Here is a 72,089-nt window from a genome sequence, read left to right on the forward strand (position 1 = left end):
AAACTGCACAAGGTGATAGCATAAAAGTCAGAGTTTAGAGTAAATATTTACGGCTTTCAAGAACTCTATAATACGAGTGATGTTTACATTATCAAAAAGTTCTTTCATGTCATGCACAATGTAATAACGATCGCGCGTAGGTTGTAGGTCAAAGCACTCTATCATAAAGTGCTTGACAGTGAATGGTTCATTGCAAGAAACGCACTCTGGTGGGTCTTCACCTTTTAGTATGTGGGTGTGGGTGATACAAGTATGACCAATTCGGATTCTTGCAACGACTACCTCCTCCCTACGAATGGTTCTGTAGGAAGGAGTCCATTCTCCTAGAGTTGGTTTGATTGCGTGAAGTTTGTTATTTACAGCATCATTCCATGATGCCTGCCACTTCTGACGTAAGAACTTTCTGATACAAGGTTTAAAATCAGTATATGGTATTTTAAAATCAGATGGTTCTTGAGAAAGGGCCATTTTAGCAGCGCGATCTGCTTTTTCGTTACCTTTAATACCAATGTGACTAGGTAACCAACAGTATATTATATTGTGGAAGACACTCAGCTCGGTATTTTTTACGAGTATGTTTTTCAATAATGGGTTCTCCAGTTTTCTATTGTGTAGTGACTGGAGTACTGATAGCGAGTCGGAGAAGATGATACAGTTTAAAATACGGTTCTTTTCTATATGTTGCAGAGCAAGGTCTATTGCTCTGATTTCGGCTGTAAAAATTGATGCTCCATTTGGTAAGCGAACTTGCGTTGTGTGATTACCACATACAAAGGCTGCAGCAGCCTTTTCCTCATCCTTTGATCCATCAGTGTAAATTCTCGTGTAGTTTTTAAATTCGGTGAGGAGTTCATGGTAAGAGTTGTGGAAGATAGAAGGGTTTGTTTCGGATTTTTTTCCATCGTGTAGCGTAAAACGTACTTTTGGTTGTTTAATTAGCCAGGGTGGTGTTTCGGAGATGGATGTTTTCTGAATTTTTGAAAGATCTATATTTGTAGTGTCAAGGCTGGATGATATTCTAATGCCAAAGGAAGGTATGGCGTTTGGTTTATTTTCGTATATAGTTTTGTATTTGGGTTGAAAAACAGCCTTAAAAGCAGGATTCAGAGGGTTTGATTTTAATTTGAGAGCATACTGTGCTGAAAGCATTTCTCTACGATGCGATAACGGTGGTTCATTCGCCTCAGCTAGAAAGCTTTCACACGGGGATGTTTTAAATGCTCCCAGAGCCAGTCTTATTCCCTGATGATGAATTGGATCAAGCATTTTAAGATATGATTTTCTGGCAGAACCATACACAACGCAACCATAGTCTAGTTTGGAGCGAATAAACGTTCTATATAAATTCAGGATGACTTTTCTATCAGCACCCCAGTCAGTGTGCGCTACTACTTTAAGTAGGTCAAGTGCTTTTATGCATTTGGCTTTCAAGATTTTTAGGTGTGGAATAAAGGTCAGTTTTCTGTCAAAGATAATACCCAAAAATTTTGTTTCCTCAACAACTGGAATAGGTGTTCCGTCCAGCGTGAGTTTAGGTTCATCGTGGTGTCGTCGTAATTGACAGAAATGCATACATACCGTTTTTGATTTCGAGAATTTGAAACCGTTCGTACTAGCCCAATTTTGAATTTTGTTGATATTTTGCTGTAGTTGTCTTTCAATTGTATGCATGTGCTTTGACCGATAACATATGAGAAAATCATCAACATATAGTGAGCAATCCACACCAGGAGTCAAACACTTGGTGATGTTATTAATTTTGATATTGAAAAGTGTCACAGATAAAATACTGCCCTGGGGCACACCCATCTCTTCCTCGTGCAGATCTGAGAGAGAAAGGAGAGAAGCAAAAAGCATAAGCAATACTTTGGAAACTGGTTTTGTTCACTAACATCTGTAGAGACATACGAAGAATGGAAAACCCGATTGGTGGAAAACTCCTATAAGATGGAGTAAAGAAATATAAAGTTTAGTAGTAAAAGTTTAAGCTTGAAATGACTTTATCAGGAGCAGTCATCTTTCTTAACAAGGAACAAAACAAAATCGTAATGCTGCTCAACTTTTTAAGTTAGAAGGTCCCAAGCCATTACAAAAGGAAAGAGATTTTTTTAGCATGTTTGGTAACTATTTCTATTTTCGTAACTATCTCTATTTTTAAAGATGGGGGAATGTAAAAAATCTTACTTGTTGCGCTTAACTGAAGCAAGACATAAATTTTCGACCTGGTTTATTAAACTATGTAAGTAATTTCCAAGACAATTTCTGACAAATTTGGTTAACTTGATTCTCCAATGTAGTTTGACATCTTAAGCTATTCTGACATGGTTTTCCGTTGAGCCGAATTTCCCATCATTCCAGGCAACAGTCGCCATATTGTATGGCGGAAGCTCTGTAGTTAACAGTCGACAGCTCGACGTTATTACTATCAATGGATACAGAGATGGCAAATACCTCTCGGGTTGATAAAAAAAAAATGTATCGCGATACGTTGGATAATGTTTCTATGGCCAGATGTATGGAGAAAATTAATTTACTGGACAAGGACCCGTACGACAGAGAAAAAAGCTAATGGAATAAAGATTTAACATCATGATCGGAGATTACATATCCCGACATTGTGAACTATTTGGTTAATACGCAGAGTGCCTACACTTTACAAGAACTTAGAGCTTACAAATCTTTGGAAGCATATAATTATTTTGTTTGTGTCTGGGTTGTGGACTTTGGACAAGTCACTATCAATGGCAGGTGTGTTGTGGCAGGAAAGGTAAAACACTCCCAGAGGATAAATGACGCCTGTATACAACCGTGGGTAATTTGCGAGATTGTTCCCCATCTTTTGCGCAGCTACCCTATGCCGACACCAAATTGTGGCGGCGAACTCCCAAGTCCAACTTTTCAATAGGCAGTTGACTCAGACCCTACACCTTAACATCAATTTCCAAATATCAGAATTAGTACCATGGGTCAAAAGAAACTGTCATGGCCACCCTGGTCACAGATTAGAAATGATAAATCAATTATTATGACAAAGCTCTATGAATTTTTTTATATTAAATTGATCGTTTTCGTCCTTAAAATCGATGGGTGAGGGGGTATAAATAAACGGGTATCAATGCAGACTATAGTGCTTCTAAGTTGTTCTAAACGAATACGACAACAACGATTAAGATTATATCAGGCCTGTACCCCTTCCCCATGCATTACGATACAAATATGGTGTATGAGTTGTCTGTCTTTCAATATTACTTTACCTGCTACTTAATTTTCAACTTAAAATCTTTCACTTATGAGATAAAATGGCGTGAAATACATTCACGCGCTCACGTAACAAAAAAAACATGAAGTTGGCTCAAACTATATTTAATCCGCTTTATCATTAGGTGGTTGATACGATAAATACAATGCATTAACACTACATTGTTAAGAACTTGAGAATTTTGTACACCGAATACCTTGCATGACGCTAATATTTATTGATTTACGCGAATGTTTGATACAATACTATAAGCAGCGCCACGTTTTTTCATTACAACAATTCATCCCATGAGATATAATATCCCGGATATTTTATTGTCAAGGTTTTCAGTGCAGATAATGTTAAATACGTTTTTGTTAAATTAATTCATTGTTTGCACTTGTTTTCAATACATGTACGTCAAAACATGCAAATGTAAACAAACTGTTCTTTTTTTTAAACAATTAGAATCAGGTGAAATAACCGACACCAAAACTAGTATTGTTTACTCCAATAAATCGTCAGAATTAAAATTTCAGCTTTAACAACAGGTGAACCAAAATTCTGTAAAGGATAAACGAATCGAGAATGATAACTTTTGCAATTCCTGTCGCAACGAATAGATGAATAACCTACATTATTATGCATTTTTAATTTAGCATCCTAAGATGGTCAGAGGTCACGCGTCCTTTACACAGAGGTCACACGTCCTTTACACAGACGGTTTGAAAGATAGATACAATGAGCTACGGTTGAAAAACTCATACAGCATCATGAGCGAGTTACATAATAAAACATATGTCACCTGTTTTACGCACAAATATAAGTTATGCACAACACCAACATAATTTCAACGTAAGAAAATATTACTCTATTTTATTAATGTGGTGAACGAGCATATCCTCAAAAAATCGTATTTTGAGACATTTGATTTGCATGAACTCTTCTTTTCTCTGGAATAAAGGTAATTCCTACGTATTATGTCATAGGAAGATAATTACTAAGTAGCATGTGATAGGAAGGTAATTGCTATGCAACATGTAATTGGAAGGTAATTACTGTACAGTATGTCCTATGAAGGTAATTGCTGTGTAACATGTCCTATGAAGGTAATTGCTGTGTAACATGTCCTATGAAGGAAATTGCTGTGTAACATGTCCTATGAAGGTAATTGCTGTGTAACATGTCATATGAAGGAAATTACTAAGTAACATGTCAAAGGATGATATAACAACTCTAAGAAAGGTAAAAGCAACCAATCAGACCTTGCGCAATTCTTTGTCATCTTATCGACTGCCAGTATCACCTATGTCACTGTTATACTTATTCAGTGTCTTTTTTTGTTTCGGGATTGTGCAATTTTTCAACGCATGATAGGCTATAAATGACGGCCTGCGTAACTGATGGAAGAAAAACATGGGAAAAGTAAAAGTAAGAGCCACCAATCAATGGCAAGCTAATGACAGCTTTATCAAATGTCCACATTGGCCGAACGCGAGACTCATGCGGACAGGAGTGAGAAGGTAGTGATCGGTATAGGCGAGCGCTTTAGACCAGCTGGTCACCCCAAAACTGACAATACAAATGACACTAAAACACGATCATTTTTGAAAATATTTACAAACAGACGAGATCAGACCCAACAGCAGAATACATGGCAACACAGGTTTGGGGCCGATTCGTTAGAATAATTGAAGTGGGAATAAAATATTAAGGGTAATGAACAAATGAATGATTGAAGAACAAACAGATGAACACAGGAATGAACAAAATGCTATATTTTCTCCCAACTTAGTGACATAGTGGAAAAGAACCTCATTGCATTGCTTAACATCTGCATTAGATAAATAACGTTTCTTGGTCTGTTGTCATTTTATATCTAAACTGAATATAACCAAATTGATTAGATGCACATGCTTTTGGTGCAAAAAATAATACCAGTCTGATTTTACACGTTCGGTTTTATTTTGACCCCGTAAACTCGATCCATTTAAACAACATCTAACAGGTGTAAACATTACATCTGAAAACAAATAATCATGAGTAGTAGTATTTGGGAGAAGGGTGGGTATCTGGTGACTACTTTCAAATGTAAATTCAATCATCGATAAAGGGATTACTTGTTGGTTAAACATGCTGAAGAAAATTAAACCAATACAATCTGCCAATACCAGGCAACACTAAACCCCATCCATCCCCAAAGCACACACATAAACATACCACCAAAACCATAGAAGCCGCTATATTGGGTACATGGAAAAGTTTAAATAAATATCAAAATTAACGGAGTCTTTAGATCCATGATTATGCCCATTTAAGTATTAAATTACATTCTTCGTTTTTTCGTAAATCAAAATTTTATGTCACGAGAAAGGTGTTACGTCTGTTAAAAACGTTAGTTTCCAAGAGTTTAACATATTAAGTTGGTCCATAGATTAAGTAAAGGTCATGAACCAACTCATCAATTCTTTTAAGAGCATTTTTGTGGATTTTTTCCGCATCTATATCCAAATTATCTCTGCAGGTTTATGTATAATTACCTGTCTCTTTTTATTGTACAATGAACTCTCCATCACAAAGTAGGATATTCCACTGCAAGTTTAACACATTCAAAAATGTGTCAATTTCTGTCGCTTTATCATCTTTATCATTAATTCCTTTTAAAAGTATTGCTCCCCTCTTTAACAGATGTCCCAAGCTTTGTCTTCATCATGCTTTTACTTCAGTGCGTTGATCATCAGTAGCTGTTATGGCATCTACTGCATTCTGTAAATGCTCAAAATCTGACCGTTGAAATATTTCATAGAAATTAGAATTCTCTCCTTTGGAATTTCCGAATGCTAGGAACCAACTACCTAATATCCCTTGTCTATCATTGTGGACCTTCTTACTTCTACCTTTCTCATCAGTTTTTCATACAGTATTCTTCTATTTGTTTTGATGGTGTTGTCCTGTCTACATAAAATTCCAACTTCATCAACGATGTACCTAACCAATACTTCACTCTTGAATTCTTAATTTTCTGCAAAACTCAAACTTCCACATTATTACAGGGGCTTTAATTCGAAAAGTATTTGTCCTTATATTTATAATAGTGATCTTGACGCTAGAAGCGTTTACAGTAACCACACATCAGAATTATTGATGCACCATGCTTCTTTTCCAGCACATGATCAGCCTCCATGGCATCATTCTTTAAGAGCTTAATATTATATTTTTAGACCCCTTCACCTTTACATAGATTAAAATATCCGGGCTCTTTCAAACTGTGGGCGTCTGAAAACATCAGCTGCCTGTAGCACTTCAGCATGCTTCATCTGGAAGTGCTTTGACAACCTACTCTGAAGCGTCCCACACAATGTGTTTGGCCTTTTGGGCTTTTCTTATGTTTCTTATTAACTATATTTTCGTCTGAAAGAATGACATAAAAAAATATGTGTAGCTTTATGCAATAACTCTTTGAACTGCCCTGAAGCAAGAGTCCTTCCAAATGACTGATGGTCGGCTGGCTGTAATATAATGTTCAAGAACTCGCAATAGGACTATTTCTATTGTTCAACTGCTGAGTGTTAATAACAACCACTTGGGGAGTTGTGTAGCCTTCATGTAACTAATGCGTATGTATAAATATGACAGCGGCATTTGAATCTTCCACTTGTTCTATTTCTGTAAGGAATTGTATATGGTACAGAAACTCACATTTTGTCAAAACCAACCAAACAGCATAATAGTTAGATGTTCAGACTACGAAAGATGAAAGTGGCATAAAAAAATGCTTCTAAAATATGTGCAAATTGTGTACTAAACCAATCCTTATATTTTTGGTTTAGAAAGTCAAAATATTCATACAGTCGGAAATTGTGTGCCACATTTGCGCCTTTCTTTAATGACCATTATGTGTGCAGGCTTTATCTTTTCACCGGGAAGCCTGCGAAATGACTATATACCATTAAATTGTTGGTCAACTATTTCAGCTGTCAAACATTTCTTTATGTTTTCCTTCCCTTTAAACTTATTTTATTTATTATTCAATCTAACAAATATATTTGCAAGTAACACAAGATATAGAAAAAATGGTATGGATAAAATGTTGTATACAAAATGGTATGGGACATATGGTACATATATTAAAATTTCGCGTGCTAATGAAAATAATAATTACATAAAATCATAATAAAATTTAAATTTTATTATTATATTAAAATATTTACGCATCCATAAACTAACTGAAAAAGAAACCGTAACAAATGAATTTTATTACATTCTAGTAACGTCGGAAATGTTAATTGTATTTTATTTTTAAATCAAGTGAAACTGCAAAAACTAACTTGTGCCGAATCTACAAAATGCAGCGATACCAAATAGTAATTCAATGCAATTTTAATGACTGACAAAATTCGCCACAATTTTGAATCAACAAAATCAGTCTTCCATTACCTAAAAGCAATGTATAACCCTGTGCATTCAACCCATACATAAACTAATGGACAATGGTTATTCATATCATCTGAGATAGAGTTAATGTTGGACTCATTTTTAAATCAGACAACTAAAATTAACTTTATGATGACCTTCATCAAACTGGCTTTCTGGCATTAAAATTAAGTATTTACCATGAAGCCTATGAAAAACTTGATCTAAAATCAGTTTGTCTGGGGGGGTTACATTTCGTATTAAAAATATTGCAGTCGTACCATTTTGTCTATACCATTTAATCCTAGTACCATTTTGTCCGTACCATTTTGTCTGCACCATATTATCGATACCAATTTGTCCAATACCATTATGTCAACATACCATTTTGTCCATACCATTTTGTCCGTACCATTTTGTCTGCTACCATTTTGTCCTAGAACCGATTCTGTAAATGCCAGGTAAGTACTTTTAGAGCTTGAAGGTACAGAAAATTCATAAGTAGCCTACCACTCCATTTTTCTTTGGGACGGGGGACTGGGATTTATCATTTCTTTTCGGTTTTTCTTATCTGTTATTTATTACACTATGAAGTTACCAACCGCTCCGATGGCTAAATGGTTAGATCGTACGCCTCTGATACGGGAGTCTGCGGATTCGATTGCTAGCCGCCGTCTTGCTTGGTGCTCAGTATTAAAGGGATAGTGTTAGGAATGGTCAGCCTGGTGTCAGGATAATGTGATTGTGTGGGATATGATGCCGCATATCTTCAGCATGAAGCCCCATTGCCAGAAATTACTATAAACTGCCACGCTGCAGACATAGTATGATATGACTCAAATTGTTACAACTACGTTAAAATTCTAAAAGGACAAACATAGGGAAATCGGCAATAAATCACAATCAGAGTGTTTTCGGAAGCAATTTTACAGCCTGCTTGTTTTCTGATTAAAGTGACAGCCCACTCTCCCACTCCAGGAACAAATGAATGGATCGGAAACTAAAATAATTGCTCAAATATGGATACAAAGCTGAGTATACAATAAGCAGCAGAGAGGCTGGACAGACCAGGGCAGATCGCCAAAATAAAGGCTCCTACGAGAAACATTCACAAGGAAGGCCCCAATTTCAAAAATAAAGGCTGCTACGGGACGTTATTTATGATGAAAACTTTGATGCGTGACATAGCGTGTTACAAAAATATACCCGTGCAGGCAAATTTTGTTTCCTTAATTAAGCCCGGTGTTATGGTCTCGGCCTCTCTGCTGCTATACAATTGTTAAAATATTTGGTCAAGCCCGACTCGATATCGTGATCGTGGATCATGCAGATTTATCGTTATAAATCCGCGAGGTGTTGATTGAGCGCGACTAAACAGATTTTTAAATTTTGTAATATCCATATCGCCGTTGCACCAGGTTTGGTGAATATTCCTTACCGTGTGCGTGTCAACTCCGTTAAATACTGCCAAAATATTACAATTATCTCTAATTACCTTTGGTATTTGCATGTATCTCTGTGTTACATAAATAACATTTGTGTTTTTGTGTCGCCCACGGGAAAATATCCTGGCTGGATTTGCTTGCTTATCCAACATAACGTCATCATACACGACTAAATTATTAATTTCTCCATCAAGTTCATCAACAGATGGCGCTTCATCAATATCTGTGATAAATTCAATGATATTATCATCAATATCAGACGTATTATCACTAAAATCCTTAAGAACTTGGTAACAGCGCTGATCGTCAACAGACGGGGCAACTAAATATAATTTGTCCCATTTTAGCCATCTCATTATCAAGATTTAATAACAATTGGGTTTTACCGGAACCTGATGGCCCGATTATTATCATCCTGATTGAGTTTGGTAACGCCGCGTGATGCTTCACTTGCTTGCGTTTTTTTGTAGCCGAAAAATCAATTACATTCATGATATATTAATATTTCATGGATTTATATTGTGTTAAATGTCGCTTGCATACTCCAACATTAGATCTAAATGAGATAACAACACGTAACGGCAGATCAGCGATGACAGGTAAGTGTGAAATATGTGGAACAAAGAAGTTTAGATTCATTTCGAAAAAAAAAGACACGGAGGTGACATTGCCGCAGGATTAACATTATTGCCTGGATTACCTTGGGCAAAATATCCTGGAGAAAAACATTTGCCTGGTTATAATTATTGCGGTCCTGGTACGAGGCTTGATCTTAGACTCGATAACAATAACAATCCGAAAAAGGGTGAAATTCCGGTAAATGCTATTGATGGCGCGTGTTATGCTCATGATTTAGCTTATCGTAGCGGAGATTTAGCGCAAAGACACATTGCTGATGTAAAATTAATTCACGCATTAAATTCTATCCCTGATAAATCTTTCAAAGAAAAATTAGCTTCATGGTTAATTAAAACAGCAATGAAAGGTAAATTAATATTTGGCGAAGGTAATTAATATGGAGTTAATATATTATTCTCCTCGTGGATTTTGGCGAGGAAAAGCAGCAATTGCCAAACTAGCCAAGGCTGCTAAAGTAAAAAATCACATAGCTGCATCTTGGTTATCTAAACAGGGAGTTTAGCAAATTTATCTTCCTCCGCCTAAGAAAATTGAACACGCGCATTTTGACGTTAGTGTACCTAACGAAGTTCATCGGGCCGATATAATGTTTTTGCCTCACGATACTGTTAATGGTAAAACTTACAAATACGTTTTAACTATTGTAGATATCGCTAGCAGATACAAAGAAGCTGAACCGTTAGCAACTAAAACAGCCAACGAGGTAGCAAACGCATTTAGCAGAATTTATCAACAAGGACCACTAACCTGGCCAAATTTACTTCAAGTTGATCCAGGTAGAAAATTTTTTGGTGCTGTTTTATCGCTAATGAAAAAAATAACACAAATATACGGCGAGGTGGTGCTGGACTTCACAAAAATCAAGCAATTGTCGAAAGATTTAACAAAACATTAGCTGAGCGATTATATGGATATCAATACGCGAAAGAATTTATCTCAGATGAGCGATCCCAGGAATGGGTATCAAGGTTACCTGAGGTTATTAATGCGATTAATAATGAAAAAACACGAACAATAAAGGTGAAGCCAGCTGTGGCGATTACAAAATCAAATATACCGATAATTAGGCGTGATTTTTCAAAACAACCTGTGTTAGGTAGTATTATCGTTAGATATTTATATAAGCAAGGCGAAGCTGAAGGTGGCCGAAAAAGAGCAACCGACCCGAATTGGAGCGTAACATCACATAAAATATCTGCCGTAACAAGATCATCAGGGAGACCTGCGATTTATATTCTTGATTCGTTGGCGCCTCAACGCGGTTTTACTCGTGAAGAATTACAGGTAATTCCACCTGATACTCAATTGCCGCCAAAATCACTTAGATAACACGTCTATTACACTCCAGACACGCCAAAGTAACGTTGCTTTGTAAATGACTGATATTGTTATTTTTCCTATTAACGGTAAATTGTCGAGGATCATTCTTCTGATACTGCCACGCCATTACGAAATTACAAATCGCGCAGTGATTATTTTGTTCTCGTCGAAGCGTCATTATGAAATCCACATCAAGGTCAGATTGGTAGTTATTTTTCTTGTCGTATCGATTATAACTAAATATTTTTTCTTAATTATATTTTCGCATGTTTCGTCATTAATTATTGATTCATCAAGAACAATTCGTCGTAATTGAGATAATTTTCTGACTCTAGATACAGCTAAATAAACTAAATTTGACCACATAATTCGGTCATCAATTATCCAAACAATATTATCGATAGTTAGTCCTTGTGATGAATGTATCGTCATGGCATAACCTAATTTCCACGGAGATTTTTCAACACTTAACGCGTCATTAACGAGATTAATATCAACAGGAACAATATCATTTAAAACCAGATTTTTTATTTCTCCTCCTGGTAAAATTACATCAATATTTTGTCGTCGTGTATCAATTGGTCGATAACATAAAGGTACAGGTAGCGTTGGAAATTTCTCTCGATGATGTTGTAAAAGCTTCTGTTGAAGATCATCACGGATTATTTTTCTACTAGCAACAACTAAATGATTAGGCTGCCATAAATTTAGAAAATCTTTCATTGACGTTTCATCAATTATTTTTCTCATTACGTCACACTGAATTTTATCTGGCTGTAATCGAATTAATTTCTTAAACTCAGTTAGTGATCCATCTAAAGATCTAAAATCAGTATCAACCTCATCGTAATAATCAACAAAACTCTTCAACCAATTATGTGGTGATTCTCCATCAATAGGATTTGGTTGGCCGTGATCGCCACACATTATTACGGCAGTGTTTTTCGTCGATAAAAACTTAAGGAATAATTTTAATGTTGTTAAATTTATTGTGCAAACTTCATCGATAATTATATTTTTGTTTATATATTTTTCTCCCATTCTCGAACAACTCCATGCGCCTCCGCTATATTTGAAAAAGCTGTGATAGGTGCAAGAAGCAACGCCGCGCTGTTTCATTTCCTTTGCTAATCTGTGTGTCGGCGTTAATACGATTAAATCAGAGTTTTTCAATAATTCGATAGCTCGTGTTGTTTTTCCGCTACCACCTGATCCGTTTATATATACAAATTTATGTCGAGAAATAGGATCATAAACAGATGGCGCTACAGATATATCTGGCATTATATTTTGATGATATTCATCAGCATCAGCAACATCAGCAGATGACGTGTAGTTTAAGATATTTTCATTTTTAATTCTCCAAGTGCCCCAACTACCATCTCCAGTTAAATTTTCTAACAATGATGCGTGTTTACTGTCAATATAAAACGAATCTGTTGCTACCCTAACCGCGTATTTAGGAAATTTATTTATCATTGAAAGTAAATTTATGCTCACATATGCCAACATTGAAGATCTTAAATGCGTATACTGCGGTGATTCTCCTTCAACGTAGTTAACTACGGTACCAATCTTCGTATCATTAACGTAGATATTTTCGCGATTACAAAATGTACCTTTTGACGTTGGATCGGCAATTATAAAATCTAACTCAGCGTCATCCATAATTAATCTAGAGTGATGTCGTTTATGATCATAAGCGCCGCCTTGGGTAAATTTACCTATAATTTTTCTACCTAAATCTTTTGCGTTTTCGTCGCGTGTTGGTAGCCAAACTGTTGCTTGCTTTTTATACGAAATAATTGCCTCACTAACTGTCAGCGAAGTTAACATTGCTAAATCTAACATATATTGCAGCAGCGCTATGTGAACCCAACGTTGACACGAGAAATGTTTTCCAAACCAAATGTAGCAGATTTTCAGCAAATTTAAAAGATACAACACGAGCAAATCCCGTTAAGGGAAAATCTGGTAATTGTCCGTTAATAGCAACGCGAGTCATTTCGCTGGTTGGATGACCAAATTTAGCAAAATATTTACCGCACTCTCCTATTCCTAAGAAACTTCCGGGATAACACGCGGCCATATCAACAGATATCATATTTGTATAATCGTATTTGGTGTTCCATAATCCGCCATGACCGTATTCGACGCAACTCATCTGGATATCCTTGAGAAATTCATTTCGCGTTGGCCTCCATGAGTTTTTCTCTCTAGTGGCGTGAGCAGCAACAGACGAAACAGTAAAACAATTAGCTAATATTTCAGAATTTGTCGAGTATTTATCAACTAATTTTGTCATTGAGTCATGCAGAGATTTTATTCGATAAAAATAGCCATTGGTTCGCACAAACTGATCATATTTATCTTCGCTGCTAAATAACCAAACTGAAACAGGTTCGGATTTGCTTATATCGTTAATAAATTTAAACATATTTAACGAGTTATCTAGAGCAGATAATTCTGCAGAATAAAATTTAACAACACGATCTCGAGGAAATATCGTTACCGCGCTTGACCAGGCATGGGAATTATGATCGATAATTTCTATAGGAGCACCTCGTGATTTATACGCTGATTCGTATAAAATCTCACCTGTGATAGTTTTCACTACCATGGGAAATTTTAATTTACACGATAACGCAGCCACGTCAGTTATTGATGCGCCATTAACAACCGATTCGGCCCAATTGTTTATTTTTGTTAATCTTAATTCGGTTAAGCCTGATCCGCGTTTCGAGTTTTTCAAGTGCTCCATTACTCGCTCAGCTACACAATTAATTACCGAAGAAACTTTCATTAAAGTTAATTTTTTAACATCTGGTTTGTCATTTAACCGGTAAATTCCATAAACAACAGCGCTAACTGGGTAAGATCTGGCATAGTACGGTTTGTCTATGCCTGTTAATAATCCAGGTCGACTTTGCGCGGATAAAATCACATTTTTTCTCTTCTTAACTATAGGATCTCTTTTATCGCGAATCCACACGTCATCGCTCATTTGTGCAATAAATTTTATACCAAATATATATTGTTCTTCGCTGTGATTATTTCGAATATAATTAATTATCGCATTAGCTCGTGTTTTGGTCATTGTATTATCAATTAAGTTAGTTTTCCAGGTCGACCAAGTGTGAATTGCTCCATCATCGTAAAATTTCTTCTTAGCTTGATCGGTTTCAGGAATAACGTAGTCAATCTCATCAATGTCAAATAATTTCATATTATATTTTAGACAAATATCTAAATTATAAATGAATAAATGCAAATGGAACATTGTTGGCCCGTTAAATTGTTGCAGTAAATCATGTAAACGTGAATATTGAGGCGAGCATATGCAGTGTGTTCGTAAAAACAATTACGGACCGCAGCGGTGCATGAAATGTAATGTCGGATTACGGGGAAAACTCGCTTGTGCTTAAATTGTGGAGGCAAACGCTATCGAGAGTTAAAGCGGCATTATGACAAAAAAATTAACGTTGATGATCGAATAAATAAATGTGAGGAGGACTATCTTAATAGGTTTCAAACAAACAATGATTTAGGCAAATAACAAATTATATATGGAATCTACATTTGTGAGACATCCAACTATCAATAACTACGAAGCATCACGAGATGGTGTTGTCAGACACATCAGAACAAAATATCAAGTCGGTAATATTAGTAATACTGGTTATCTCAGATTTACCGTTAATGCTGAAAAAACACGTTATTATAATCACAGATTCGTGTACGAATGTTATAACGGATTAATCCAGGATGGCCTTGTAATCGACCATATTGACGGGGATAAACTTAACAATAAATTATCTAATCTTCAAGCGATTACTCAAAGTGAAAATTCATCACGAGGTAATACTGGTAGAGGTCCAAAACACGCTAAGGCTGTTAAATCAATAAAATTATAAACTAACGAGAAGATAATATTTCAATCAATGTATTCTGCAAGTAAATATTTTGGTATTCATCGCGCATCAGTGCGATTTGCTGCAGAAAAAACTATCAATTCGGCATATTCTTATAAATTTGAAGTATGGATTGAGTTTTCCTACATCCCATTAATTTTAGATTAACAAAATTCAACAGCAATTTTACAATAATATTTTTTTTAAGATATAATATTTACAATAACATGAACGAGAATAATATTAATTGCGTCATTGACGCTATCGAAAAATTAGAAAATACAAATATAATTTTATCACCAGAGTTAGATTCTGATAAGATTGTTAGTGACTTTAACACGCTAGCACAGAATAAGTTAGATTGCAGATACGTATTGCCATCTGAATATAAATTTATCAAGAAACTTCAAACAGCGATGTATCAGTCACTAGCATCTCTCAGCGAGGAACAAATTAAGGATTTTGTTGATTTATCTAACATTATTGAGAAAATCAGATCTGAATTATCGGACGAATACGAATCAAGAAAAATTATTAATACTCGAGCGAGGCAACTAAAAAAATTAGTAAGTGAAACTTTGTAAATTAATTTAAAATTTAAAAATCTCAAGATTTTAGAAAACTGGAAATTAAAAAAAAAACATTAACTTTTATTGATTTTTATCTTACTTTTTTGTCATTTTTTCTGCGGTAGTGAGGATCTTAAGATCCTTAAACTTAAAATTTCACCAACAAATTAATATTTAACGTTTCTCCGCGAATATCAAGTAAATCTCCGCGCTGATTAGTTAATTTAAAATTTATTCTTGGCAATAACTGATTATGGCACCGCAGATAAACAGGATTAATTGGCTCTTGTGCGATTAAAGATCCCGGTGGCGTTGTTGGTGAAAATGAATAAAGAACGGATCCTTGTTGAACCTGACTTGATATTGATGCATCTGCGCTATAACTGCCGTCAACGATATCCCCGTGAAGATTTACCGCGATAACGTTAGTTATATTTACAATATTTGGTGAAATATGCCGCCCTCCTCCATCTGGATTATTGTTATGACTAAGTAAAGATGCTGGTGGTAATTTCTTTCTCCATGCGGCATGTAATTGAGAAAATAACTCATCGAGGCGCGTTATTACTGGGAAATTCAAAAGTGTTTAACGTCTCCGTGGTTAGATCATACGCGGCCATAAATCTTTTTTTGTTGTCAGTTTTATCATCAGTTATCATCTGGATCATTTTATCGTGCATATATTTTATATTGTGCGTAATTTGATTTGACATTTCAACTTGCCTAATAATTTTTTCTTTACATGCGTATGATACGTTAATTATACACTCCTGAAAATAACGTCGTAGATTTTGTAATAGCACTGTTTTATATAAATCACTATATGCACTTGTCTATTCATTAAAAAGACTTAAAGAAAAACCACTATAATAATTTGACCAGCTGAGATCGAAAGTTATATCGTCTTTTTTTATAAAGTTAAAACGAACATTTGTTGCATTTGTCAAGGAAGATATCAGATATTTGTGTTTTTCTCCCAGATCATGATAATTTTTTTTTATCAGTTAGAAAATCAGCCTTTATAGGTTCTGGTGGCGCTGGAGGATAAACTGGCGCAATTTCAGGCCAACCTAGCACGGTTTTGACCGTGGATTGATAAATATCAACGATATATGGTTATTTTACCTCGATAACTGAAGTTAATGTTGGTTCGTGCGCAGATATTTTTATTCCAAGTTCAGTATCTCCGGTTATATTCGCAATTTTATGCACTAATTCCTCGTTAATTTGCTCAATCTGATAACTACCTGTTGGTAATCCAATGACGATCCAATCTGGAGTACCATCAGCGCGGTTTTTATTAGCAAAAACAAACGAACTGTTCGATAATAGGCTATCAAATGATTCTGATCTGATATTGGGCCAGCTATGATAAACACGTAATTGTGATAACGCTATTTCGTCAACAAAGATCGGAATAGGAAAATTAATGCTAAATTCTGGCCTGGTTGAGCTTGCCGATATCATTGTTGTTCTACGTAGATTCGTGTTTGTTACGATCTGTGCTAGCTCTGACATTATTATTATCAGTAACTTCAACATGGTAAATTTTTACCATCTCGGTAAATTCGTTGTCAGATATAACTCCATCGTTGAGACTTTCCGATAGCAACGAAGATAATTTTGTATACGCGATTGTTACCGCGTTAAGTTTATTAATGTATGAAGTTAATTTTTCGCTCGTGCATGGTGATATTCTTTTTGCAATGATATTAAGAACACCAGCAACGGTTGTTGTTGCGCAAACTGCGACAGTGACAGCGATCGGTGCCATCATCGTTATCGCGGATAATATTATTCCAGCGCCAGCAACAGCGGCACTAACTGAATAAACTACAACGTCAATGATGACTAATCGTCGCTGATATTTTTTTATCTTTGCTAAGCACATGCCCATGGTGAGTTTTAGCGAATCTTGCCATGATCGCGCCTGGTTATATCTATACTCGGATGCGGTCATTATTAATTTTCCATCCAACTAAATGATGGTGGTGTTTCAACGATAAATGTCAGGCACCAAAAATAATTTATCGGCGTTGTTGTAGTTCGATCTGATGGTTCTAGCGTAAACGTTTCTTCGACGTCTCTGAACAATATACAATCAGTAAAAGATCTAGAAAAATTACCGTGATTGGTGTTAACGATGAGCATCTTTTCAGAGAAAACATATAATTGATAAATACCGCTAATCATCGGCGTGTAGGAAAAACTGTTATTTCCTGGCGTCCAAGTCCCCCCCCCCCCGGACGCTATCGTAATTGTTAAATTTACAATATGATTTTGTTTTATTTCAGACGGAAATTTGGTAAGTTCATTTTTGGCAATAATTTTCGGAGCTAAATCGACAAGCGGTTTTAACCAAACCTCATTAATTTTTGTGTTAAATTCTGATATTTTAGTATTTATCTCAGCGATAGCATCATCAGATCGTTTAATAGCTGCGCTGGTTGCTAAATTTGCTTCGTTAATTCTATCGTTAATTTTTGCAATAATTTCTTTATTTGCTCTGGTAGTTTCGTGTATGCCTGTAAGAACATTACTAATTTTTAAAATATCATCGAAAGATTTTCTAGCATTTCTTCGTAAGGCAGTAAATTCAGTTACATGACCAGTAAAATCAGTTACATGATCAGTAAAATCACTTTGAACTTTTGTAATTTTCTTATCAGCTTCGGTTGTTAATTGATTAATTCCCTCGATAGATACATTAATTTTCCCGATAGATTCATTAGTAATTTTTAAATCACCATAAATTTTAATAATATTTTCATTTATGACTTTATCAAATTCAATTAACTTGAAAAAAATTTCATCAGCTTTTTTAATATTTTCATCATTATATTTTTGTAGGCCAGTAAAATCATTTAAATGACTAGTAAAATCACTTTGAACTTTTGTAATTTTTTTGTCAGCTTCTTCAACAGTTCCTTGTAAACCAGTAAATTTATTTACATGACTAGTAAAATCACTTTGAACTTTTGTAATTTTTATGTTAGCTTCTTCAACAGTTCCTTGCAAGCCAGTAAATTCACCTTGATATTTTGTGATAATTGCATTAGCTTTATTAATTTCTTTATTTGCATCAGCGATAGCACTATCAGCTAGCTTAATAGCTGCTTTGTTGGCATCAATTTCATTAAATTTAATTTTAATTTCTGATATTTTTTTATTTGCTTCAACGATAGCAATATCAGCTCGCCCAATAGCTGCCTTGTTGGCATCAATTTCATTAAATTTAATCTTAATTTCTGATATTTTTTTTATTTGCGTCAACGATAGCAATATCAGCTCGCCCAATAGCTGCCTTGTTTGTTTTTGCTTCGGTTGTTACCTGATTGATCCGCACGATAGATTCATTAATCCTTTTGACAGATTCATTAATCTCTCCTTTAGCTTTATTAACAGTTTCTCGTAAGGTAGTAAACTCATTTACATGAATATTAAAATCACTTTGAGCTTTTGTGATAATTGTGTTAGCTTTATTAATTTCTTTACCAGCTTTATTTTAAGTTTCTCGTAAGGTAGTAAATTCATTTACATGACTAGTAAAATCACCCTGAAAATTTGGAATTTTTTTGTTAGCTTCTGTAACAGTTCCTTGTAAACCAGTAAAGTCATTTACGTGAGTTTTTCTAATTTCTTCATCAGCTTTATTAATATTTTCTTGCAAGCTAGTAAAATCACTTTGAGCTTTTGTGATAATTGTGTTAGCTTTATTAACAGTTTCTCGTAAGGTAGTAAATTCATTTATATGACTAGTAAATTCAGTTACATGATTTTTTCATTTTATATCAGCTTCTTCAACAGCTTTTTGCAAGGTAGTAAATTCACCTTGATATTTTGTGATAATTGCATTAGCTTTATTAATTTCTTTATTTGCATCAGCGATAGCACTATCAGCTAGCTTAATAGCTGCCTTGTTAGTATCAATTTCATTAAATTTCCCTTTTGCTTTTGAGATATCATCAATCAAAGGCTTTAATTTTTCATCAATTATTTTTGTTTTAATTTCTAATATTTTTCTATTTATCTCGGTGGTAGCATCATTAGCTAGCTTAATAGCTGCATTGATTGATTTTACGCTGGTATCAATTTCATTAAATTTCCCTTTAGTTTTTGAGATATCATCATTAAATTGCTTAATAGCTGCCTTGTTGGCATCAATTTCATTAAATTTCCCTTTAGTTTCTGAGATATCATCAACCAAAGGCTTTAATTTTTCATCAATTATTTTTGTTTTAATTTCTGATATTTTTTTATTTATCTCGGCGGTAGCATCATCAATTTTCGTAACAGTAGCTGCGATATTTGATTTTGCTTCATTTGTTATCTGATTAATTCTCCCGATAGATTCATTAATCTTCACGATAGATACATTAATAATTTCAATATAGCCGCTGATATATTTGATATTTTTATCTGATTCTTCATTATTCTTGTTAATTTTAATAATTTCTTTCTGAGCTATTTTAAAATGAGTTTGTAAGCCAGCAAATTCAGTTACATGACCAATAAAATCAATTTGATATTTTGTAATATCTTCGCTGGCTTTTTTAATTTTTTTGTTAGCTGCAACAGTTTCTTGTAAGCCAGTAAAATCATTCACGTGAGTTTTTCTAATTTCTTCATCAGCTTTTTTAATATTTTCTTGCAAGCTAGTAAAATCACTTTGAACTTTTATAATTTTTTGTCAGCTTCTGCAACAGTTCCTTGCAAGCCAGTAAAGTCATTTACGTGAGTTTTTCTAATTTCTTCATCAGCTTTTTTAATATTTTCTTGCAAGCTAGTAAAATCACCCTGACATTTTGTAATTTCTTCTTGAGCTAATCTAACAGTTTCTCGCAAACCAGTAAATTCAGTTACATGCGCGAGATGTTCGTGCCGCTGAATCACGTCAGCTAATTTAACGTAGCTGGTTTTTAATTTCCCGTGTTGATCTTGAAAAATAACGATCTCATCAGGATCTATTCCTGATATTGATAATAAATTATTAAGATCATCTTTTGTTGCGTATTTTGATAAATCAGCATCAGATATTTTTTCTCTTATCAAGGACCTTCCATAAATGTCAACCATTATTAATTTGTGACTGATTTAATTTATCGGATGTGTATTTAAGCACGATTTTGTGATACGGCAACGATGATTTTGATATTGCATCAAGAATATTAATTACCTCACTGCCGCAGATTGGTGGATCGGTTAAAGTTTGTGTTGGTAACGTCGAATACCAAATTGGAGTTTTTAATTGTTTCACGTAATTGATAAATTCAATTGGTGGAACTAACCCGTATGAGTCAAAATAAATTATTTCACGTGGATTGATTCCGTAAGCTACCCAATGTGTCCCTGGGCCAACTTCTGCAAAGATTCCCAATTATATCAATTTTTATTGGTTGATACTTCAAGGGTAAGACTTTCACTGTAACTTACATCTCACCCGTGTGAGCTCTTTATATATAGATATATTATTTCTTTTCAACTCAAATACGGTCGTATATCAGTGTGTGTATTTCAATACGTTGGGTTGGGAGCGTTCAGGTTATTTTTTGTTAGATACCAACATGTCTTTTGTCTGGATACGTAACTATGCAGTAGAAGATCAGAATTATTTTCATTGGTTGATATTACGTGCTTTACCGATCAGCTTAATATGCTGATTATGCATTTGTAATGCTTTTGCTATGTACCTTAAGCAATGTAAAGTAATACCTAAATAAATACAGAAATTGTTTTTTATCATGCAAGTGACGAAAAATAAATCAGGAGACACCTCAAATGATGTGTTCTTATTTCCGGTCCTAGTTCTGGATACTCAACACTATCAGACTCTTATGAGCTATTTCACGTTGAGAAAATCTCGATTTCGGTTTAAATATTTCACATCCTTCCGTCAGTTTTGGAACATTAACGGATACATAGTGAACAGTGATGTTCAAATAGCCTAGCTGTACACTGGATTTAGTTGAATTCCACTGGCGATTTAAATGCAGACAAGGTAGAACTCGTAGACTATCTCTGGTCTCCAAGTGACAACTGACGGAGAGTGTAGCATGTTTTCTTTTAACGAGACCGGATAGATTATTGAACATTTCTTGGGGTACAACATTTTGAAACAATGTATACTTTTAGAATCAATGCATTTGTTTAAATACTGTAACAAGCGTTTATTGCCTCCAGGGTCGAGTTCGTGGTGACTGGGATATTCATCTGACGCCATAAAGTAGTCCCAGTTTGTTTGTTTTGTTGTTTTACCTTCGTGATACGAAATCGGTAAATTCTAGTAGGTGATACAGATGTGTATATCATATTATCAGAAAATAAATTATGGGAAATATGTATCACTTGTATGTAAATATAATGACACTGGTAAAGAAATACCATATGCCTTCGAATAAATCAAACAAACAACGGTAAACGGGATTAATGCAGATTTTTTTGTCAACAATGAATCAGAAGACCAGTGACTGCACCGTTTTTTTTCTTCCTTCGATAATCTCCTTGCGTCAGATTCTCGAGTGACTGTGAGTTCTCCCCAATATCAAGGTCAAAAAAAATACATCACTGATTTATTTTATTGAGACAAGGCGTTTCGATCAAACTTTGCATACTCCGAATTATTAAGTCTTTTTTCTATGTGAGGCTAGATGCTTTTTGCAATCATGAAACCCCAGATTCTATTGTGAGTTTAAAGGTATAATTCATCATAGCTTTGACATAATCTGATGCCGGGCGATCTCACGGAGTCTCGCGAGAATTCTGGTTGAAGAAGATGACACTACTACAATACAATTTTATCTGGTTCAGCATTATGCCACCAGACATCTTGGTCTATTATATTAGCAACTGCCTGAATTACACGTGGACAATATGGTGAACAGTTTCGCCCAGCCATTTTATGCATGTAATTGCTTCCACATTTTCACTGGCCTTGCATTTTGGTTATGGACCTTTCCACATTCTCTGTACATATTTTGTTGGTTCAAAATAAAAGTACCTGACCTACATAAACGTAATATCTAGGACAAAATTATATTTCATTTGGAAATTTATGGAATCACATATTATCATTGCAAAAGTAGAACACCATTGTCTGGCCGCTCATATAATCATATATATATATATATATATATATATATATATATATATATATATATATATATATATATATATATATATATATATATATATATATATGTATATATATATGTATATATATATGTATATATATATATGTATATATAAGTATATATATATATATATATATATATATATATATATATATATATATATATATATATATATATATATATATATATATATATATATATATATATATATATATATATATATATATGGATGTTTCTTGGCTGGCTCTGGTGTATCATTCTGTGTAACCAGATTATAATGAATATCATACATTTTAAACGTTATAGAGATGGACATCCTAGCTCTGGATATCGTCATTAATCACTCTTACCGTGTGCACCATGCAGACTGACTTTTGTAATATTCCTTCTTTCACCCAGATAATATGATTGAGCTAAAACTTAGATCCAGCCCTAACATACGTGCGAAAATATGACAATCCATTTAATCGTGAGACTAAATTGAGTGAGGGGTCCTGAATTTATCATTTCCACCTGGGGATAGCTTCATTTCTTCAATGATTTTTCATTTAAATGCTAATTCAATATTTATCACCTAGCGACATTTAAATAGACTGGTTATATATATATATATATATATATATATATATATATATATATATATATATATATATATATATATATATATATATATATATATATATATATATGCCTAGCTATTGAAATTCATGAAAATATATTTTTACACTTTAACACAAACTATTCCAGTTTGGTTGATAATATATAATTTTCTGGCCTCATATCCAATTTTTATGTGGGAGGAGCATATAATTTTCCCCCTTTCTGGTCGATCATGGGTATGACATTTAAAATTTGCGTTTTGATCACTGCAAAGGGGAGTTCGTGTTCCATGGGCACGTTAAAGCCATGTTAAATGTTACATTTTCTTCTGGGGGTCCCGAGTGGCCGAGTGGTCTAAAGCGCTCACCGTTACGGACCACTGTCGTCTCACCGCTGTCTGCGTGGGTTCGAGTCTTGGGCTCGGCTAATGTTGATATGTGAGAAAACTTGCCAGTAGCTTCTCGTGGGTAGGTGGTTCTTTCCTGGGTTTTCCCTGGTTGTTCCCCCACCATTTATGTTGGCCGCCATGTATATCCTATCATGTGCTGAAACATTGCGTTAAACCCCATAACAACAAAAACATTTGCTTCTTTCATTATGTGGAAAACAAAGTACAAAAGAAATGCAAAGTTTAAGATCTCTAGCGTATATAAACGTGCAGTGCTGTGTGAATTTACCATCCACTGATACTCTGGATCTTTTATTTTCTTTTCATACCTAGTTTACATTGCATCGATTAATTGTCAGAATTTTTTAAGTGATCATTGTAAATATTTTCATCCACGATATATAATATTCTACCTCTGCGAAACATAATCCAACTGTACGTAATAGCAACACACGCCGTCTTTATGCTCTGTCACCCTTTCAATACTTTTTGGTTTCTCATGAATACCATTGCTACGACTCTATGGTCTTAAGCTAAGTAATAGACAAAAGGAAAAACCGTCCAGTTTTGTAAAATTAAACAAATATTTGATTTCCCTAGCATCCAAAATGAAAATTTTAAAAGAATGTATAGTATTGTGAAGTAAATCCCAAATATGCCCAAACATTTTTTTCACAAATGTATAATGTTCCTATTTAATTCCAGTGGTGTTCCAAATAAATTCCAATATCGAATATGTTGATGTACTTGTAGTCTCGAATGTGCTTATGTGCTAATGACCCGGTAGGTGGCATTGTGTTAACAGAATTAAGATACATCATGATAGTATAATCCAAATTGTCCTTGACTAAATTCATTATAATAACAAGTTAATGGTTTACTCCAAGAAGTACTGATAAGCAAATCCAGTGAATAATTTCAATAAATAAATCCACACGTATTAAACACTTAACACAGCAATAAGAATGATTCCACTTCGAATGTTAAGATAGGAATGAGTAACATTTTTTAAGCAAACAATTTTGACATAAAAAAGCTATGACACAATGAAAGAGATAAGACATATGTCAGTCTCCTCTGTAAAAATTATCAAGTTTAGGAACTTTAACATGAAACATTAATAACCTACATTCAGTTTGAATCGTGTTTCCCTCAATTAAAACTGCCCCGAATATTCAATCTATAATCATATAACCCAGTCACATTATCCTGACACCAGGTCAACCAGTCCTAACACTAACATCTTAATGCAGAGCGTCTAGCGAGGCAGTTGTTAGTACCATTTCTAAAAGTCTTTGGTGTAACTCGGATAAATATTAGCTTTGTATTACGTTGTTTACGAAATCAATATCACTGGCCAAGCAGACCATTATGTTGATTTTGGATTAGAGTCAGCTACAAAATATAGCTATGTATACCATATAACCACTGCTAAAAGTCAAACAAACAATACAAATTAAATATGCATAACACCATGCCAAGGAAGCTACCATGTTCTACGGCTTTGGTATGTAAACGTTTAATAACAATAATAATAAGAAGAAGAAACAAACAAACAAAGAATACATAATTTAGATAGGCAGAAAATTAAAGAATAAATGAGAAAGAAAAGAAGACAAAGTTAGAAACAATCAAGGACAAAGACAAAGAGAAAAGAAGACAAAGTAAGAAACAATCATGGAGAAGGACAAAGAGAAAAGCAGACAAAGTAATAAACAATCAAGGAGAAAGACAAAGAGAAAAGAAGACAAAGTAATAAACAATCAAGGAGAACGACAAAGAGAAAAGACGACAAAGTAAGAAACAATCATGCAGAAGAACAATGAGAAAAGAAGACAAAGTAATAAACAATCAAGGAGAAAGACAAAAAGAAAAGAAGACAAAGTAATAAACAATCAAGGAGAAAGACAAAGAGTAAAGAAGACAAAGTAAGAAACAATCAAGGAGAAAGACAAAGAGAAAAAAGACAAAGTAAGAAACAATCCAGGAGAAAGACAAAGAGAAAAGAAGACAAAGTAATAAACAATCAAGAAGAAAGACAAAGATAAAAGAAGACAAAGCAAACAACAATCAAAGAGAAAGACAAAGAGAAAAGAAGACAAAGTAATAAACAATCAAGGAGAAAGACAAAGAGAAAAGAAGACAAAGTAAGAAACAATCAAGGAGAAAGACAAAGAGAAAAGAAGACAAAGTAATAAACAATCAAGGAGAAAGACAAAGAGAAAAGAAGACAAAGTAATAAACAATCAAGAAGAAAGACAAAGAGAAAAGATTCATTACGGTATATTACCTTTTGATCTTTTTAATATCTAATTGTTAATTAGGTTGGTTTCAACAGCTGTAAACAGCAGGGATCCATTAAAAACAATTAGTAACAATTTACATACAGACATACACTACTGCTACTACTGCTGTTGTAGTGATTGAGGTTATATCCATAATTATATTTACTTAGATTCATTTCTGAATCGGACATCATATTTTACAAGATTAATAACGTACTGAACTTTCAGAAGGAGTTCAACGCTGCATGAGCGATCGTAGCAAACCAAAAGCCATTTATGCATAATGCGTAACTGATTTTTGAGTTCATTGCCTCATCAACAATGAAAACTATGAAGTTCAATTTTTATAATTACATTGAGTTGTTTAAAATAAATAACCAATCCCAATAAATATATAACTGAGCAATATTTTATCCTTTATTAACAAATATTGCCGATGAAAAAGGACGTATTAATACCTGAGAATTAAGTTTTCTGCGACCTCTGATGTAACCTTAGCCAATCTAAACACATTTGAATGGCTTGGTCGAAACAAATAAATGTAATCATATTTCATTATCATAGCCTGGTTCAACGTTGTTTTGTTTTTTATTCAACCTCATGCAGTTGTCCGGACAGAAAATACACCAGATGCATTCTCCACATGTCACAAGGGGCCAGAGATGCGGCATATACGGTTGTGGTTTTGAATCCTACTGTCGGATCAGCCCGTGTCGGATTGCATGCTTGTAGTTTAAAGCAAATTATATATTATGGTGCGGTGCGCACACGAAGTGCATAATAAATTTTGTTTGTACATGTGCCAAAACACCATGAAGAGATCCATGGCATGTAGTGGAGCAAATGGAACAGAACAGACTATTCGCTATGTGGAACGATAACAATCTGGTGCGAAATGCACACATCATTGTTGAAATGTATCGCTAAACGTCTGAAGTGTATAAAGTTGGATAATAGGAATGTAGATTATCGTCTGCAGTTATGTGAGTGTGTTACACTCATCCATGACGAAACCGCTCTGGTGGCCTGGTGGTTAGCGCGTCCGTCTCGGATGCGAAAGGTCGTGGATACGAACCCCGGCCGAGTCGCACCAAAGACTTCTAAAATGGTACAAACAGTTGTGTTGCTTGGCGCTCAGCATTAAGAAGTTAGTGTTATGACTAGTCGGATAATATGAATGGGTGGGATATCATGATACATGTCAGTGTCATGATGCACCAGTGCTAGACATCACTAAAAACTGCCACACTGCGGACATCGTAGCGATATGACTGAGAAATTGTTAAAGCTACGTTAATAATCCAAATCACACACACACACACACACATTCATCCATGACGAAAGTAGTACTCGGCTGGATCTGATCCACTGAGGTTCACCATCAAACATTCTGAATTAAACATTAAGTTAACCGTCGAAAACGTGATACGACCAGCTAAGTTGAAATTACACCATTATGGATCAGGTGTGAAACGCGATGACAACGAATCTGTAGTATTGACTCTTATTACAAATTTGTAATGTTCACCGGATGAGTGTTTAGCATTGGCTGTGAAAACAAGATTTGACAATCGTATTGCTCATTAATTTACATCACTTCCGAGAGACAAATTTTGAATAATGTAAATGTTCTGCAGAGTTGTGGGCAGACACCAGACAACATACAGGCCCACTTATAACTTCTACAGAAAAAGAGACAGAGATATTGTAGCTTAAGGTACCCAGATTTAAGATACCTTTTCATGAATTCAGCAGACGGATCAAGATGGTTAGTTGTTAGCCGCAGTGATGCTTTGAAAACATGCGCAATGCGTAACGATTAAAATTAATCAGTGGTATCAAACAAATTGACCTTCACACATTTGGAAGGGTTGAGAAAATAGAGCAATGATCGTGACAATATTCAAAGTGTTTAATTGTTTTAGAAAAGGACTATTTTCTTCAAAAAATTCCTAACTCAAAAAACGAAATTTGTGATATATTTTTGAAAGGACATAATGAAATGCGTTCAGTAAATCCATTTTCGTATTTTTATGTAACATATGCACCGAAGAAAAATGGATCTCTTACTATATAAGATAATTGAACTGGCTAAGAGTCAGAGTTTAAATATGAAGACATTAGTAATAAAATAAATTCATTTCATTATAGGATTATCGTTCGACCGCACCTTGGACAGGTAGATTTCATCATATTCCACTTCCCCCATGGCATCGGTATTGAATAGATCTTATGAATGACTTTATATATTTATATTGGATTGTTTAACCTTTTGAGCATCGTTGTCAATGATGTTTCTTTAACAAACCGGTCATTGTATAGTCAAAGCCTAGCGGATTTCGTGTTGAACTGTATGTACTAGAGTTTACTGTGCATCCATTAACGATGCTATATAGTCAGTGATATAAAACAAATGTGTGTTCACAAACTTTGGTTTCCTACTCATGACGAATTCAATTTTGTGAATTAATAAGTTAATAATTTTCTTCAGAACAGAAAATTCTAGTTCGAACAAATCAAATTTGTATTTACTTTTCAAACGGCATATTGATACACGTTCAGAAAGTCAATTGTGTTTGCTTTTATAACATATGTATGAACGGAACATCAATCTAGAGAGGAATGATTACAGTAGTTACTGATTTGAGGCACATGAACACAACTTGCCACCATCTAATATTGCATAACATACATTATTTAATAAATGATATTAATTAATAGCGCAATATATTCAGATTGTCCATAAAGTTATAAACTTTCAGCAAAGTTGACTGATAAAATCCACAACAAACCAGAACAAATGTAACTATTAGATTATATGTATGATTATACATATTTTCAAAGGACTATCTTATTTTTGCATGCATTGTTGCAGGCAATATGTTATAATGTGCTGAAACGAGTCATTGCATATTTAAGGTCTAGATGTTTCCGTGTAGCATTGTATGTGGACGAGTTTTACTGGGGGCACCAATGAACTTCAATGAGATTAAAAGAGACGTATTGTTATAATTGTTGGAGGATTTGGGATTGACAATTATAATTAGAACTAGAGTTGTAAAAACCTCTCGTTGGATATTTAATTCATACTATGGGGAGAGTAATTTTATCAGAATCACATAAACATAATTCACAAAGTTAACACAAAATATTAGGAGATTATTTTAAGCAAGCTTGCTTCAGCAAGACCTCTGACCAATGGAGACGGACACTGTGTATCGATTTTCAAGTTTAATTGGTATGTTAGCTTTTGTTGTAGAATAGGCTTTTAAGCACAAGAATTATTTTTGGATATATTCATATACAGCAAATAACTTGAACTTGTAGACTAATCTGTTAAGTCAGTGGAATGGTTTCCTCTTTTTGAATAGCATAATAAACTCTCAATTTATGACAACTTAATCCAGCATCGCATTGAGAGTAAAGGTTTCAGATCGCAAAACACATGACGTTTGAACAAGCGATTATCATACAAACATTCCAATTACAGATAGTTCTTAGCAGCATTCGTGGACTGAAATACTTTGACAAAACACTTAAGACAAATGTGAGCAAATATTATAAGACAATGTGATAATAGTATCATTTACAAACAATAGGGGAGGCTACTATATGGAGTTGTAGGTCACTTGGAGGTCATGGACAGCAACAGTACGCTGTCTGCAAATTCCTTATCAAGCAAACAAAATAAATTAGCAAGCAGACCAGTTATCCAAGATGACGTCAACGTACGAATGCATGTTACATACCAATTGATTCCGTATGATAGTTGGTATCGGGTCGGTTCTGTCTCATCTCGGTTTACGTGCCCTGCCGAGTTAACCCCTTTTCCTGATTAGACCTCATGAATTCCATAGCAGAGCTCCAAGACATATTTGATATACATGTACAGCGTCGCCCATACAATCATGACACGTGTGATCAAAATAGCTCAAATCACAGTAAATTATAAAACTAATTTGACAAATTACTTCAGCAGTTTTTAGAAGCCAACAATCACAGCCATTTATCCTGCCAAATCTACTTTTTACTGTTATCATGAAGTATTACTGATCCAAAGAGACGGCATCCTAAGTAACAGTAACAACAACATTGGTGCTGTAAATTTATTGCCAACCGACCGACGCAACACATCCGACCACCTAATGCCAAAAGTACTGATTAGTGGTAACCACAAAAACAACATGCAATGGCCAAGAAAGTATGCCTAACAAACCCGGATGGAACAGGAGCAACATAAACATTTACGGAGACACCATCATCAAACATTTAGTCTTCAAACAACACTGCCAAGACACGAACAGCCCATTCCAAAACACATTAGATGTACTTCATCTACATAGGATCCTGGAGCAAGCCACATCAGCTGTCATTAACAGCCGTTGACACAACAAGTAACGTAAAGGCAAAATCCTACAGAATGAAAGATATCAGCAACCTGCCATGGAATGTTCAAAATAAGCTGCTCCACATAACATCAGGAGATTTGATCATCCCCTGCGCATATTTTACTGAGAATAGGAATCTCTATGGCTAAGGGGGCTACAGAAGGTAACTGATGTTTGCAAGAAAAACCAGGTTGGCAGAGAAGGGAAACGGATCCACAGTTCCCATTAAACCTAAGATAGCCAGAGTTAATGCACAAGTAATAAATTTCACTTCTTCGTATCGCTGAGGCAAGGGTGAGAAGGAACACAAATTTGAGTATGAGTTTTAAAAGGAAGCTTCATTCAGTGGTTCATATAGTGCTTTGGTTAACGACCAAAGAACACAAAAACGATTGCATCTGGGCACAATGGAGCGAAAGACATGTATCATAAGCTCGAAAAATTTAATAAGGTCGGCGAGAGGTGGATATGAACCGATGTATGTGACCTGCGAGAATTTAGATGTGTTGGAGATGGCCGCTTGATAGCTTTTATTATGGCGGAGAGATTGTCGGAGGTGAGCCAGGCGTGACGGTGGAAAATGTATGGGCTGTTGTGAGGAAGGGATCACCGATGTTGTGACATGAGATCCCTTAAGTGTGGTAGAGACCTGTATCGATCTATCAGGATATCTAAGAGATCGCTGAGCCATGGTCGTTGGAGCCACAATGGGGCAGTGAGAATGATTCGAGCAGTAGAAGTTCAGTCTCTTTGCAGAAAACGTGGTAGCAGTCGGAAAGGCCGGAAGGCATCTGCGAATAAGCGATTCCATTAGAAGATGAATTCATCGACTAACCATGCTTTTTGATCAGGTACATGAGACACGTAAAAGGGAAGTTTTTAGCTTGGTCGGAAACAGGTCCGCTAGAGATCTTCCCCAAAGAAAAAACACGGACTATGTTAGTGACTGGTGAAGAGACCATTCTTTGAAGACGGTTTGGTCTGTAATGGAGAGGCTGACCGCAAACACGTTCATCTGCCAGGAATGTGTCGAACGCGGGAGAGCTCCCGAAAGGCAGAACCCGAAATTGACAAACTTCCTGGTCTAGGCAAAAATGAAGATATTTGCGGTGTGGAGGTAAAATGAGGACGTGTAAATAGGCAACCTAAAGGTCGTTGGAGACTGCCCAATCCGACAGATGGAGAGAGTTCGAGATTGAGGAGGTTGTTTCCATCTTGAAGGTTTCCTTCGACAGTACTGGCTGAGTGGTAAGAGATCGATAATGACTCGAAATTTCACGCTTTTCCTGGTGACCAGGAATAGTCGGGAGTAGAAGGCGGGAGACTGATCATTTAAAACCCTCTCTGCTGACCTTTTCTGCAAAAGGGTGTGCATCTCTTTAACTCCACCAGACTGGACTGGGAAAAGAAAATGGCGGTCCTTGATAGTGGTGGATGTTCCCGTTTCCAATGCAGAGGACCCAGTCATCGTCCGTGATGTTTGACCGAGCCTTTGATAACAGGACTAGGCTAGAACGTTTGGGAAAGGAATGCATGGCTGGAGAGGGGGTAATTTCCTAGGGCTGCTCCGCCCTTCCTGAACTGGTAGAAAGAAATATGGGTTAGACAACTTCCTCTTGGACCTGCACAGACCCGGCGCCTTGGACCTGATGAGGAAGGAGGTGGTCTAGCAAGAATTTTCGGATTGGACTGGGGTTACGCCTGCTTTAAAAAAGTGGCAGATAGTCCCTGACGACGTTTTCCCTGACCTCGTTTCCTGGTCGATTGCGATGGACCAGGAGTGGAGGCAAAAGATCGATGTTGTTGAGTAAGTTCTAAGAAGCCACGGTAGGCATGAAACCTCCAAACAGGGTATCGGCTTCTTGAGGAGCAGCCCTTAAGAGTTCTGTACTGTGGTTAAGCAAGACCTTCGACGAGTCCAATGCAGCAACACGACGGGTGTGCAGAAATTTTCCCGAAAATACTGTGGCAAAAGATAGTGCATGCCGGAATGTTTTGGCCACAGCCACCAGCATACGTTGTAATTCGGCTGAATTCAGGGATACTAAAGGACGTAGCTGAAAAAAGGTCGGCATGCGGCAGCTATAGTTACAAGTAACCGGGTTTTCTATTCCAGGGCATCAATTTGTTTTGATGGGAAGGCGTCCCCAGGATCCCCAAGAAATATCCACTTTTGACGCATCAGGAAGATGAAGAGGTTTAACAGGCCACTTTAGGGAAGTACCCCTCAGCTTGAAGAAGAGATAAAGGGTCTCAACGTAGAGGGAGGAACAGACCACCCTCTACGTTGTCGAGCAATATTTTGGCCTTGTGAAGCCCTCCCTGATATTTCCTAAATCGTAGATGAATGTTGGAAAAGAGGTGTGGTTGAAGTTGTACCCTGGAGATCTTTTCCAAACTCGAAATGATTTTTTGAACTGTGTGCCGAATGGTTTGGGGCACAAGTCGGGGGTGGGGGGGCATACAAATGGTAAAGCTCGTTTACCACCTTATTAAAGGACCAAACTTCCTCTTCTTCCTCATCTACCTAAGATGAGGGTGTGGGCCTCTCTCTTAAACTCTTTGGATTGAACGAGGATAGAGAGAGCATCGTCATCCTCATAGTCAAGGACACTCTGAGTTGGAGAATGACTGGGCATCACTATGTCCCTTGATGGAAGGGGCATAAGAGTACTATGTTTCAGTCCCGGGTTGATCAGAGTCGCGAAGTGGATACGAGACCGTATATCTACCCTCGATAGCCTTCCGAAAAGAAACCACTTTGTGAGGTGATGGTAGGAGGCGATCCGCAGCATCACTTCGATATGTATGGCAAGATCCAGTAGTCCATGGGGACATAATCGGCAAAGGTCCCCGAGGTTGAAGGCCCACATCACATACGGGTTGATAGGTATAATTTAGATGGGAGGACACCGAAACGGTCCCCATCCCTACCCTCAATCCTGTGTAAGGATTGTAAATCCTCTGCACAGGCTGGGGAAGGTCGATCCTGGCTCTATCCCGGTAGCGTAAGGTCGATGAGTCATATATGGAGAAGACCTCATCTTCACTCTGTGCGTCCTGGATGCGATGTGCTGTCTCCTGAATTGAAGGGCCGATACCAACATGTTGCTAGGGGTACATTAAGTATTGCGGTGTTCAACTTAACTGATGCGAAGAAGAAAATCGCTAACGTGGTACTCAGCCTCCCTAAAGGGAGGGTACAACCAACGGTTACGGTGCTCAACTTCCTTCAGGGGAGTGCGCAACCTGCTGTCGCGGTAGTCAATCTCCTTAGAGTGAGGACGCAACCCGCTATTACAGGGCTCTACCTCCCCGATGTAAGGGCGCAAAACGCTATAGCGATGCTCTGAGTACCTATCGTGAGGGCGCAGCCCGTGGTCAAAGTGCTCTACCTCCTGAACAGGAAGGAGCTAACCTCAACCTGAAGCGTGAACGCTGTTAGAGACGCGAGAACTGCCCGTCATCTCCCTACAGGGGGGAAGTTGAACCACTTCTCGAACCTAGAGATCCTCCTACTAAAAGAGCTTCAACAGCCGCTGAAGATATTTGTCCTGACATGTGAGATCTGGAAGAAAAGTCAGAAGCATCGTATGAAGAAGAGGGAATGTTCTTCCGTCTTTGATAGGTACACTTACACATGAATAAACAAAGGATGGAAATTATCGCAGAAGAATTTCCTTATTCATTGAAAGAAACAAGATATTCTAGTTCTGATTATCTGAATATTGAGGTAACATGCAAACATGAATGTCAACGCGAGTGTTGTACAAAGAAATAACTATTTTATCGGAGTTGAAAATAAAAATGTAAGAAACAATGTCCTCAACATTTGAGCGGGGCCTGTTATTGTTCCTAAAACATAGGGAATTACCCGTGCCATTCAGGTAATATTAAAAGTGTCTACCATCACGGATAGAACAAGAGGTATCTTCTGAATTCCCACAAAGAACGAAGTTCTAAGGGGGAAAACAAAAAGCTACAATACGATATTTAGAAACGAACGAAAGTAGTAACACTGAGAATTATTAAACACAGCAGATAAAAAGAGACCAGCTAACTACGGTATATTAGTTGTTCACATGCATTAATTTCTCGGTCACAACGGCTTGAGACGTCTGTACAGCATGGCGTCCGTGAAGAGAATGCCATATAGGTACATCTACCTTTTGTGCATAACCGTGCGACAGAGTGGTGTGCAAAAGGTCAAAGGGTCATACTGACTTTTTCGGCACTCTGGGAAGATGTATTCACATCATACGGACTGTATATTTTCGGCATGAACATAGATTAGCTAAGCCACAGGATAATTAACTTGCTTATATTAAAATGAACGTTTTATCCTCATCCTGGTCCACTTATTGTGTCTAAGATTTTTATATTAAGGTTGTTGATATTACAATTACTCATTTCTATCGTAACTGTCGAAACAGAATCAGTCTTAAAGTTGTGTTCAGTTTCAGTATGAAAGAATTTATTTATTTAAAGTATACGTTGGATTTACAAAGTGCTCATTAATACTTTCGGGCTAAAAACTATTTTGGGACTATTGTGAATTCATTTAGAGACAGTTCTGATTGTGGTGTATGATGACTGCTAGAGCATCAACACTATTCCATGATAATGGTACATCAGCACATTCAAAATTGAAACACCAATGGGATTCACTCGTTTGTGATAGGACTTATGGTTATTTTTAGCATTTATTTCAAAATCATGTAAGTCCTATGAAAATAAATTATTTGCTGAGTTTTACAAAACTAAGTGGTTTTCGCTCATTTCCTTTTATGACCATAGAGTCTTTACTATTTATATATATGGCACTTTTTAATTTAACAGTGAAGGATGTGTAAAAACATAACAATAATAATAATAATAATAATAAGTACGATGATGATGATAAAGGGATGCTACTCGGGTAGATTTATGAAACTAAATACACAGAGGACGTTTTTCGCCGTCGCCTAATTCATCATGTGTTTACAACTACAGCGTCCAAAAGTTCTACTTTTGACCACGTCCATTGTCAATCCATCTGTGATTAGACACAATTGTTAACATTTCGGAAAAGTGCAAAAAAAGTGTCAAGCTGGGATGACATGGTTAGAAAGGTTTTTTTGACCTTGTTTCTGATATGCATTTTGTGATTGTACATTGGGTTTTTTAAAGTCTACCGATAATATTATCATCTATTCTTATCCCATCATGTGTCTCTGTCTATGTAGGCGTGCATTCATATACATATGCACACAAGCAAGTACACACACACACAGTCACTTCCATCAACCGACCTTGATATAATATGGACTTTTCTAGAGAATCATTCAATGGCCACATAGATGTATTTTGGTCCCGGTAAAGCGTCCTAATGCCAATCACGCTTACTAACGTCAACCAAACGTGTGTGCATATATATATTTATTTTATTTTATTTTATTTTATTTGATAAGATAAGATTATATCAGATCGAATAAGATGGGACAGAACAAACAGGACAGGACAGGACAAATCAACACAAGATAACAACTTGCACCGTTGGTCATGACAAACATGAACATTATTTTCGAAATTCATTAATAAATGGCATGTCTTTTCAAACCGTTACTTATTTCTTGTAGCAGAAAATTAATAAGATTTATTAAAACATTTTCATTTATTCTTTCTTATAAAATTTTATTTGATATATATGGTTCATACTTGTAACCATGTAACTTCTATGACGAAATGTTTGTGTAATCACAAGGAGTACTCCGTTAAACTTTGGTAGGAGTAAGTCCATCATCCCGTTGCAATCATGTCCCACAAAAGGACTGAACGATCGCTCAAGATAAAACTTGTTTCAGATCATACTCGTTACAACGCATGCTCCAGGGTGCTCGAGACCAACGCGTTAAATTGCAATAAAACATGGAATCACTCATTCTTAATATCGTTTGGTCCGTTTTATTAAAAAGACTTAATTAGATCATGTCACTGCGGGGAGATTGATCTCAAAACAATTTGGGTCTTTTTATATCAAAGCATCAGTCAAGTTTACTAAATTGTCACCTCTCATCGACTTTGTCTGTCGCTGGCTTGTATAAACTGATGAGCGTTGTACGATTTGATAGTTGATGATTCTCTGCATTCTACAGCTTTTGTAAACAAAAAAATATTATCTATAATGGATATTGATCCATTTTAATATATTGCAAATATAATCCTATGTTGCAGACAGTAGGAAAACTTGTCGGTTCCGATCATTAATGTAATCTTAAATGTCTTTACTAGTCGTATTGTACTTATTAACACAAGCTTTTAATTAGTTCTTCCACGTGACTAACTCGTGAAAGTGCGTATTCGTATATATTTCTGTATATATCGCAATAAAGAGAAGGATTACATTTTATGTTTGTTTCATTTTGATTTTTACTTTTTCAAATGTTTAGTTAAAGTCGATAGTCTCATGACAAAGTTATCATCTTATTATCATTACGCTACTTTATTTGTTGTTGTAGCGTCATTTTAAAGTGGTATTACAAAAAAGAAACCAGTAAAGCCTCGCCATTAATTAGCTGATCTAAACCAAATGCAAATTCAAATTGAGGTGCAGGCACAGCTGTCTTTAAAAGATCAATCGAAGGCGCATATTAAGTTTCACAGGTAAATTAAATTAGTGTGTTCGCATGTTTGTGATTTGGATTTGGATTTTTAACGTAGCTTTAACAATTTTTCAGTCATATCGCTACGATGTCTGCAGTGTGGCAGTTTATAGTGATGTCTAGCACTGGGGCATCATGCCGCAGACATGTAGAATGATGTCCCACCCAGTCACATTATCCTGACACCGGGCCGACCAGTCCTAACACTAACCTCTTAATGCTGAGCGCCAAGCGAAGCAGCTGTTAGTACCGTTTTTGTAAGTCTTTGGTATGACTCGGCCGGGGATCGAACCCACGACCTCCCGCATCTGAGGCGGACGCTCTAACCACTAGGCCACCGGAGCGGTTGTTCGCATGTTTAGTAGCTTGGATATGCAGTGTAACTAGATAGATTTGTTTTCAGAAGTATTACTGAACACAACATATGGTCTTATGAAAATGTTTCGTATTTCTAGCATGTGACAAAAATGTAAAGTGTGAAAGATGATTTTATAGATAAAAGTGAATATATTTTGGTACTTCGTAGAAAGTTGTTTCCTTACATATTTTCATTTCTATTAACAAACGATTTCGTGCACGCTAAATATATTGCAGATACTAGCTAATGAGTTATTTTTCTTATCTTCACTTTTTTAATCCCAGTTAATACAAAACTTAATTGACAAATACCCTTTTACAAAAACAAATTGAAAAGTGAAATCTCCATTTCGTCTATTTAGTTCCCACATCCTATCCTTCCTTCCGTCACATACTCGGGAGAATAAATATAATTTGTTCAATACATCTTTCTGAAACGTGGTACAAGTATCAGAATAAGGTTTTTGTGGGTGGCCTTGAAAATATTAAATTGTTTAATATCAATGTTTAATGTATTCATGTTCAAAATATTTGCAAACTAAGAAGATGTTGTCGTTTACATGATTAATGCAACACATTTTGTTTAATATACAGAGTTTTTAATTGACTCAAGCAGAGTAATTGTTTCATTTTTAAAATGTGCTTTATATAATGGCATCAGAATACGCTGAAATCTACGATGACAATCGTCATTATAAAAGAGCACCTGTCCCAAAAGATTTTGCCATATACCTGATTTTTCTCTGACAACAGCGCCGTTCCTAACAATGTGAACATTGCCATTTCGACACCAGCTTCATCAGAATATTCCAAACTTCTTAAAAAGTCGGCTTCAACGTTAACAAAAGATGTTTTTTAAGTAAGCAAACAATCTCTCCACAAGAAACGAAAATGCTAACGTTTTAACCGGCATGCACTTCAGCCAGCTGAGCTAATGCTAAAATAAAAATAGAGTTATTCAAATCATTATTGCATGAAAGAAGCTCTTCAATTTATTTGTATTAATTGAAAATAATACAACTTTTTTATGTATTCTCTCATACGTGAATATCGCATACCCTGCTATTAGATACATATAGTGGGTGTGTTTCATCGAATTGCATTTGGAGTTCATTTGACAGGAAAATTATTAACCTGAGAACATACATTTAGAAAAGCTGCAATAAGAAAAACGTCAATTTTGACTCAAACCAGTCAGCAGAATATGTAGCTATACTGTACGTCCCTTAGAGTGAACAATCATGTTTGCCAGAATACGTCAACGACAAATATTTCAATAGAAGTGGGTTTACAAAGAAGGGTCTCTCAAAAGACGCAAATATTGATGTTTTGGTCAGCTTATGTTCACTGTGATCAAGAGTCACGTGATGGCTGAGAGTTATATTATCCTGACCGTGAACGGAAAATAGATTCAAATAATTGTGGAACTTTGATACCTAATTTACACGAGGAAGTGATGGAAACATACAATGTGTGCATGATAGAATACGTTGACATATTGGAAAGGATGTGAAAACATTCTGGCGCTAAATATTTATAGCGTAAATGAATGCAGTGATATCCTGGAATAACAACAATGAAAGTGAATGTTATAATTGTGGTATTAATGTTGATCACTGAAGCCCCAAAGTTGTAAACAATTGTACAAACCAAATGGGGCCTGTACCATAATGTGAGCAAAGAAAGTCAAGATTTCATAATTTCTGAAACATGTATAATAATATCGATAGAGACGTGCATCCTGCCCAGGGTCTCAAAGGAATACATAATGGATAAACTTGTATGCATCTAAAATGAATGCAGGACTAAACTCTCTCAATGCAAGTTATGTTTTGTGTTAAATGTAAACATATCCGTATAAAAGCATAAGCGACATACTTAATTTGTCGACAGATTCTGATTTGCGACATATAGGAATGAAATGTGAGTTGAAAAGCCGAGATGATCAATGTATGTACTGTAACTTGGAGCTAATGAGACAATTACGGTACATATACCCTTGAAGCAAAGATAACTATAGCTGTTCCGCTGGGGTCCAAAAACGGAGCAAAGTCGGCAGTACATATCCATACTGTTTAACTAAAAGAGGTGTCCCTTCCCTCCTCCTGTCTTTAGTTAGGAATAATTCACGTTAAAAGACGACAATGGTTCATCTGGCCAAACGGGCAAAAAGCAAATCAACCTGACGCTGTCATCTTTGCGGTTCATACGGAGAGATAAGGACATCACAAAACTAACTCTATAAGATATATATCAATGTCTACAAATCCTTATTGACAGAAGAATATGACATTTGGCCATTTAAATACGTTTTATGTGGCTTGAAATTGATATGACCAAGTATATCGTGTCCCTTATGTAACAGGAAACACATTTAATCTAGGGTAGGTTCTGAGCCGTGCCATTATTTCTGTTTCATGTGCAATATTAGGTCTTCGATGGTACAATTTTTCCGTGTAAATATATCCCAAGAGTCATTAAAATTCATCGGGGTTTTGTTGTATAATTTCGAAAATTGTCCAATAAAAACATTTGCAATGGTGCCGAAAATATCGTAAGATTCTGTGCTTTATTGCAAGATTAGTAGTTGATCTGGATAGGGTTAGATAATCTGTGGATTAAATGAATGGATCATAAAGTACAATAGTGATTAACTATGCATTTCGTACTTTATTTCCAGTACTAGCAAAACAACGTGACAGGTCGTTTTCGCAACTTCAAATACACATATCGATACAAGAGAAGGGGTATCGATACAAAACAATACTTATCGTACATAAGTTAGTTTAGACTTCAGCATTTGCAAATAAGTATTATCAGTTCGCCTTCTTATTATTTAAATGTATAATTTATCTAAGACATCATTTGCAGTCCTAGGTACTCATTTGTATTCGTAAAAACGAAAAAAGACTATCGAGAATACTCGCTTGCCGTCTACAAAGTCAAACAAAGTGACATGAAATGTAATCTGTCCCAACCCCAATTCCATGCTAATTGTCTTAACCCAGCAGAAAGTTCTGCATAAAGGATACATTCCAAACGTGTTCCACGTGCATAATAAATGTAATGAAGTACTTTACTCATCATTTAATAACCAATTTTACGCGAAGTTTCTATACTGAATTTGACCTTGTCTACTTTCGTCGATTTGAAAGCTACACTACCTGTGTGTCACAGAGTGAAAAAACGTTCAGTCTTATTGGTGGTTACTAATTGTTCCGGTCGATGTTGAAATAATAACTACCAATTAGCAATCAGTACAGCTTATTCCGTGCGTGACGGACAGGAAGTACTAGCAAACCAATAGAAAAACTCTGCTTTAAAGTCATTGATATATAAAGTGCTTAAAAAGATATGCTGTCAGGGTGTGCGATTGCGTGAATCTTGCAATATATGTACACATTCGCATACTTGGAGAAAGGTAATGCGCGAAAACTCCCGCAAATTAGTTGAAAGTCCAGCGTATGAAAATGTGCTCGACGAATTATACCATTTGTATTTACCCTTCTTGTCGCGACATGTTTTTCGGGTAGGCAACTATTTACACATCTGGGGTCTTCAAGCATGACAAAAATGGTTGTTAAGCTAAATTTTATTGGCGCATTGTGCAAAGGAATAAGCGTTATGGCGTAGTTTTAACCCTCCATGAAGACGGTTTTACCAATGCGCATATAAAATACGGGCAACCTAGAAAACCGAAAATGTCTGGTTCGCCACCGTGGTTGGTTACGTTTTCGTTCGCCAAATACTGGCTGATGATAGTGACGATGACAATAAGTTTTTAAGGTTATAAAGTATATTGGAGCTGGGAAAATTTAAGTGGTGATACCAGTGAGTGATTTTGATCCCAAAAATGGTGTTAAATACGAGTCAGAAGTACATGTTGGATGGGCAAAGATAGAGGACATGGTCAGTTTTACTTTCAGTGGTATTTCGAAATAAAGTAAAGATATTTATTTGGAATACCTTTGTCTGCACAAGCGGACTATGACATTGATGGACTAAAAACCCGATACAGCATCATGGAACAGATAAGAAATCTGATATGGTAGTCAGTACAAAATTAATTCAAAAAGTAAGTTTGTGTTAATGAAAAATCCTATTTTGGAGCAGATATATCCAAAAGATAATATATATGAGCTCTGGAAAAGTCTAAATAACAGCCATAAAGATCAGTTTCCTTACGTCTTCCAGTTGACAAATCTAGCTAGGCACATGCCCTTTCATTTGGAAGCACAGACAAAAGTTCCCACAAAGAAAAGAAACATAATATACCCAGAAATAATTAACAGACTAATGCTTATACAACTAGAGGTGACATGTTTCAAAGATGTTGATTTCAGTAGAGATCTATAAAAAAAAATGTCGAATATTGAAGTGTTAGGTAAATATTGAGCCATGACTATTTCATCTTCCCCTCCTTCTTTTCTACACTCCCATTTTTTCTGTGACAAAAGGTGAAGTCTCTCTTAAGATTAAACCCTGGCAGCATCTCTCTGTAAATTGTACATGAGGAACAATTTTGGAATTATTCTATTTATGCAGTGATATTTAACCAGTGATTCAAAGGTGCTGATGAAAAAAAAAGAAAAAATTACCACAGAATCAGCAAGGTGGCAGATTTCAAGCAGCTAAAGATTATCACAATGTGTAAATTTGATTATATATATCCAAAAATCATACTTTCTAAAAATTCCTAAAATAAATTACTTTGTAACAGAAGCAACACCCAAAAATACCACGTCTCATACTTTCGCCAGAGTCCGCCTAGTATATGTACCAACATGGCCGTCACAATGCCAAAGCACAATATCAAGGCTTCGGTATGCCAACATAGAACGTGATTCTGTAGCAAAATAAACTTATTCGTGAACGTCTTTGTTTGATTAATTATACGGCATCGTTTCATGTGTCCATCTTTGTTCACTGCTAGCTGAGCATTAATCGTAGTTGTCCAAAATATCGTGCTGAGCATACAAAATGGTTTTCCAGTTATACAGGATATATTAATGATGTTGACGTAAACTATCGTGGCGTTCATTATATCCTATCAGGACTTTTTTGGGTGTCATACCATACACTGTATAAATGTCCTTGGGTGTGTTATATTTGAGATACTGCACAACAGTCTTCCGATTATGAAATGACTTAATTCACTCCACCAAAGCCAATGATAAATTTTGCACTCTTTCGCATACACAGAGGCCGCCTTCTCGTGCAACTTAGGGCATCAACACGGGGTGTTTAGTGGAGTACCTGATTACATTTGCGCAGTGGTAAGTGCGTCGGTGATGTTAACATCTGGCAAAGACGACATGCATATTTGAGACGGGTTTTCTCTCTTTAATATTTGAATCATTACGGTGTTTTCATAGTAATATACATCTTCACAGATAACTTGAACATCATTAACATAACCTTTACGAGGTGCACAAAAGTGAAATTCTGGATGAAATGGATGTTAATTAACACCAATGTGAACTACTAACATGACAAAATGAGAACAGGTATCAATTATTGTATCAAATAAAGAAAAACATACAGACAGACAGACAGACACACGGAGTAGAAATGAACTAATCTTCTCGTGTGTGCATATATATATATATATAACACATCTGGGCGCAAACACTAACAATAATAAAGAAAAACGTAGTACGTAGAAAATGTACATGCATCCGATATTTCTAATGAATCGCCGCTATTACGTCCGGATTTGGGTACTAAACACGTGTCCTTCAGTTAAAATTATTTACTGCATTTAGTGTTTGCTTTGCCAATGTGACATATATCCGATGTAGATTACATACGTGATTTCCACGCATGTCGCCTTGATCGGTTCCAAATAACGTCACTAATATCATCAATGTTTAGCCCCTTTTGTGATTCGTATTGGGGGAAGGGGGAAATATGAACAGGCACAAAAATTGGTATTGTATGTGACTACTCCCTGTCGGACCCAGCACCTCCGTCCATTCCACCAATAGTGGTTTTCTTCAGATAAATAAAAAAACTTCATAAATTCCATCTTTCAAAATTGTCGTTAATAACTTCCATCATGTCGACTCTGTCGATTAAACACGTACGATTTCTATGCACATGATTGAACAGCAGTTTACCTTTGCATCGTCCACATTTATTACAGATAACAGCACCGCGTTTGGGAAACAAACTAAGGTCGGCTGTCTCGCAGTCACGTGGTCGTAGCTCTACACAAAATAGTCTAGATCAAATAGACTTATTAGCAGTGACCTCGTACAGCTAGACCGCGATAAGTGTAACAAACAAGCGATCTCGTTCCAAATTACGCTTTGTTGGTTTCATTTGAACCGAGTTAGCTTAACGCAGACAAAAGCCAGGCATTTTAACGTATCGCAGAAAGAATGAACCTCGCAGCGAGTATACTATATCACGATGTCAATTTCGCATCCAATAAACATGCTCTTCCATGAATGCTAAAATCTACCTACTAAATTACGCTGTCGGATATTGAATGAAGCGAGACATGTTATGAAGAAAACAAAATAAAATCAACAATCGTAGGATATAGAAGATGAATATTACATCATTTAGTTGAATAGTTTTGTTCGCTCCAAATATCCATGCAAGATATACCAGAAAAGATAAATAACTGACCATTTTTCAAACAGGGAAATATACAAATATAATATGGCAATAAGACACACACACACACACATACACATACACACAAAATCAACATATACATAGTACATGTGTCTGGCGTACAAAGAAATATAGCATGTAACGATATCGGCGGACACTCTTTCCGCCAGTGATATGAATATATAATAGCAGAAATGAAGGCTATTAACTTTCTATTTATCCAAAGAAACTTCCAGAACTAACGAATCTTGGCTGCATATTTTTCAACTAAATCCTTATGCGTATTTAAAGTAGAATTCCAATAAGTGTACATTACACCGGGAGTCCATGCGTACGCCGCCAAAAAATTACACGGCTGGTCTCCTAGGTAACATTTTAGGCCAGTCTTTTCTTTGTAATGGACATCACCCAGTGCAAGAAACGAAACATTCCGTATTTGATTGGGAAGAAGACCAAAAAGATAAAAATCGTCTATCCAAATGAATGGAACAGTTCTTGCAGCCTCGAACATTTCCGGAACAATGCTTCTGGGCATTAGGACAAACGGACCTGGACAATACGGTAGCGGAAAGTAGTTTAATCCTGGAAAGTAATCGGGATCAACCGCAAATTTTTCACTGCGATACATATACAAATATTCGTGAAGACGACCTGCAATTTTCCTTTGTCCATCTTTAAAGTTAGGTAAGAGAGTATGAATGACGCGAAAAATATTAACAAAAACGTCATCGTCAATTTTGAGAATAAATTTGGCGTTTTGACAGTACTCCGTTATCCATCTATACCCAAGAACACCTTTATGAGTTAGATTATGGTAATCATCAATAAAATCGCCTTGAACTATGTCTTGAAATTTTTTACTTTCTGTCTCCAAACTCTTTTGAACTGTTTCGTTTTCGATTCTTCCCACCAAAAATAAAATCCGGGACGAATGAGTTTTTAACAATCTTGGATTCGCCCAAGTTTCTCTAAGTGCTTGACGCTGGTAGAAATGGGGTACAGCAGTATGTGCCATTATTAGGAATGTGAGGTTTTGCACATCCTTGCATATATTTGGGTTATTAATGATGTAGCTAGAATTAATGGTCAATGGATAAAAAGTATAATTAGTGTATTTGATCACTGATCCGTTGTTCGTCTTTAGAATAAATGGTCCGGAGGGGTTCCGTTTTACGGGATATGGTATCCATGCATACTTTCCGGGTATAATGAAACCATCACGTCCATTATGCGTATTATTGTTGTCACTTCCACTGTAATTTACCCTCAGTTTGGTAGATGTTGCCATTATATGTCCATGGTTACCATAACTGACACTTGACTCGGTAGATGTTACCATTATATTTCCATGGTTACTGTAATTGACACTCGACTGGGAATCTGTTGCCATTTTATATCCATGATAACTGTAACTGACACTCGACTGAGTAGATGTTACCATTACATTTCCATGTTTTCTGTAATTGACACTCGACTTGGTAAATGCCATTATATTTCCATGTTTTCTGTAATTGACACTCGACTGGGTAGATGTTGCCATTATACGTCCGTGATTGCTAACGAGTTTCACTGCGTTGTTGAGTATCGTGGCTTCTTTTGAGTATAAGCGTACTAAGAATCCATTGTCAAAATAAACTTTTGGTTGTGCTTGGTATCCAGTGACCACATAAATGTAGTACAAAATTAAAATAAATGTTGCGACTGTGGTAAAGAACATTACCTTTTGATAGGTTTTAGTCCGTCTCGTCGTCATTTTCTGAAAGTAAATAATAAATAACTGTAAACACATTGTATTGTACATGGTGTATTTACACAATGGGATAGACGTAGAGGTGGAAACGTGCGGCAGCAGAGGGAATGTAACACGCAGACCCAGCCAGTTAGCGGCCAACCTATCACGCTCCCTCAACAAGTCCAACTCTATCAGTCGGGTGGGCCATTTACATCAACTTCAGGGGCCATGCCTATAACTCAGACTGCCTAGGACTCGGCGGACCACGTTCCAGCCCGAAAATCCAAGGAGAAAGAGACATTTGCCACCATTGTCTCAAAATCTCCTAAGAGTACAACCTCACCACCTCCACCACCAAGGAATAGGACGCCACCTACAACAAGTACGCCTATTCCCATTACCAGATTGCATCAGGTAATACCAGAGCAGGTTTTTGAAGACATTAAACTGGTCCTGCAATCACCACAACAACCGAGTATCACCATGCCGGATAAAACATTCATATTTCCACCGGTGAAAGGTTAGCAGAAGGGACAGTAGCAGCACATTACTACTGCGACCCGGACATCAAAAAGGTGAATGCACTGGGACTTCAAGGGGCACCTGTCGACCTCAAGTTAGCTAATGATTTTGTTAAATCAACTGCTATCGTAGCCTGAAGGTCACTAAAGGGCAAGAAACCCACATCACATCTATGGCATACCGGGAGACGCATCCTACTGAAGCGATTCAACACTGCATACACAAAACACCCGTCGACAAATCTATTTGACGCCGCAGAATCCCGGCGGTGAAAGTTTGCGAGGAAGAGGAAAGCCGTGGCACCTTACCGCCTGGGAAAAACTAACAGCCCATTTTAAGGCTACCAATTTGCCTCTTATTTAAGGGAACCTTTTTGGCTTGGTCTCCCATTCGATAAAACCACAATACTGATATGATCCTTTCGATCGCCTGCTTCAAAATTAAAACTTTTTTACGTAATAGTGACTCAACGTTTTATATGTCGCTTAGACATTTAGTAAATTAAGATTGTATGGGCAATTATTATGTACACTATGTACTAGTATTTTTGGATGTGTTAGGAGATAGGAAAATTATAAGACTTGTTTGGATTTGACTCATTTGCACAGGTGGCTCACACATTATTGGTTATGTTAGGGTCCATTAAATAAGTGTACTAAAATTTGATTAAGGACGGGCTGGTGTTCAGTGACTCGTGCGGATACCGTTCTTGCCGAGGATGTTGTGTTTTTCATATATCTCAAGATAACAAAAAATTCCAACATATAATGGCAGATTTATTTATTTCACAAACCAGAGCAAGTGTATTTTTTCAAGCTATTTGAGGGTCACGTATTTCCCCGAAAACATAAAGCTCTCGGAAAAGTAAATGGTCGGTCCCTGACATTACTGATATTTTGCGTCAACAACATCATTATAATAATGATCGTTATATCAATGATAATAATGATGATGATATCAAATTCAAATTGTAATTATGTGGTGCTGATTATTCTGTCGACTTGTCCTTTAATACTTTTACAACTACGTCGTCATGTTCACTTTCCTCTATACTGATTGTTGACTGGTATCTCTGGAGGAAACCTGGATGTAACACGATGCCGTCACGACATTTATTCCTAAAACGCCCATTCATTAGAATGTGTATGTCGGACAAGCAGAGAAATCAATAATATTAACAAAATAAAGATCGTAGTGCGTACCCACAAAGAATATTTAGAAAACTCACCAAGACAAACAGAACCTCTTCTACAGTTATGGATGAGAAATCACAAAAACCCAGGACTTCCTTGTGGAGTTAATTCCTTTCACATGCCCCAACCAGCAGTAAATTAATATGGCTACCCTACCGATAAATACGGCCTTCTATACGTAACGGGCGAGAGGATCAACACTGTAGGAACCGTGCTGACTAGAATTACCTACGAGAATATTTACCTGGCTGTACAAAATGACTATGGAAATGGTTGTTCAATTACACACATGACTGATTTTCTTTGGCGGGCAAAACTATTTACCTGTATAAAAAATAAGCTGAGCTCTTCGATTAAGAATGAACGACGAAATAGTGCCACAGTAACCGGTTATGAGTATCTCTCTTTTGGTACATATGTGACTGAATTACTTTATTTTTTATTTCAGTCCTTGATCTTCGTTTTCTACAAACAAATTCATTAACCCAGGTTTAGCGATTGATCTAGGTTTTCGTTCCGCTGTGCAAAACACGTGTGGCCGGGAAGGTGGCGAGCCAATACTATGTGTAATACGGATGGTATGTAAGGGCCAGTGCTATAGTAATTAAAACCAACCTTGACCTTTCATTAATTGTTTTATTTTAATCATTAAATCACATCAATTTAATGAAAATGTTAAATGTGTATGAGACACTTGAAAAGGTAAAAAAAATAATGGACAACATTGGACAAATCACAGCAAAGACAAAAGAATTCAGGCACACAAAATTACTACGAAATAGTCAACAAGATAACGTGGCCCATTTTTTAAATATTGTTCTACTTAAAATTCCTGTTAACAAATCAAATCCTTTCAAGCAGAATGTAAGTCTCGATTCATACTATCAGTTTTGGTAAGTAACAGATGGACCGCTCCGGTGGCCTAGTAATTAGAACGTCCACATCGGACGCGGAAGGTCGTGGGTTAGAACCCCGGCTGAGTCATACTAAAGACTTACAAAAATGGTACTAACAGCTACCTGGCTAGGCGCTCAGCATTAGGAGGTTAGTGTTAGAACTGGTCGGCTTGGTGTCAGGATAATGTGACTGGGTGTGATATCATGCTACATGTCTGCGACATGATGCCCCAGTGTTAGACATCACTATAACTGCCACACTGCAGATCTCGTAGCGATATGACTGAAAAATTAATAAAGCTACGTTAAAAATACGATGTCTACAGTGTGGCAGTTTATAGTGAGTATTTCGGTAGTTTCAGCAGTAAGGAATCTACGGAAATTCCCAAGTAATCTTGTTAGACTTAAATGATATTAACAGTTTTTAATTAACATTTACGTAATTTCCCAAGTCTACTAAATATTTTCTCGCTTGTTAAGTAAGCATGTTTTATGTTTATGGGCCCTGTCCGATAAATATGTTAGCATCCCACTGAAAGTTTCCTTCATATCATAGCATTAGTGTAGCTAGTACATTGTATGCTTAAGTATCAACACTTAATGATTTTATCATAGCAAATCGTCTATAAGGTACTGACCGTTGCAGTTTCAGTTGGTGGGGTAATTTTCCTTTTTGCTGAGATATATTCGTTTCTTCTATCGCAAGATAACTTATATTTTTCAAATAATATCATGGACATAATACTGCGTTATTTGCTTTAAATAAGAGCTAGATATTTTCCAGCTATTGACAGACGAAATTAGACTTTTTAAAAAGAAAGTATCAGGCTCATGCTCGAGAACATTAAACTGCTGGTCCACAACATAATTGCCTAGGTATGTATCTTGGTACGTTCAGAAATACCGCAGTATATCGCGGTAAGAAACTTCTCGTGATACCATGTGCTACAGTTGACCTTTGACCTGCTGTGCAGCCTTGAACATTCCGGCACGTAAAACTCTTAATAATCATATGACAGTTTACGTATCTTCGAAGATGATCTCTCAGTGAAGCTCATTTCATAAGTTAACCGGCATTATGTTGTTTGTAGAGACTGAAGATCATGCCATGGGCCAAGATTTTTTTACTTCGGGCCAGCATTAAAGCCACCAATACACAAACACGCACACATCAATGCTCATATTCTAAAGAATAAACAATCTCCTTTAAATCCGGATCAAGAATTCATAAATGAAAGTCAATAAGAAAGACCAACAACATCCCCCATAAAATAAAAGGGAAAATGGCCTACAAATAGACTGGGGCTAAATTCGTGGTTACTGTACCTATAATATGACCTGAGTCAATGGGTTCTTAACAAGCGGTGTTATTACCTTCCATTGGTACTTTAAATAAAAACCACTCCAACTGTTCTTAACACCTGATGTTGTCGCACTCGATTTAAAATGTTCTTGCACTCTAAATTTATTCAGTGCTCATGATACATTTTATAATCTCAATGTCACTTATTATTTTGCATTTTACGAAAATTCCTACGAGTCCCATGAATATATTTATGTAAAAACACAAATACATCAAAAATCTTTAGCAGCAATATTTGTAGAAGAAAATAAAAAATATAGCTTGGTTTGCATTAGTTTTTATAAACATTGGCATCGGTCTTGATAATAGTTTCATGGTATTATAACGATTTTCATGACAGTGTGCACTTGCAGGCTGACGAATTACGCAACAGCCGACAACAATTTGTCCCCAATAAATCTAATTTTCGCTGAATGGGTAGGAAGTCTTCATAAACGAAAATATGACAAGTATTTTATTGATTGGCTGCTTTTATTATTATTATTATCATTATTATTATTATTATCATCATCATCATCATCATCATCATTATTATTATCTGGCAAGACGATCTGAGTTGATTCTATTTTTGTGCTAACAGAACATGCTCAATAATCTGTTATAATTAGAGATGAAAGAAAACATGAGCTGCTTCTGAATACAAACAGGAATATAATCGCAGATGACATATTGCTATTTTACAGAGCTTTTAGTACTTTTAGATAGTCAATGTCATTGTCAAAATTAAATTATCATATAGGACAAAATAATTAGTCATATGTTACCGTTTTCCCAGATATGTTGCTTTTTACCTTGATATGTTGCCCTTTTACCTTGATATGCTGCCCGTTTACATTCATACGTTGCCCATTTACCTTGATATGCTGCCCGTTTACATTCATACGTTGCCCTTTTACCTTGATATGTTACCCCTTTTGTCAACGCAAAGATGTCAAAGTACAATAATACAAAATCATTCTTTTTCAAAATAAAAAGAGGGGAACAGTCACAATTTTGTCTAGAGCACAACTGATAATATTTTTGAACCCCTTCGTAAACAGATTAAAATTAACATAAATGTATGAGGATACCAATAAATAACGTCCTTAAGGAGCAGGTGCCACAATGATTGCTAACGGAAGTTTCCGTGTAGTTTAAAGCAATGGTAGAAAGCATTTTTTAAAATATGTCTGCCCTACATCAATGAATGATAAAATCTATTTGAGCAGCTATTGGCTCCTGGCATCCATAGAAGATATGTTCATAAAATACTTTTGGAGTTAATCCTGAGATTATGCAAACGAGCAAATATTCAGCCGCTTTTTCCATCAGGCCCAAAAAATATCGACATTGAAAAATCCAGTCTTAAAAATGAAACCATTCACCGTGCCTATAGTCCGATACGTGTACCAGTTTTAGAAAGATATAATGCACGTTGTCTGGTTATACTCAGGAAACCAATATTTAACAGACAGAGAGACGGACAGAATAAATGTATCAATTAAATAATGGCACTGGAAATTTACCAGTTTTTAATTTGTAAAATAGTATACTCACAACAACATGTACGTACATTTATTCGTATAACTGGGGATAGAAAAATTAAAGGTATTAATCTCCGTTACTTTCAAGGTATTATGTTAATCAAGAGGAACATAAGCATACAGTCTTCTTGGAATGTCTTAAGAAATTAGTTTTATTTACAAATCGAATGTCATACTTAACATGTTTCTTACAGTTTCAAAACAAGGAAACACTGTTGTATGAAAGTCATTATTTATTGTTTGACAATACTGTTAAATACAATGGAAGTTTGTATTGCATGTCGCGCTACTCGGCATGATTGAATATTTATTTTATTTATCTGGTGAATTTATTGTGTTTGTTACATTGATAAATTAAAATCATTTATTTAGACATTTCCTCTATACGTATATTACAATTTTGTCCCTCTTATTAATAAATTAAAAATTTCTCTTGGATAGTTTATGCTAACAGATATGTTGAAAGACGCCATAACTGTGAAAACAGCAACATTAATTATCTTAAGATGACAGTTCTGATAAGTAACTGATGAATCTTAATAAAACTATGAATCTGATCCTTTCGTCTGTTTGATATGGTCACAACATACACTGATGTTATTATACATCCTTTCGTCTGTTTGATATGGTCACAACATACACTGATGTTATTATACATCTTTTCGTCTGTTTGGTCACAACATACACTGATGTTATTATACATCCTTTCGTCTGTTTGATATGGTCACAACATACACTGATGTTATTATACATCCTTTCGTCTGTTTGATATGGTCACAACATACACTGATGTTATTATACATCCTTTCGTCTGTTTGATATGGTTACAACATACACTGATCTTATTATACATCTTTTCGTCTGTTTGATATGGTCACAACATACACTGATGTTATTATACATCCTTTCGTCTGTTTGATATGGTCACAACATACACTGATGTTATTATACATCTTTTCGTCTGTTTGATATGGTCACAACATACACTGATGTTATTATACATCCTTTCGTCTGTTTGATATGGTCACAACATACACTGATGTTATTATACATCCTTTCGTCTGTTTGATATGGTCACAACATACACTGATGTTATTATACATCCTTTCGTCTGTTTGATATGGTTACAACATACACTGATGTTACTATACATCTTATTTAAAGAAAAAGTTCGAGTTCGCCAGAGGAACAAAATTCACAGCTTGTATTAATAATTAAACCAAAACGAGTGAAAATCCCATTACGAAATAAATTGATGACTAGATTGGACACGTTTGTCGCTCAGGAACATCATTTCTTTTCGATTTTCACTAATATAATCTTTTGTTTTAAGTAAATGCATTATACAAGACTGCAGACAATATGTTTCTCAAAGACGGTAGTATCAAACAGTCCAGAAGATGTGAGACTTTAACAAAGCCACAGAAGCTTGTAAACGCCTGTTATAATCTACGTAAATCACGTGAAATATTCAGCAAACTTTGAGAGATTGTGATGAAGGATGTTTTGATATAAGCAAAGGCCCAAGTAAAGTTGCTCGCCCGCCAGACACCTGTTCAAGTCAAATCCTAAGAAGAGTTCTGACAAAATGAATGAAAACCGATCACATGTATATACGAATAAGTAATTCCATTTATTTAGTTTATATCAGAGTTGCATTTGCCAATTCGAATGACATATAAGAAGGCCAAGTACGAATTGCAAAGATGATCATGTTCCCAGATCCAAATTAATTTTAAGGAGAACATATTTCATTTTGTGGTATTATCTCTTAACGGTGGTTGCATTGGTGACCTATTTGTTTGTTCTGTTGTTACAATTTTAAAAGCATTGCTGCAACGCCTACTCTCTAATTGCTTACGAAGTACTGCCTGTAACATTTCATCACTATTGACATAAGCAGTTAAAATGTCCATATCATTAACTCACATGACCCTATGTCATAAACTACGTCACACAAAGAAGTGAAACCAGCAAGTGTAGTAAAGTCTAGAAATAATGTATATCTCTAAGTTACCAAGTGAAAATTTTAGAGACACGTACAGTATTGTGAACTAAGAACCAGATAATCCTAAGTGTCCTAACACAAATCCAAAAGTGCAGATTGCTCCGAATGAATTCCGATAGCGTTGAATGTCCTGATGAACAATGAGGCTTGAATGTCCTGATGTACCACAACGATACAATCCAGAAAGTCTTTGAAAGAGTTTTCAAAAATCTCAAGGTAGTGTAATGGCGCGGAAACATAATAAAAACTAAAGGCATGTGCATCCGATATTTGTAATGAAAGTTTGCTATTAAACATTTTATTAAATAATGATAACTACATCAAAACTACATTACAGTTTAACGTGTCATTCGTTTGCTATTAATTAGAACTGTTAGTGTTTGCTTTGTCACTGTGATAAATAATTGATGCAGATTACAGACAGGTCTTCCACGCATAACACCGTTATCTGTTTCAAAGAGTGTCATCAGTAACGAGAGTGTTTTAGAATCAGTTTTGTTTGAAGGGGGGAAATCTTACCAGCCGCAACAAATGTTACTACATGTGATAAGGTATAATGGTACCAACTGTACAAGCCCAGGTGGGCGGAGCTTAAGGTGTAGTGAACATTGTATTCAGAAATAAACAACAACACTAGCTGTGATTGGTGCATTATATAAGAGTTGTACTATCTGTTCGACTTTTTTTTTTAAAAGCGGAGCCTCTTGCCAACATGTGAGATTATGTTAATTCATATCTAGATCATATTTTGTATTTTTTATGCTTCGTTTAAAGTGTGGTACACATGGCTGACAATATGTCTGTTGTGACTAAATAACTCTTACCCGTCTAGTTCTAGCAGAGTTATCTCTCTTAAATGCAATGGAGCACCTAGTTTTGTCCATGTCAAATTGACAATATAACATTGTTCTCTATGACAGTGTGTGACATGCATGCTAAGGTAGGATAGAAAGTATATTTATTACAAAAGAAAACATTAGGATTGAGGTCTATGGAAAATCAATAGGTACCGTGATACCCATAAAGCCTCGGTGGATTCAGTCAGTCCATCCATTCCACCAGCAATGGTTTTCTTCAGATAATGCCTTATGTGACTTTATTATAAACTCTTTCAAATTGTTCTTAATAGCCCCTGTCATGTCGACTCTGTCAATGGTACAGATGACAACAGTTTAAATCATGTATATTCTGTCAATGGTACAGATGACATTGTTGTGCACGTTTCATTTCATGACAGCTTACGTTTGCAGTGTTATCTGCAACTGACGCATGTGCACATCTACCGATGGCTGTTTTTAACGGGAGGAGACACAAAGGTGCACTGTCGCGTTCGGGAAACGAAGCCGATTTGCCTGCCTTTCAGTCGATGGCACATACCACTAAACTGATATGTCAGGGTCAGCTTGGGTTGTTAGTAGGTAATCTCAAATACCTAGACTGGTCCAGTTGTAACAAATCTAAGAACTATTTCGCCACAAGTGTAACAAACGTTCGATCTAGTGCACTACAAGTGCAACACAAGTTCTAAATCCGAGTTTGTCGAGTTCCATTTCAACAGCGTTTACGTTTAAGTAGACGATGCCCAGACACATATTTGTGTATAGACTAGAAGGAGGAACGATGACTAGCTGTCCAGATGGAGAGAATGCTATTCGGTGTGAATTTCTTATCGTATCCACTTGATTATGCTTGAATGTTTAAACCTACCTACTGAATGATGATATCCGGGTTTTAATTACGCTGCCTGATGTTGAAACAAGTGGAAAACTTTATCTCCACAAGAAAATAGAAATCAAGCAATCACTTGGCATGCAGGATGAGAACAGATGAACCAAATCTCAACTCTCTCTCTCTCTCTCTCTCTCTCTCTCTCTCTGCATGTATGCCTGGATATTACATTTATTAATCTCTAAAAATGATATAAAGTTTGTGTATCTTCATACATTATTCCTTTGAATCAAAATATATTCGTCAAATTCGAAGAAGAAAAAAAAATCTTTAGATTTATATTAGTCCCACGCTTTCCTTTCTGTTAAATATTTTATCTGAATGGTCTTGTTGGGCACATGCAAAAATTCCTAGATAAAATACCTAAATGTTTTATGACCAGAACACATATACATAACCAAATCAGATATATTACGTGTTCGTTATGTAGAAATAATTGACATGTAAAGGTACAGACGGACACTTTTTCTTCCAGAACTTTCCAGAACTAATGAATTTTCATGGCATATTTTTCAACTAATTCTTTGTGCATATTTAAGGTAGAATTCCAATATTTATACATTACGCCGGGAGTCCATGCGTACGCCGCCAAATAATTACACGGTTTATCTCCAAGGTAACACTTTAGAGCAATCTCTTCTTTGTTATGGACATCTCCTAGTGGAAAGAACGAAACATTCCCTATTTCATTTGGAAGAACACCAAATATATAAAAATCGTCTACCCAATGAAAGGGAGTTGTTTTTGCAGCCTCGAACATTTCCGGGACAATACTTCTGGGCATTAGGACAAACGGACCTGGACAATACGGTAACGGAAAATGGTTTAAATTTGGAAAGTAATCGGGATCTACTGCAAATTTTCCACGGCGATACATATAAACATGTCTGTGAAAACGACATGCAATTTTCCTTTGACCCTCTTTAAATCTCGGTAGCAGAGTATGAATTACGCGAAAAATATTGACAAACACATCATCATCAATTTTGAGAATAAATTTGGCGTTTTGACAGTACTCCGTTATCCATCTATACCCAAGAACACCTTTATGAGTTAGATTATGGTAATCGTCAATAAAATCGCCTTGAACTATATCTTGAAATTCTTCGCTTTCTGTCTCCAAACTCTTTTGAACGGTTTCATTTTCTTTTCTTCCCACCAAAAATAAAATCCGAGAGGAATGACTTTTTAGTAATCTTGGATTCGCCCAAGTTTCTCTAAGTGCTTGACGCTGGTAGAAATGGGGTACAGCAGTATGCACCATTATTAGGAATGTAAGATTTTTCACATCTTTGCATATATTCGGGTTATTAATGATGTAGCTAGAATTAATAGTCAATGGATAAAAAGTATAATTAGTGTATTTGATCACTGATCCGTTGTTCGTCTTTAGAATAAATGGTCCCGAGGGGTTCCGTTTTACGGGATATGGTATCCATGCATATTTTCCGGGTATAATGAGGTCATCAGGTTCATTATGTGTATCATTGTTGTCACTTCCACTGTAATTGGTACTCGACTTAGTAGATGTTGCCGCGATAATTCCAGGATTACTAACAATGTTCCCTTCTTTGTTTAGTATCGTTGCTTCTTTTGAGAACAAGAATCCATTGTAGAAATAAAATCTTGGTCCTCTTCCATTTCGGATTACTATGTAAATATTGCCCATAATAACAAAGAATATGGCGCCTGTGATAAAGAATAGCATCTTGTGGTGGGTTTTAATGCGTCTCAGCGTCATTTCTGTAAATAAATTAGAAGAAAAAATAAATAACAATGAAATTAAAGTTGATTGACAATTGTGTCTCTTTACACACTGTAATGGAAAAAATTCATAAACAGGCAAAATCACGAAGCGAAGATACTAAAATAGCTTTTATCAGAATCGACGTGCCGTGCCTAATTTTTATCCGCTTGGATTAATCTCATTGACTGATGACTACTAGTATTTATTTTAGAATATAAATGTACATAGAAAACTGGATTGGAGAGGCGTAGAACAAAGACATGAGTACGGATATAATTTACCTTCGTCTCTAAATAGTAAACCCATAACGTTACCATGTAGCCCTGTTTCCGGCTGGTTAAACAATCGGTTTACTCACACATTATACAGGCTGGTACAAAATTGTTCATTCTTTCGATTGTCGTATTATATGATAGAAAAGCATTGCTTACTCCAGTCGATAAAGCTTTGGACATATCCTTTATACCGTTAATACTGTATCAATACCCGATTTCCATTAAACTCAAAAATCAGATCATGTGGCTGCCTCATTAGTTTTCATTTTAACTGGGCCAATAAGTTTCTTCACGGTTTCATCGACAAATAAAAAAAATAATAATTTTCGTTTGCAATATCTTCTGTATTTATTGAATATTTAGGAAACCAAAATGTTTATTGTTGTCAAGGTTATATTTTGATGTCTTGTACGGGTGAATTCTTGACTATCCCTCTGTTGAACATTAATACAGAGTATGCAAATATCTGGTCTATTTGATCAATAGACAGTGTAGGAAATGGGATTCTCCTGAACTCCAAAATGTAAACAATTAATGAAATGGTAATGAATAAAATTCATACCAATGAGTCGAATAAAATTGGAGAAAAATTGGAAGCCACAAAACTTGGCTTTGTCAATGCAAAAGACGGTCTAAATTATTTCCCTATCCAAAGAGATATTACACAATGGACATTATTGTACATACAACCGATTCTGATTAACCAATATCGTCCCGATTTTTCTATATAATCTACGATGACGGTATTGTATATAAAACCGATTCGGATTAGCCGATATCGTCCCGATTTTGCTATGTCTTCTACGATGGAGGGTATTGTACATAGAACCAATTCGTATTAGCCGATAGTGTACCCATGTATGATAGTCTACTTCCAAAACTGACTATAATAAATAATCTGAATAGAGGAATGCTCCCTATTGTAGGTAGGATCTCTGTTTAATTCATTGAAATTTTACTCAAAAGTCGCAATTAAAAGCAGATAGTATGTTCCAGGGATAGACAAATGCATCGTCTTGAGACAAGGACAATCAAAACTTAATGACGGACAACCATTTTTCCCAATATGAAAGCCCCACTGACTGAAAACGCATAAAAATGTTATCATGTTAAATATTACAGTGAAATTTTATCATTTTTCAAGCAACAAACATTTGATACATAAACTCTCTCTCTCTCTCTCTCTCTCTCAATTATGTCACGACAGGTGGGTGTCGAGAGGATTCGTAGATTTATGGATTTCATGTTTGACTAAACAGCTGCTGCTACGCGCTATCCGAATAACGATAGAACTACAATTCATGTTTGAATAGATACATAACGATCGTGTTGCGATTGTCGACTTAAAACTTACAGATAATATTCTATAAAACGACAAGGTAATTCATACTCCATTATCACTTCTTGGTTCTAGAATAGATATGAATCATTGCATGTCTTCCTGTGTTGTGTCTGGAAGAAGCAGACATGAATGAACCCATCTTAAGTGATTCTATATTATTTTATTTGTCCTAATTCTTATTAGTGTTACAAGGGCATCATACTTCAACCTGGAATTCATTATAACTTTATTATTATTATTATTATTATTATTATTATCATTATTATTATTATTATTAACTAAACTAAAAGGCATCAACCAAACAAACCCTTAACAGGGCCCTGGGTGGTCAAATGGTCTATAGTGCTCGCCTTTACCGATCAATGCCATTGTCCGATGTGGGAATTTGAGAAAAGCTTGCCAGTAGCTTTACGTCGGAGGTGGTTCGTACCGGCGTTTTCTCGGGTATTCCTCCAACAGATATGTTGGCCATCAGGTATCGATTATCGTGGATTAAGAAATGGCATTAAAGCCACAGCAACAACAACAAACTGTTTACAGAAAACTAGGGTAACGGTAAAAGGATGTAAAGTGGCTAAGGACATTACGTATGTGATTGAATAAAATAGAATGTTATGGCCTATATAACAAAACACATAATAACACTATCACGTGACGATGTTAAATATTATGCAACGTTTTTAAATCGTTTTATGTTCTTCAGAATTGGTAAACAATCTGGACTGAAATAAAGATAATTGATAGAGCTAGTGACCACGAAAAATGTGTAGGGCAGTATTTCTCAACCTATCGCGATATACCGCAGTTAAACAGGGGATAAACAATTTACTTTTCAGGAGCCGGAACTTGGGAACTTTTAAAAACATTTTCAGCTCTCGCAGAGCTAGAACAAATATCGCGCTCTGATTTCTTTACAAAACAACACCATGTTATGTTCATTATATTACTTGAAGTAAAATAAATAAATTATCTTGAGATAAAAGAGTATAAAATATTTCAGCTCTAATGAAAATCGCAGCCCCACCCCACCTCCACCACCCACAAAAAATGGTCTGTACCGTATAGTAGACGAGTTTGTCATGTGTATGCTCATTGCTGTATAAGTTGTCTTCTAAACAGTTTAACTAAAGTGTGATGTTTAAGTGTACACTACAGTGCAAAACATGAATCGGTATGCCGTCTTCGTGGACCTGACAAAGGCTTCGATACAGTCAACAGAGACGCACTGTGGGTAGTACTTAAGAAGCTTGGTATTGTCCTCAGAAGTTTACCAACCTTATCCGGCTCTGACTGGAGAGATTCTGTCAGACCGTGAACTCTCTGAGAAATTCCCCGTATCTAATGGTGTCAAACAGGGCTGTATACTCGCTCCGGTAATCGTCACCCTTTTCTTCACACATGTACTGCTCCATGCCATCCGTGACCTTGACATCTACATTAGATATCGCCTGGATGAATCAGTGTTTGATCTCCGTCGCCTAGCTGAAAAATTCAAGACGCTAGAAAGATTCAACACTGAATCACTCTTTGCAGATGAATGTGCCTTCATGACCCATGAATATACTCAACTACAGGCAATCTTGGACAGGTTCTCTGAAGCCTCCAACCTATCTGGACTCAGCCATTAGCCTAGGAACGACAGATAATCTCTTCCAGCCCGCCCCAAACACTGTCCCTTCACAACCCTGCATCACCATTGGCTACACACAGCTGACGAATGTGGACAGTTTCAAATACCTTGGCAGCACAATATCCGGTGATGGCTCTCTGGACAAAGAGATCACCGCTAGGATCCATAAAGTAAGTCAAGCACTCGGACGACTCCGAACCAAGGTCTTGCAGCGCAAGGACATACGCCTGTCAACGAAGATGAAAGTGTATAGTACAGTTGTCCTTACGTCTCTCTTGTATGGCTGTGAAACATGGACTGTCTATCGAAAACATATCAGTCAGTTGGAAGGGGCAGGACCGAATCACCAACAAGGAAGTCTCTGATAGAGCCAACACAACAAGCATCGAAGCCAAATTAATCCAGTTCCAGCTACGTTGGACTGGCCCTGTCATCCATATGGATCAAAACAGAATCCCAAAGCAGCTGTTCTTTTGCGAGCTAGCCAAGGGCAACCGAAACCAAGGCCGCCCTCACAAGAGGTACAAAGACAATGTCAATACGCACATCAAATGGACAGACCTTCAACCCCACAAGCTCAAGCTCGCTGCCTCAGACAGAAGCCACTGGCCAGCCATGAACAGAAAAGCATGTTCCACCTTCGAGGTTGACCGCCGCCAGCGTCTTGCTACAGCTCGTGTGAGACGTCACAGATCTGTATCCCAGCTAACCCCAACCACCGGTGTCCCATGCCCCAACTGCAACCATCTGTCTGCACCGGAATGGCGCTTATACTTAAATCTACCTTGTGCTAAAAATAGACCATAACATCATTGTGCCCGGCTGCCGCCATACTGTTTTCGGACAAAGCACCGAGAGACGCTTAGTAAAACGTAGTAAATCGCGACAAATATGCAAAAAAACAATTTTTCTTTTTTTTTTGACTTCTCTCACTATGTAACGTTTTCATATATTAAGCTATAATATGTGAGCGTGTACAGTAATGATTTTGTACATTTCATTTCTTTGTCATCCGTTTATATTGTTTTCCTATCTTCGTTTAGTACTCTCCTATGTGCATATTATATATGTATTTGTGTGTATGTATGTGTATATGTGTGTGTGTATGTGTGTGTGTGTGACTTAGATTTTTTAACGTAGCTTTAAAAAAAAGTTTAATCATATCGCTACGATGTCTGCAGTGTGACAGTTTATAGTGATGCCTAGCACTGGGGCATCATGCCACAGACATGTAGCATGATGTCCCACCCTGTCACATTATCCTGACACTGGGGTCGACCAGTCCTAACACTAACCTCTTAATGCTGAGCGCCTGTTAGTACCATTTTTATAAGTCTTTTGTATGACTGGGCCGGGGATCGAACCCACGACCTCCCGCATCTGAGACGGACGCTCTAACCACTAGGCCACATGAGCGGTATGTATGTATGTATGTGTCCCAAATGAATGTGTTGAAACCAATAATACTTATATCTACTTTGTTTTCTTTCAGTTAGTGTTTGTGTAAAATATGTATTATTTTAAGGTTGGCTGTTGTCATTAAGGACAGCAGTTTTTGTGTTGTTGTTTCCATGAATACATGCAGAAAATTATACCTCCCGACAAAATTTAATTGTATATATATTTTAATTAAGGAAATGTATTACCCACGTAGTATAAATATAATCAACCAGTCCTGCTCTTTTCTACACCATAACTCTGAAGAACATAATGCATTATATTTGTTCTAAACTGTCATTCAAAATTACGATATGTTTTTGAAACAGTTAAAATAAATTTACTCTCTTTTTTTCTTAACTTTGTTACAGATTAACACATCAGAATCAGAAAAGGTTAATAAAATTACTAACGCATAATACCAACAAAACAAACAAACAAACAAATAATACCCCCAAAACACACATTGATGCATTGTTTTTAAATATATGGAATATCTATGCAACATTTCTAGATTATACAAGCATATCACATCAAATAATCAGAGTGTAATTTTATGCGCTAAACAAAATGTAAGAAATGGTCACTTTACTACATACAGCCCTCTCTATTTAAAACATGAATCACATGTAAGAGTACTTCACTGACATTATTTAGTGGGGGGGGGGGGCTGGCAGTTCTCATGGAAAATGTAATTGTATATATCCTTTAATTAAGGAAATGTATTATTCACATAGTATAAATATAATCAACCAGTACTGTTCCCTTCAACAACATAACTCTAATGAACATAATCCATTCTTATATGTTCTAAACTATCATTCAAAATTAGGATTTGTTTGTAAAACGGACATTGAAATAAACATATAAATTTTCTCTCTTCTTGTCTTAGCTTTGTTACCGATTAACACATCGGAATCAGAAAAGGTTAATAAAATTACCAATGCATAATACAACCCCCCCCCCCCAAGAAAACATCGATACATTGCTTTTAAACTTATGGAATACATATTAAACATTTCTAGATTCTACATGCATAATATCACATCAACTAAGCAGAGTGTAATTTTGTGCGCTAAACAAAATATAAGAAATAGTCACTTTCCTACATACATCCCTCTCTTATGTATGTTAAAACATGAATCAAATAAAAGAATACTTCATCGGTTTTATTAAATGGGGTGGGGTGGGGGTGGCAGTTCCCTTGGAATTTTCATCTCAGAATATTCAGGGTGTATCTATCGGTGATGAAATGCAAGCAATTTGTGTATTGAAGTGTTCTAGAAAGATTCAATAAATTTGATTATATGATTTATACAGTCTGCAGGCTTAAGCACCATTGTAACAAAATATTGGAATGCACATCAGTATTCAAATGTACAAATTTAACGTCTGGTACAAAGTTTTCAGTAAGAACAATAATACGAACAATATCACGGAAAAGAACACTGAATGCCATTACACTGGTTAGCCTTGTCCGAAAGGCTATTTTTAGAAACTGACATCACTGCGTGTGACGTTTCACAAAGGTAAAAAGTACAAGCGCCATTTGGACTCCTCGGCTCGATAGACTACCAAGACAACTGACACTCTTCAAAATATGTTGACATTAGAAGCTTGTTGATAAAAATAGAAAGCACTGACACTGAAGACTATACTTTATTAGGTATGGTATAAATGTAGTAGAAAGGGAAACATTAAAGGGAATGTGAACACCCGGTTAAGACACTTATAAGAGAGGGCCAGAAACACGCTGATTCAGCAAATGAGAAACTATTTAGTGACAGGTGAAGTTACGTAAACGTTAAATAGAAAACTACCCCTGATAACCTTAGGATGATTTTCTGGCTTACAAACTGGTATTCGAATTTATTTGAGACCCAACGAATTTTGCAGTATTCGTTCAAGTTAACAAACAATATGAAATGTTAATTATGCATGGTTGAATTCATTTACAAGGGAACAACTCAAAACCTACTACACCACCTGACATTCAAACACTAGGTCACAAGATAATAATGCTGTCACAGTTTCAAATAGTCACTGCATGACATGGAATAGGAGTCATATTAAATTCAACAAAGCCTGTATGTGTCGATCGAACCGGAAACCCGACAGGAGAACTTCTATACCGCAAACCATTACCACTCCCCACCCCCAATCACCTCACGTCAAAACATTAGCTCCAAAATGTTTCCGCATTCCAATATATTTCCGTATTTGGTCTTTTTATTCAGGTTTTGAAGTCATTTCATAGCTGTGCCATTACCAATCTGCTTGAACGGACACTTGTATTCCTTTAGTTTTCTTAAAGGTCAGTAGTGCAGATGTCAACACCTTTTGAATAGGATGCACTTGTGCAAGTTGACACTACTATGGAGCAGAATCATTTAAGCTGTAACGTCAAGCGTTTGCCCTTACGATACAGCTGGATAATCCTCTGCTATTTTCTGCATGGTTCAAAATCGTAGATATACGTGTATAATCCAATATATCGAGGGATTTTTAATTATATCTGTCCTTATAATGTTTTTCGAACAATATGACTGTTTGTTGGTAATCCGTCTTTTCTGTTGAAACCGGATTGCCGACTAGCAAGCTTGCTTGAGGCAGAGAACTAGCTCTCATCTACGTGGCGTTGGTTGAGTGTACATTATACTGTTTACAGGAGACCTCCCCGGTAGCCTAATGGTTAGAGCTTTCGCATCAGATGCGGGAGGTCACGGGTTGGAACACCGACCGATTTATACCAAAGACATCAAAATCGTACTAGCAGCTGCCTCGATTGACGCTCAGCATTAAGAGGTTAGTGTTCGGACTGGTCGGACTGGTATCAGAATAATGTATCTGGGTGGGACATGATGCTATATGTCTCTGGCATGATGCCTCAGTGCTGGACATCACTATAAACTGTCACACTGCGGACATCATAGCGATATTTCTGAAACATTGTTAAAGCTACTTAACAAACACACACACACACACGTATTCTTTACAAGAGTCACAATGCTATTTCACACCTGTCACAATGTACATCATGTATATATCACGAGTATAATACTCGTTTACGAGTCGGACATGTCAGAAAAATACTAATGTTACCCATTTCAGGGACATGCAATCAAAGTATCCACATTTAATAAATTTTAACTGGCCACATGTCCGTGCTATTTTCATTGTGAACAAATTTATTTCAAGGGAAATACTCTAGTTTCGGACCTTTGCCTTAATCCTTCAGCACAAAATAAATATTTGTACTACGATAAGCAGGGAAAATACCTACATTCATTCAGTTTTTCGCTTAAAGCCTCAAAAATTGTACGCAAGACCCCAGCAATAATACGTAATTTTATTTAGACGCCATACGGCTGGGAGTGGAGATTAGATAATAAAATGTGGATTCGTTTCATACCTATGCAAACGTGGACAAATAGTCGATAGGAAAATTTTGAATTCGCTTCAGCTTGGATCACAATATTATCTTTCCTTTAAGGCGTGGGGGTAAATAATAATAACCTTTGAGTTTTACAATTTTGACTTTGCTATATGCCAGTATGAACTATATGCCTCACTAAAAAAACAAGAATTTGCAAGTTCATATTGACTTGTACACAGATCTTGGGTTTTGTGAAATAAAGTTGAAGGTCAAATTATTCTAATATCACCTTAAGGTGCAAAATAATTGTTACTAATTTTAGATATATCATCTTCTACAAAGGTGCAATGAGTTTTTTTGAAAAATACGATACAACAATATTGAATTATACATTGCTCCACGTTGTCATTTCGAGGAGGTGTCAAACTAACGATACGCAGCATTACTATAATTGGTATCAACATTATTCAGTTGTTCATGCTTTAAAAAGAATTATTTTCAACCTGACGCTAGCATGCAGGAGAGATCGAAAATGATTTCAGTGTCGCAATAAAGCAGAAGTAACTCGAATCACGAATAATTGTCCTTGCGCTCTCCAAGGTAGTAACAGTGTATGTCCATTGAGAAAACAAACCAACACTTTGGAATAAAGTAATATTTACTTTAGACATACCGTTGCATTTTAAAAACTTCAGTAGGTAACCCAGCTGTTCAATGGGACAAATCACGACGGTGTCACGTGACGTTAGGAGTTCATACCATTGTGATTCGTTTTCTATTCATTTTCCATATTGATGTTATATTGATTCCTCGTTGACAAGCCAAATATTGCCTTCCAGGACAAATGGTTCATGTCAGTACCAGTAGCCTCGTGGACTGGCTTGTATAAAATACCGATAAAGCGTGTCAAACAGAGCTAATTTGTAAATAAATATTTTGACACTATATCGAACAAAATAATCTATGCAATTTGCATTGGCTATCATGCCAAAACATCAAATGGAGCCATATTTAAAATTAATTCACCGATGTGCTGAGATAACAAACTAAAATGGAGTTGCCCGTTATTGTAGTTTTTCTGCTGTCCCCCAAACCGCTTCAACAACATACATTAGTTTATGTACATTTAGTTATGTTTATGTATCGACCAGTCTACATGTAGTAAGCATAAGCCTCCAGGCGAGCCAACAAGATCGCCACAATGGTTTAGGTAGGTAAAGATAGATTTGGTATTACTAGATACTTGATAAAGTAAATGAGACCGACATACATTCAAAGATACGGTCTGGTTGCATACTCAGGGTATCAGCATACATGGGATTAGATAAATTAACAAATCGTCGTGAACAAGTAACTTTTGTCAGTAAAAACTGTATAACGCTAACGATGAATGTCACTAACGAGTATTGCATTTTTGCAATGTTTTGATACAGATACGTAATGAAGGAACGTGTATTTTAATGTGATTGCTTGGGTGGTTATTGGGGTGTCACCAGATCATTTGTTTGATAAAAGTCGAGTTAGCTGTATTTCCTACTAGCCACAATCAGTTGTCAAGCCTAATTTTCACAGGAATTTGTGAAAGCGATGCTATCTATCTATCTATCTATCTATATTTCTATCTATATATATATATATATATATATATATATATATATATATATATATATATATATATATATACTGCTCATGTGCTTAGAGCGTCCGATTCGGATGCGGGAGTTTGTGGGTTCGGTCCCCGGCTGAGTCATTCCAAAGACTTTTAAACTGGTACTAAGAGCTGCCTCGCTTGGCGCTCAGCATTAAGAGGTTAGTGCTATGACTGGTCGGCCTGCTGTCAGGATAATGTGACTGGGTGGGATATCATGCTACATGTATGTGGCACGATGTCCCAGTGCTAGAAATCAGAATAAGTTGCCACGCTGCAGACATCGTAGCGACATGACTGAAACATTGTTAAAGCTACGTTAAAAATCCAAATCACACACACGCACACACACACACACACACACACACATCTATCTACGGACGAAACACGCATTTATTTTATATCCAGAAAAAAAAGTTATGTAAGGAAAGCAGTGAAATGAATAATAGTTAAAAAATAAAGACACAAGTGCAAAGAAATAATTTTGTGAACACTTACCGCCAATTTAATCCAAAAAGAACTGTATGTTACTGCTATGGATGTGAACTCCTTAAAGCTAGTTCATCGAGAAACGAGATCAACTGATTTATACCTTAATATACCCCAATATCAGTTTGTGATGTGGCTATCCGAATAAAACGGCATTCCATAGTTGATTGGCCAGAGGATAAACAAAATGGGAACGTAGTGACGAGTAAATTGAATGTAGGGAGAAATAACCTAGCTGTGTCGTTTTCTTTACGTGTGTACCTTATTGATCAGGGTGCCTGGTTAACTTAATTGACAGGCCTGGCATTTGATCCGATTTTAAAAGCACGTTTTAATACCCTTTTTTATTTGGGTGAATAATTGATTCGGACCAGGCTTATTCAGACTATATTACGGACTTGATGTGAATTGTCATTAAATTTTATTTTAAATGCAAATGTGATGTTCACAACTGTTTGAAATATGATGTTTCTAATTTTTTTCTGGTTACGCAAATCAGTTCATGAAAGTAAAACCCACACAATACCGAATTAAGTGAGATAATGGCGTATATTTGTATACAAAATGAAAGGAATCAATGAGACATTTTATTCTGCATTGTTAATTTAATGGTGAAATGTTTTCAAAGTAACTCATTCAGCGTTGTGCAAAGCTGAAATAATTTACAGTATAAAAAAATCGTGAAAAGAGGGATCACACATTACAATTTGTTTGCTCAACATGCATATGTTTAAGTTGTGTATTTGGAAGTTATTTTAATACTCTATGATGATTTTTATACTGGCAGCACCAAAACAACAACACACAAAACAATTGCATACTGAAAAGTAAAAATGGGGTCTTGTCAAATTCATGGTTTTATTCAAATACAATATCACGTATGTATATACATCAAACGTTTTAGGTTTCATGGTAATAAAGAAAATAAAGGTAATGGTTTGTAATCCCTTTTCAAAGGATAAATATATTTTAACAATCTTATATATATATATATATATATATATATATATATATATATATATATATATATATATATATATATATATATATATAGATAGATAGATAGATAGATAGATAGATAGATAGATAGATATAAACAAACATATTTGTGGATATTTTAGATTTTGATTTTGGAAATGGGTTCACATTTGAGACAAAGCAAAGTCTCTAAATTGAAAAATTAATGAGTCAAGATCACAACTGTATAGGCTTAATTTTTAACGAGTAATATATCATGACATTTTGTATACCTAACTTTTCTCTTAAAGTTAAATTGATCACTTAGATTTTAGTAACAAATCCACTAAGAAAATAAAGCAGTGCTGAAGTTCTCATCATTAACGAATTTACTCCTTGCCTATTTTTTAGGGTTCTTCCTCCACCATTAATACTCGCCGCCATGTATAGCCTATTATGTGCTGAAAAATGGCGTTAAACCCTACAACAACAACAACAATCTGACACTTTAGAATGGTTTTAGAATAATTGTTTCCAACCATTTGAGTAGTACGTATTCTAAACAGTTAGTATTCATTGGTATCCTGCAATAATCACGTAAACAATAGATGATAGCACTTCTAGTGGGTACTTGATTTTCAGGTAGCTATTCCTTAAAGACGAGTGGCTTTAATTTCCAACACACAGGTCTAAGACATATCACCGCTACTTTTATTAACCGTTGTCACCTAGTCACCTTATAATCGGCAAGACGCATCAAAACAATCTTTGACACACCGGTTGTACAGAGTCGGCAAGTTTTGTGCATTCGATGGTCGCAGACTGCTCGTGGCTATGTTATAACTCGAAAAGTCAGCGAATCTAAAATATAACTGAGTAATTAAAATGTAAATATTTATTTCCTAACAGTTAGAGCCTGCTTTAAAAAGTACATTCCGATTATCGGGACTGATCTTGATATTGTCTACAAGGAAATGACAGACAATCGTGGCAGATAAAGGATCAATAGATGAAAAAATCTGCGGACAGTTATGTATTGTTTGAGACAAAATCTGCTGCTATAGGTACTGTGGTGAAATCGAAGAGTTCAAAACTTGCAGAACTAAAAGCATTACGAATCTCTCTCTCTTGTCTTGCTCCTTTTCTTTCTTTGGGCATTCTGAAGACCAATATCCTTTCTCTTGACGATGATAACAGGTATTTTGACTTTTGTCTCTTCTGATACCTGTCTTGCTTTTGTGACGGTCTGGACACTCTATAGCCTATTGCCTTTTCTTCTTAAAGAAGACAACCTTCGTATGACATCTCGAAAAGCTCTGATCAGAAGTTTGATCTGAGTGTGGTCTTCCATCGTTCTGGTTGGCTTGAGAGTGAAATGAATACTAGAAAGGAAGACATTGAGCGTTTATATAGGGAAGTCCCCCGTTTTGATCGAGTTAAGCAGCCCAGCAGAATTGACACCTTCCAAAGTCATATAAAAGAATCAACACGTGCAACAATCCAACGACAAGTTTCACATCACCGATGGCAAAGTGGCACTGTTCACGACCCACGTTTCTCTTCCCCAAGGGACAGGACGCACAATGGTGTTATTGGTGGAGGACCTTCTCAGTACCAAAAAGAGCCTTGTTTAAATTAACAATCATCAAGACAAGATGCATTTAGCCCGTGCCATCGTGGTGGGACGAACGAATGCAGGCAAAGACGACACGGCAGAATGGAAAAGAGACCGGTAGGACATTCAACAATCGTACGGAACCCAACAACGAAGAGAAGTAGAACTCTTGTTACAGCAAGCGGGGCTATCTAAAGACACATCATGTGACCTTCATGAACTGCAAAAATTGCAAGACGTCTTGGTTCCACCAAACACATTGAATGTACACCCTCAATAAGTGCATAGGCCTTTGTTGTTTCGAGGCAAATATTTCAAAGACGGAAAATACACGATGAACATTTTGACGCCATCACCAAAATTACTGCATTCCTGGGATACAGTTATTATTGTGAGAAATGTGACAATAGCTATAACAATAGAGTGCAACACAAGCATTGTGGGTCGAAATGCTCAGGATGTTTGGCCTCTCAACCCTGCCTTGACAAAGGACAAGAACGAGTGCATTGCCCTGCTTGTCAGCGCTCTTTTCTAGTCCTTCTTCTTACCAACATCTAAAGACGCAAGGTTCACAGCAGAAAAGTGCATGTCAACTTCTGAGAGTGTGCCCTATTTGTGGAAAAGGCAAGGGTCCCAATAATACCAATGCACACATATGTTCAGGAAAGAAATGATGTAACATTTGTCGCCAAATCGTAGACATAAAACACGAATGCTACAATCAAACATACCATTCCAAACAAGAGGAGGAATATAACCAGAAGAAAGGGAATTTCATCGTTTTCGATTTCGAATACATGAAAGAGACAGGCATTCAGATTCCTAATTGATGTGTGGCTCATCAAGCGTGCAAGAAGTGCATCCAAGAGTCTATTTTTAATCATTGCCCTCACTGCAACAAAATTCCGGGAGAACGTAAAAAAAAATCTTTCGGGGACTTAACACGCTGACCGATTTCGCCCTATTGATCTATGACCCCATCGACGAGATGTGTAGCCTGGAGGACATCGAGCTTTCCGGAGATTGTTATCGCCATGCCACGGTGATGGCTCACAATTTATCGGGATACCATGGACAGTTTATTTTAAGATACTATACGAAGAAAAGTACAGAACCTCCTAAAATGACTTTAACGGAGCCAAAATCATTTTCATGCAAGTAGGACAAGTACAGTTTAAAGATTCGATGAGTTACTTGGCCATGCCTTTCAGCCGTATGACTTAAACGTTTGGAATGACAGAAAGGGTCTGAGGCTATTTAACCGCACTTTTTCAATACCGAAGCCAATCAAAATGCCGTTGTACGCCATTTGTCTGAAGCTCACTACTACGACCTCGACAACATGCTAACCGAAAGACAAGCAGCTTTATGCGCTTGGTACGACAACTCACGCCTCTGACCACTTCGACTTTCATTAAGAAATATTAAAGTATTGTCGTTCTCACGTGGACGTTTTATGGCGTTGCTGTGAAAAATTTCGAGAACTGTTCACGAAACAACTATGGATCGATCCTTTGAAAGAGGCTAGCACCATTACCAAAGCGTGTTCCTGACTGTACCGCCAACAATTCGTGCCTGAAAATACCCTGGCTGTCATCAGCCCACAAACGAAGAAGTCTGTCACACATCAATATTCAGTCAAAGCCCTACACTGGCTACATTGCCTGTTGGAAGACAAATGGATCCAACACGTCCGCAACGGAGGAGGCAAAAAGACCATCGGAATGTATTCGGTAGATGGATGAGACTTAGAAAACCACAAGATCGTGTACAAGTTTAGCGGATGCTTATTTCGCGGATGTCCCTTTACTACCCTCACCGTGGCACCACAAATCAGTTTTTACGACTGATCATGGAAAATCTGTACGAGGCCACTTGTCTGCGCGTTTGAAATTGGAACAGCAAGCATACCAAGTGGTGGAAATGTGTGAACACGAGTACGATCACCATTTGAAAACCGATCCTGAGTTTAAAAGCAGCGTGGGAACTTATAAGTTGGTGGGCCCAATGAACCCGCTGAACAGTTTGTACGTAGGACGGACGAATGAAACATGTTTGCTTTACCAAGCTGACGAGGAGAAAGGAGATGAAATCAAATACCAGGACGTGTTTTCACTGTATCCATACATGTGCAAATAGTGTCGCTTTCCCGCAGGGTACCCGCAATTGATGATGGAACACATCGACCAACCTGAACTACATTCGACAATACGAAGATTCATCAAGTGCAAAGTCTTGCCTCTCACGGGCTTGTACCATCACGTTTTTCCTCATCATTGCCAAGGAAATCTGACGTTTCCATTGTGCCGTACTTGTGCCGAAACATGCAACCAAGACCGACCTTGTCAGCACACCCATGAAGAACACGTCTTGACGGGAACGTGGATCAGCGTGGAATTGTTAAAAGCTCTGGACTGGAATACCAATTGTTACAAGTGTACGAAATTTACCACTTTCCCAAGCGATACGAGACTCAGAAGCAATTTTGCAGAATACGTGGATGCATCTTTGAAAGTGAAACAAGAAGACAGAGACTATTCCTCCTGGTGCCACACTCCCGAAGACCAAATGAAATTCAAAGGGAAATAATGGGAACAGGAAGGTATCACTTTAGACCACGTAGAGAAAAACGAGGGAAGCGATCGTTTGCCAAAGTGATG

At 36.3% G+C, this 72,089-nt stretch overlaps 2 protein-coding genes and 1 pseudogene across 2 annotated transcripts; 1 reads left to right on the forward strand and 2 right to left on the reverse strand.

Moving 5' to 3' along the window:
• Positions 1–23,719: 23,719 nt before the first annotated feature.
• On the forward strand, positions 23,720–28,810 carry LOC149790350 (uncharacterized; annotated as a pseudogene).
• A 10,097-nt stretch (positions 28,811–38,907) lies between these two features.
• Positions 38,908–47,971, reverse strand: LOC149790351 (beta-1,3-galactosyltransferase 2-like). The gene is made up of 2 exons (XM_089972394.1): positions 47,431–47,971; positions 38,908–45,704 (listed from the first exon to the last, which is right to left on the reverse strand). The coding sequence occupies exon 2, from the start codon at positions 45,699–45,701 to the stop codon at positions 44,187–44,189; it is 1,515 nt and encodes a 504-aa protein (XP_089828520.1). The 5' UTR covers positions 45,702–45,704; positions 47,431–47,971; the 3' UTR covers positions 38,908–44,186.
• A 1,132-nt stretch (positions 47,972–49,103) lies between these two features.
• On the reverse strand, positions 49,104–56,607 carry LOC149790352 (beta-1,3-galactosyltransferase 1-like). Its single transcript, XM_089972395.1, has one exon. The coding sequence runs from the start codon at positions 56,580–56,582 to the stop codon at positions 55,401–55,403; it is 1,182 nt and encodes a 393-aa protein (XP_089828521.1). The 5' UTR covers positions 56,583–56,607; the 3' UTR covers positions 49,104–55,400.
• Positions 56,608–72,089: the final 15,482 nt, after the last annotated feature.

The sequence above is a fragment of the Sinohyriopsis cumingii genome, chromosome 10, assembly GCF_028554795.1.
Source record: "Sinohyriopsis cumingii isolate HCF-2022 chromosome 10, ASM2855479v2, whole genome shotgun sequence".
NCBI lineage: Eukaryota > Metazoa > Mollusca > Bivalvia > Unionida > Unionidae > Sinohyriopsis > Sinohyriopsis cumingii.

Bases quoted from the DNA above. Each gene is read 5' to 3' on its own strand.
- LOC149790352 (XM_089972395.1), bottom strand. From the start codon at position 56,582: ATGGGCAATATTTACATAGTAATCCGAAATGGAAGAGGACCAAGATTT.
- LOC149790351 (XM_089972394.1), bottom strand. From the start codon at position 45,701: ATGACGACGAGACGGACTAAAACCTATCAAAAGGTAATGTTCTTTACC.